At 48.4% G+C, this 72089-nt stretch overlaps 1 protein-coding gene across 1 annotated transcript; it reads right to left on the bottom strand.

Annotated features, from left to right (window-relative positions):
- Nucleotides 1-18170: 18170 nt before the first annotated feature.
- On the bottom strand, nt 18171-23178 carry NEU2 (neuraminidase 2). Its single transcript, XM_003908102.3, has 2 exons — nt 21194-23178; nt 18171-19644 (listed from the first exon to the last, which is right to left on the bottom strand). The coding sequence occupies exons 1-2, from the start codon at nt 21545-21547 to the stop codon at nt 18703-18705; spliced, it is 1296 nt and encodes a 431-aa protein (XP_003908151.3). The 5' UTR covers nt 21548-23178; the 3' UTR covers nt 18171-18702.
- Nucleotides 23179-72089: the final 48911 nt, after the last annotated feature.

Genomic DNA, 72089 nt, shown 5'->3' with positions numbered 1-72089 from the left:
CTGGCCTCCCCCTGGGACCAGAGCCAGGAACATCGCTGACAGGCACAGGGGCGATTCCCAAGGAGTCCAGGGGCCCATTGAGTCCATAATTGTGCTCAAGGACATCCGTGAATACCGAAGGCCTGGCAGCGAGCATCTCCTGTTTCACTGAAGATGGCGGAAAATCAAATAGGCTTGAACGAAAACAAGGAGAATTAGTATTGACTTTGGGAAGAATTGGGTAAAAGGAAACCATGTCCAAAAAGCCAACATATGTCTCTTGTCAAGATTCTTAAGGGCAGAGGAAAATATTCGTAATGCAATGTTAAGTGAAAAACCAAATCAAGGCCGGGCGCAGTGGCTCACACCTGTAATCCCAGCACTTTGGGAGGCCGAGGTGAACAAATCACCTGAAGTCAGGAGTTCAAGAACAGCCTGGCCAACGTAGCAAAACCCTACTAAAAATCAAATTAGCCAGGTATGGTGACGCACATCCGAAGTCCTAGGTACTTGGGAGGCGGAGGTTGCAGTGAGCCGAGATCACACCACTGCACTCCAGCCTGTGCGACAGAACAAGACTTCATCTCAAAACAAACAAACAAATCAAGAAACCAAATGGGAATACATTACGATTCCAACTATGGAAAACCTCCATCCTGGAAAGACACTGGAAGTGAACGCAGTTGAGTTAGGCGGTATGTCCACGAGCAATTTTTTTTCTTCCATCTACTTTTCCAGCTTTCCTTTACTGCCCACATACTACTTTTGTCATAATAGAAAATAAAAAGAGAACTCCGGCTCAAGGTCATGTGTGTAAAATCCTACTTGAAGCATTTTGTTTTGTGGGGATGGCTGGTTGTATCCTGGGAGAGTCTTCCCCATCATTCGTCTAGGATTCCTAAGAAAGAGACCAACTTTGCTCTCCTCAACCTTTTTTTTTTTAAATTGAAAGTAGCATATGCACGCCGTAACAAATGTTCTTTTAATCACTCAAAGGGTTACTTAATAAAAGTAAGTTTTCTGCCAGATTTGTGGTCTTTCTTTTTTTTTTTTTGGGCGGGTCATCTCATGGGCGCTGGAGTGCGTGCCGGATCTCGGCTCACCGGCTCGCCTCCAGTTCCGCCATTCTCCTGCACCTCCAGCCCTCCCGGTAGCTGGGACTACAGGCGCCTGCAGCGCCCAGCTAGTTTTTAGAGTATTTTTAGTAGAGGCGGGTTTCCACCCGTGCTATCAGGATGGTCGATCTCTATTCTCATGATCCGCCCGTCCTGAAGCCTCCCAAAGTGCTGGGATTACAGGCTTGGTGCAAGCTCAGGATCCATTTCTTCAGGGCCAGTGTCTTGTGTAGTCTTTCAATGTTTTCTACGCATATACAACCCGATTTTTGCAAAGCCCCATTTTTTAAATACTCTGTTATATGCCTTTCCTTTTTCACTTCGGATTTTTGGATATTTCGTGGAGCTTGTTTGTGTCTACCATATTCTTTTAAAGATACCTTCTATTCTATATCACAACATGGTGCATTTTACCAGTCTCCTCTCCCTGGACATGTAGATTCCAGGGGTTTTTTGTTTTTGTTTTTGAGATGGGATCTGGCTCTGTTGCCCAGGCTGGAGTGCAATGGCGAGATCTCGGCTTGCTGTAACCTCCGCCTCCCAGGCTCAAGCAATTCTCGTACCTCAGCCTCCTGAGTAGCTGGGACTACAGGCGTGCGCTACCATGCCCAGCTATTTTTTGCATTTTTAGTAGAGATGGGGTTTCATCATGTTGGTCAGGCTGGTCTCAAACTCCTGACCTCAAGTGATCTGCCCGCCTCAGCCTCCCGAAGATCCCAGTTTTTAGTTAGTCTGTCTGCAAGAAAAATCCCTAGAGGAGGAATGAATGTTCAACGGTTGTGTGCATTTTTAGTTTTGATTAGTTATGCCATATTGTCTTCCAAAGTGGTTGCACCAATTTACATGCCTACTGTTGATGATAACTGGGGCTTAATATTTTCTGAAACTCAGAGGGGCAATTCTGGAGTGTCCTACTTTAAGAAAGTGACATGGATGAAGATCCTACTTATGAAACAGGCTTTTAAAAAACAAGCCCTGGGGACTTTTATTTCAAAGGAATTCTTGACCTTCATTACAGTATTGATTTAAGAATGAGCTCTCTCCTTGCATTTGAACTTTTAGGAAAATGTATACATACATTTCCTTTCTAGAAAGGTGTCTGGATCTGTTTCTTGCACTGAACATGAAGGGATCAAGCCCATGGCCTCTTGGTAACTTCGTTGCCATTAAGCCCGCACCTGGGATGTGAAGCAAGGCAGGCCTGTGATCCCTACCCCTGCCACTGCGATTGCCCCACCCTACCTCTGTGGGGGGTGCCCTTGTTGCCACAGCAACCACCCCTCTCCTGGTTCTCCACCCCCAGAGTCAGATTTTTCAAATTCTAGGAACAGCAACTCTCAGCAAGGCTCCCCTGAGCCAGACTCTGAACCCAGCCATCGCCAGCACTGGCAGGTCTACCACGGCCACCACGCCTCAGGCCCCTGCGCCTCCTCCAACCTCCGTTCTGGCCTTGAGCACTTCCCAGGCATGAATCATGACCGCCTCCCTTGGCAGGGCCCACTACTGTGCTTCCTAAATGCAGTTCCTGCCAACAGCCACTCTTTCCGTGGCAATTACATGGCAGCTTCTTCCCAGCTCCACGTTCTGTTCCTCTTCCTCTCTGCTTCTTCAGCCAGCAGTTGTCTGAACTAATGTGCCAAAACAAACAAACAAACAAAAACCCCACCTGGTTGGTCCTAGCTTCATTCCTATCAGAAGGTGCTTCCCAGCATGGTCTTCCTCCCGCTCCCTCCTCCTACTTGGCCGGACTGAGTCTTAGGAAGTCCCAGGTTTTCTTGACTGCATCCTGGCCAGCTCCTAACACTATGGGGAAACATCTCTGAAATGCCTCCACCCCTTGCCCTTCCAGCCACTATCCCTGCCACCACCCCCACCTGGAAGCATCACCTCTTCCTTGGACCATTCCAGCCTTGCAGGCTACCCGAAGCATGCATCTTTCTCTGACACTCTGTGGCGTATCAGCACTCCTCTGTCCTCCCACCCAGCCCTGCCCCCTGCCCTACTTGCTTGCTCTTCTCTTAGAGCCTCTTCCTACCACGACTTGCACTGTTTTGTGTGCACCTCTCTTCTCCCCTCATTAGATTCTCACCTCCGTGAGAATGCAGATCTGTCTTGTTCATTGCACACCGCAGCAGCATCCGGCTCATGCTGCCAGACAGTACGCACCTGTCTTTGTCAGCACAGGCTGCCATAACTAAATACCATAGACTGGATGGCTTCAGCAACAGGCATTTATTTTTCACAAGTCTGGAGGCTGGAAGCCCAAGATCAAAGTGCCAGCATGGTCACACTCTGAGGAGGGCTCTCGCCCTGCCTTTCAGGTGGCCGCCTTCTCACCATGTCCTCCTGTGACCTTCCCTCCTCTCCTCCTCTTTTTTATGGCCACCAACCCTGTTAGGTTAGGACTCCATCCTTATGACCTCATTTAACTTTAATTACCTCCTAAAATCCCAGTCTCCAAATACAGTCACATTGGGGGTCAGGGTTTCAGTATGTGAATTTCAGGGGGCGGGACATAACTCCCCTGAAGTACCCAGTACCAGTCCCTAGCAGCACCCAATAAACTTGTTGAATTAATAAAAATGGCCAATATCTATCTACCATCTAACCATGTGGGAAGCACTGCTATGCTCTCTGCACGAGTTGCTTCGCTCAATCCTCCTGGACAACCCACAAAGGGAAATCCTATTATGTCTATTTCACTGGCAGGGAAATTGAGACCAGAGAGGTTAAATAATTTGCCTGCAAGTTAGTGGCAGACCTGAGAGTCTAGCTTACATCTGCTTGATCCCAAAACCACTGTATATGCTACACACCTTGAGTTAAATGAGCTGGAACTTCTGTGCCGGGCTCTGCAATGCATTGGGCCGAGAGCCTCTGGCCTGCTCACCTATACTCTCCCCTGCATCCTCTCCTATCTGGAAGCCTCTTGGGCTCCCACTGTTACTTTTACACAGACCATTATTGGAATTAGCACAGATAAAAAAAATTACTGGGTCTAGGCCCAAGGGGCTGGTCTGCAGCATACGGGAGTTTCAGATGACCATTTTCAGAGTCCTTGGAGATGCATGTGCCATGGAGATTTAGAGGAAGTTCGCTCTGGAACAGAAGCATGGGTCTCACCCTACCGTCTGGGTTTTTATTGTGAACTCAAAGATGGCTTGATGAGGCTAGGCAGAGTGGCTCACGCCTGTAATCCCAACACTTTGGGAGGCTGAGGTGGGTGATCACTTGAGGTCAGGAGTTTCAGACCGGTTTGGCCAACATGGAGAAACCCCGTCTGTACTAAAAATACAAAAATTAGCCGGACATTGTAGCAGTTGCCTGCAATCCCAGCTACTCAGGAGGCTGAGGCAGAAGGATTGCTTGAACCCAGGAGGCAGAAGTTGCAGTGGGCCAAGATCATGCCACTGCACTCTAGCCTGTATGCTAGAGCGAGACTCCATCTCAACAAAACAAAAACAAAACAGAACAAAAAGACGGCTTGAAGCACACTTGCTGGAGGTATGGGAGATGGAACCAGCTTGGGGGTTGTGGTTAAACCTGTCAAACTGCACATCCCACCCCACCCAGAGGTCATTGGCCTCATTGCAATTGTGAGCTGGTTAATCTCCCAGATCTTCAGTTCCAGATCTTCAGTTTGCAATCCAGACTGCAAAGAACTTTGCAGGTTCACCCTAAAGCCTCCCATTCATCCCGTGACTCCCCTGTGAGTGACTCCAACAGCAGCTTACTGCCTGTAGGACAAAGTGAGAAATCCTTGACAGTACTTACAAGACTGGAATCTGACCATTTCCTGACTCTTTCTTATTTCCATCCCACCCCTGAGAACTTGGCAGGAGTCCTCCTTACTCCATACCTGGATCCAGCACCTTCTGCCAACTCTGCCCATTATAGCTGCAGCCCAGGGAGCGCCAGCATCTCAAACCTTAGCCTCCCAATCACACTCCAGCCCTCGTGCTGTGATCACTTCCCCTTTCATCTCTGGCCAGCCCCAAGCCCTGCCCTGACCACCTCCTGTTCCCTCCTCTCCATCACACACACCATCCACAACCTTTGTCCTCCCCATGCCCCTCAACTCCCTCACAGTTCCTTCTTCTCCCGCCGCACCCAGCCAGAAGGGGCTGCTGATGTGGCCAGAGAAATGCCCCTGCCAGGCAGCACAGCCCAGGCAGGACAAAACCCACGGCTTCCCACTAGCATGGAGACCAGAGTCTTCCAGCCTCTCCCCTGCCTTCTCCGCTGGCTGCGGCACCAAAGCCTGCATTTTTCCAGTGGACCCCACTTCCCTACCTCACCTCCCCACGCTCCTCAGGCTAGCTCACTTCCAGAAGCCACCAAACATTAACGCCCTCACTATTCTGCCCACAGATGCTAGATGGGTCTCCCAGGCGGCTTTCCAATGCGTCCACACCTGCCTTCTATCGCGTCCACACCCGCCTCCATCCCATCATTCCCAGGGCTCCTCCATTTTCTCCCCTCCTGTGGCTGGGACCAGCTCCCACAGCCACCCCCACACCTCTGGATTTTCTCCCTCTCCTCCCCACCCACTCCTTCCCCTCATCCTATAAGCAAGCTTAAGATTTTTCCATGTTACAAAATAAAAATTTTTAAAAATCCTCCCTGACAAAGGTTCTCAGTCTTGGTTGAAAGTCTGAAAGGCCCCACCCCAGGCCAATTCAATAAAAATCTCTAAGGTGGGGCTGGGACCTCCCCAGAAGAGTGCCTTAGGTGGCCAAGACTGAGAGCCACAGCTCCCTGCTCACTCTTCTTGTCTGGGTGTCACCTGGGTGATTTTGGAATAAATTGGGGAGCTTTTGGAATAAATTGTCCTCACTCAGCCTCCTACAGCAGCCTTTTCCCCACTCCCAATCCTCCCACCAAAACCTTTTGCAACAGCTCCTTTCTCCCAGCACCCCATCATCATCATGAGCCCTCTACAGTGAGCGACCCTGCAGGCCTCTCTCTCCCTCTCAAAATCCTTCTTGCTGCTCCCCCAAGTTCTGCGCCTTCCTCCCTGAGCCCCCTCCTTCCCAGGCTTTTGTCCTTGGTCGTCCCTTTTGTCTCCTCCATACTCCCCCAGAGCGTTTTCCTCGCTTGTGGCTTCCAAATCTGTATTTCCGGTCCTGACCTCCCTCAGATCCGCACTTCCTGCTGCCTGTGAGGACACCCTATGGGCACTTAAAAGCTATCTCATCTGAAATTTCTATCTTTACACCGAAAACCTGTTCTTCCACACACATAGCCTATCTAGATTGCTGTCACCAAACCGGCTTCTCCCAAGCCAGAAACCACCAACATCATCCCCGCCCCCTCTCTCACCACCCACATCTGATGGATCATCGAGTTCTGCAGCTCTTTGGAATCCATTCCCTTGGCGGCAGCCCCATGGTCCTAGCCTTCTTTGTTGCCTGAACTATTTCGAGAGGGCCTTTGTTAGCCCGTCCTCCTCCCGCCTCCTCCTCCAGGACACCCCACTCGCATCTCTGACTCTGTCCCTGCAAGCCTACCAGGTCTCTCGCAAATCTGAGCCTGCCACTTCTCCAGGTCACATCGCCTGTGGTGTCCCCCCTTCCCAGGATGAAATGCAAGCTCCGTGGCAGGTCACACCAAGCTCTTCAAGCCCCACACCTCATTTGCCTTTCCTCCTCTCCTCCTCCCTCTGCCACACTCACTCTGGGCTGCCGTATGACTGAATTGGCACCTTACATATGTCTACTCTTTCATTGATTCAGCAGATATTGACTACAAATCTACCATGAATCCAGACCCTGTCCTAGACCCCAGAGATGCAGCAGGGAACAAAACCCCCTGCCCTCCTGGAGCTTATACTCTATGTTGGGCCTTCTCACCCTGCACTGAGACTCTTGTCCATGGTCTAACTCCTCCCCAGCCAGAGCTCACTTCAGTTCTCTGTGGCCACATGGGGAAAAGGGCAGACTCTAGAGCCTAATCTCCTGGCCTGGTCAGTTACCAGCTTGTAAGATCATGGACAAGTGGCTTAATCTTTCTCTGCCTCAGCCTCTTTCTTTGTGAAATAAGGGTGATGATAGTAACCTGACTTAACAGGTTGTTGTAAGGATTCAATAATAAGGATTCAACACTTGTAAATGGCTTAGACCAAAGCCTGGCACACAGGTAGCTCTCAGTAAACATTCTTTTTTTTTTTTTTTTTTGAGACAGGGTCTCACTCTGTCACCCAGTGGCATGATCACAGCTTAATGCAGCCTTGCTCTGGGGATCAAGTGATCTTCCCAGTTCAGCCTCCCAAGTAGCTAGGACTACAGGCACATGCCACCATGCCTGGCTAATTTTTAAATTTTTTGTAGAGATGGTACCCCACTATGTTGCTTAGGCTGGCCTCAAACTCCGGGTTCAAGCGATCCTCCTGCCTTAGCCTCCCAAAGTGTTGCAATTATAGGCAAGAACCACTGTGCCCACCCAACGTTCTCTTTTGTCTTATTCCCTTAGCACAGTACGTAACACATAACCGATACTCAATATGTGTTTTCTGATTGGAATAATGAAGAAAAAAAGCATAAGTAGTTAGCGCATTAGAAGTTAGGTCCTCATTGAAAACCAAATGACTCTGATATTATAAGACTGCACTTGGAATGTCATTGAAAGATCTAGAAAAAAAAAATGCTCCACGTGTGGAAGAAACCTGGCTCAGACAACAACCACTATCTGGGCATCTCCTGACCTAGAGCCTCCTTGGGCAGAACAGAGGGCCTGGCTGTTCAACCAGTGCCTTTTGGGTGTGAAGGAAAAGGAAAGGAAGTGACAGTCATCGGGATCTTTCACCAGGAGTTAGTGGGGAAGGCCCTGTAGAGGCTGATACCATCCTGGCCAGGACTGTAGGATTTGAGCAAGTCTCCCAGCCTCCCCAGTCCTCTGCTTCAGTGCTTGTCAAATGAACGAACTAGGCCAGGTAATACCCAGGACCCTCTGACCTCTGTGATTCTAGAACTTTGTGTGTGTGTGTGTCCACCTCTGGTCTTACATCTAGATTATGAACAACATCAGGGAGAAAGCAGGGACCATAACTTGTGAATTAAAGAACAAATGCATTATTTATTTGTATATATCTGGATTATAAACAACATCAGGGGGAAAGCAGGGACCATAACTTGTGAATTAAAAAACAAATGCATTATTTAGTCAATTTTTCTCAATTGTTTAAAAGTATGAAAGAGGAAAGCCATTTCAGGGCATTTCGAATCATAATCGAGCATTTTTCTTTACATTGGCAAGCAGCCCATTTCAAGAGATATAAAATATTCATCTTTGACGTGATCATTCCTTTTAGAGGATTCAATTCACAGAAATAATCACAGATAAGGGCCAAGATTTACTCACAAAGATGTTCATCTCAGTGTTATTTATAACAAAGAACATGGAAGTAACTTCTGTTTCTAATACTAAAGGAATGCATAAGTAATTCACAGCATGTCTCTTTGATGTATTATCTTTTGCTAGAGAACAACCTGGAGGAAATGTTTGTGATATAAGGTCAAGTTGGGGGATCAAAAGCATGATCCTAGATCAATTTTGCAGCATGTTCAACTGCAAAGTTCATCTGCAAAGAAAAATGTGCAGCATGATCTCAGTTTTGAAGAATAAAGAAAATTCACAGATAAGACCAGAAGAAAATGTGCCTCTGGTTAGTAAAATTATGGGTGATTTTTTCCCCCTAGTTCTTTGTACTTCCAAATGTTTGGCATCTATTACTTTGAAGCCCTCTTCCAGAAACGGTACAAAAATGGAACTTGAAAAAGCAATACCTTGCCAAAAGTACAGTCAGCTTTCTCACCTCTTCTCCAAGCAGCACATTGAAATACTGGATTCCTTCCTTTCTTCTTCACTTGCTGGGCATGAGATGTGGATGGCAGTGTGGCCCCGGCACTGAATTCTCATGATGCAGACACAGGGGCCTTTGAGACTGAGCTCTCCAACAATTCCTGGCTTGGCGCAAATTGCTCCCTCCTAGGCTGTCAACAAGGGAGGATGAAGTCTGTATTTCAGCTCTTGACATCATTTCGGTTCAGACATCTCAGGCTGGCAAGTCCACAGGCCAGAGCTGGCAGCCTGAGCTCCCTTCTCCCCCTCGAATCTGATGAGGAGATGAGGGAAGGGCAGGGAAGGCGGCACAGTGCCCAGTGGTTCAGGCCACAGGCTCCAGAGACAGGTGGAGCAGGATTCCACATCCCAGAGCCTGAAAGGAAGCCCTTTGTACTTCTCGGATGTTCAGACAGAGCACAAAGGAGGTGCCCAGAACAGATGTGAGAACGTTCCTCTGAGATCAGAAAAGCAGTTGCCTCCCGGGCCTGCCTCTAGTCAGCTGTGTGGTTTGGAGGACATCACTGTATCAGACCCCTTTCCGTTCCTGCCAAATGAGTAGGTCAGACCTAACAGACTTCAAGGTCACGTCCGTCTCTGCAGGGCTAACGTTCCGTGTCTTGCTACTACCACCTGCGGCCTTAACTCTAAGAATTGACAAGGTTGTTAGTCTTCGTGCAGCCATGTTGAAGCCAGTTAATCTCAGCTGTGCAGAGAGAGGGTCTCTCCTGAGCAGGGCAGATTCTTCCCATCAGCGCCGCTGGGTTTCATAGATCACCGTGCCTGCTCTCCCCACAGGGCAGTCTCGGAGGCTTCCATGGTAACCACCCTGGAGATGCTCCAAGGCCCCTCCTTCCTTTCCCAAGCCCCTCATCCTTTTAGCGGGGGACTTCTGGACTTCAGACTCCCTCCCACCATCACCTCCCACCCCAGGTATCCAATGCAGAGGAGGGTCTCTCCTGGTGGGAATTGCAGACCATTTCTGGGAGGTGACAGGTACCAGGGTCAGGCCAGGAGAATCTGTTCAGGAGACGGGACCTTTCATGGAATGATTTGACAAGAAGGGCTGGTCCCTCTGGGAGGAGAAGACAGGAGCAGAAACTCGGCATGTGTGTGCTGAATTTGTGATGTGTGTCTACATATGTGTGGGTGTGTATATGTGTGTGGCTTTGGCATGATTAAAAATTTTGAAGGAGGAGGCAGAATTTGACATGGTTGTGTGGGCCTCACCAACACACGACTCTTACAGCTTTTAAATTTACTGTCTTGACAAATTTCAGGCAGTTTTCACTGTCAGGAGACAGTTGGCCCAGTAGCTAACTTCATGTCCTTCGGTCTCCATGCATCTGGCACACATGCTTGTTATAGGAATGAACCAGGCAGTGGGCTGGCCAAGAGCAGAGCATGTGGCCCTGAGATGGGAGGCCCAGAAGGCTGCCGAAGTTCATCGTGTAGCTTCATGACTTTAGAATCATGTCAAAATCCATTGTCAGTCTTTCTATTAGGTTATGCTCATTAGAAATGTCTTTTTACGCTGAGACAAGAGAATTGCTTGAACCTAGGGGGTGGAGGTTGCGGTGAGCCGAGATCACACCACTGCACTCTAGCCTGGGTGACAGAGCAAGACTCCATTTCAAAAAAAAAAAAAAAGAAAGAAAAAAGAAATGTCTTTTTACATTACAGAATGACCAAAGGGGAACAAGACTTACCTTCTCAGAGCCCACTGATGGCATAGTTCATTGTAAGGATGTGTAACAGAGAGCGCTGGCCAAGCTGGGGCCTGGGATAGTCCACAGCTAATTAGTCCATGGGGACAGGGAGACAGGGCAGTGAAGAAGAGACCCACAGCAATGAGTTGGCTACAAACTCACTGGCACCAAGGGAAGGTTCATGGAGACCCATGGACCGGTTTTCCAGGCCCAAAGAACATTTTCTCTGAATCGTTTAGTCCGAGTTAGAAGGGCATGCCTAGCCGCTCATCCTCTCTGCTCCATCAACGGGAGCTGTGGGCAGAGAGAAAAGCCTGTGTGAGAAGGAGCTCTGCCAACCTCACTCCCAGCCAAGATCTTCCACCACCCTCATCCCGGGTCCCAGTTTCCAAGGCTGAAATCCCATCAGCAGCTACTGGTATATGCGAGATCACCAGAGTATTCAGGGTGGTCTTGCAGAACTGGGAGAAACTTCCTGCATCTTGAACGAAGTAGTGGGCAGGTTGAGCTCTACTCCAGGGTTTCTCCATGTCTTCAAACTTTTGCAGGCATCAGAATCATCTAGGGGCTTGTTAAAACACAGATTGCTGGGTCCCCAGCCTCAGGGCTTCAGATTCGGTAGGTCTGTAAAATTTGATAGGACTCAAAAATTTGCATTTTTTGAAAGGCACAATAGCATGAGCCTGTTGTCCCAACTACTTGGGAGGCTGAGGTGGGAGGATTGCTTGAGTTCAAGTGTTCAAGGCTAGCCTGGGCAACATAGCAAAATGATGTCTGTAAAAATAATAATAATAATAATAAAAAGAATTCGTATTTCTCACAACTTCCCAGTAGTTGAAGGCAGAAACCCATGAAGCGGGCTCCAAATTCAACACCAGTGAAAAGCAGGAGGCTGAAGTCCCTGGGTTGGGCAGCTGGCTGGACCTGGTCAGGTCCCAGTGTCCCTGACTATGGCTCCTTGACGGGAACAATCAGGTTGTGTTATCTCTCTTTGCCAATGCCTCTGCTAAATGTCACCTCCTCGGGAGGTTGTCCTCGAGCACCCCGTACAGCAGCCCCACTCACTCCTGACCACGTCGCTCCCTGGACATCCTCTTTATCACTCATCGGTACAGACGTTGCATTTCCTACTTCGTTGTTTATTGTCCACCCTATCCCGTAACATGAATTTCTTCAGGGCCGTGGCTCTGTCCTGTCACCATTGAATCCCAGCTCCCAGAATGCCATCCGGCCCGTTGCTGATGCTCAGTCTGCATGTGTTGTATAACGGGAATTTCCCGTCCTGGGGAGGCAAACTGAACTCTTGGTGCTCCCAGCGGGTAATACGAGTGATACAGAAAAGGTGGCTATGTCACTGACCCTGGTCAGTTCCCCAGGACCTCAGTGGACTCATTTTGCAAAGTCTCAGCAATAGGTGTGGCAACCGGCAAGAACAGAGCCTGTCGCTCCCAGCACCTCACAGTCATTTCCCATGAGCCATCAGATGCCTGGAACCAACAAAAAGAGGAAATGAATGGAGACGTGGTGGAAATGATGACGCTTGTCCTGGGGGTCCCTAATGGTGACAAGAGCTCAGTTTCTCAGCACTGATAGTGCTCTGACCTCTGGTGTCTGGAGAGCAGGCATCTGGCTCCCAATGTCCCTCTCTTTGGGGATGTCCCCAGTCCTCAGGAAGCCCACTCCTACTGGGGACTCTGAGACTCTAGAGACGTCCACAGGGTGCAGGCAGGGCTCCATGGGTGCTTCTATAGGGCCAGTTATTGGAAGGCTGGCCACCACTTGACCATGGGTGGAAGGACCCAGATGGCACTGTGGAAGCTCCCATGGAGCCCTTTCTGCATTTTTGATGGAGTTTCACTCTTGTTGCCCAGGCTGGAGTGTAATGGTGTGATCTCGGCTCACTGCAACCTCCACCTCCCGGGTTCAAGTGATTCTCCTGCCTCAGCCTCCCAGGTAGCTGGGATTACAGGTGCCCCCGACCATGCCTGGCTAATTTTTCGTATTTTTGGTAGAGATGGGGTTTCACCATGGTGGCCAGGCTGGTCTCGAACCCTTGACCTCAGGTGATCCAACCACCTTGGCCTCCCAAAGTCCTGGGATTATAGGAGTGAGCCACCGCTCCTGGCCAGCACTAAGGATTCTTAAGACACCAGGGAGCTCAGCCTTGTGTTCAGTAGACCATGAAGGGCCTGGGTGTTTACCCTCCTGTCTGCAGTAGTAATTCTTGGGAAATGGCCCATGTGCCTGTGGGGCAGCTGGCGGGACTGTAAGGTCATCATGGTAACACAGCCTTTCCATCCTCTCTAGAGAGCAGGTCTGTCCTTCCCCTGGGGATTTGGACAGATGCAATCCTCTTGGACATGGAACGTCTGGATTCCCTGGGTGGGATGCAGGATTCAGAAATCTGAGGAAAGGCCGTGACAAGAGGGGTGGCCCAGCTTACGGATGCCAGTATTCCTCTGTCATTTTCCTTGAGCCATCAGATATTGGGATTGACCAAAGAGAGGACTTAAAGGAGGATATGACAAACGTGACCTCTTTTCCATCTTCCTTTTCCTTCAGGTATTCCCCTAGTCCGTCCAGAAGGATCTGTGGTACTTTGGGCCACTGTGACCCTCAGGAATCCTGGGATGTATTGGCAGTCCCAGAGCTGGCCACAGAAGCACTCCCTGCTTCACTCACCTCCTCAGCACGCACTTCTCAGGTGTGCATGCAAGAACAGCAAGAATAGCCAGGCTGTATTCGTTTTCTACCGCCACTATAACAAATGGCCACAAATTTGGTGACTTAAAACGACATACATTTTTTCTCTACAGTCCTAAAGGGCAGTCCTGAGTCTGTTTCACCGGACTGAAGTCAAGGTGTCTGCAGGGCTGTGTCCTCGCAGAGGCACTGAGGGAAACTTCCTTGTCTTCTCTGGCTCTGGAGCTGCATTCCCCGGCTGTGGCCCCTCCTTCCATCTGCAAAGCCCGAAGCCAAGAATCTGGCTTCAGTGGTCACAAGGCCTTCTTCTGTATCAAATCCCTCTCTGCTTCCTTCTTACAAAGACCCTTTGATTACATTTATGTCCCACCTGGAGAATCCAGAATACTCTCACCATCTCAAGAGTAAGTGAATCGCATCTGCAAAATTCCTTTTGCTTTATGAAGTAACATTAAGCGTTTCCAGGGATTAGGATGTGAACATCTTTGTGGGTGGCAGGGGCCACTATTCAGCCAGCCTCACAGGCCTTGTCAGGGCCTTGGTGCTCTTCCCCATTGACAGATGTGCCAACTGCCATGCCCCTTCCCCAGACTCAAAATCCCTTCCGCAGTGGCTTCCCAGGGCTGGTCTCTCAGGCACCAGAAGTCCAGGTCCCTCCCACTGTCCCAGCTGGGCCACAAAACAAACCTGGAGAGGCACCTGTGACCCGCCCAGTCAGGAAGGCCATAGGGCCACAGAAGAGGAGAGTAAAGATGGAGTCGAAAGGGGATGGCTGCACCAGGGTAGCTGCTCAGAGGTGAGGTGGACAGTAGCAGCCCTGCCTCAGATATCTACAAGATCCAGGGCCATGCGGGCTCCCCACACCTGGAGCTCCAGTTCTCCCTGGTCTGTGTTGAGGGGAGTGTGTGGATGAGGCCCGGGCTCCACTAATAACCCCTGCTGTGTCTGTGCCCCGGTTGTGGGGTTGCCAGGTGGAACGTTGAATGAGGCTGGTCCACCAACCCCAAAGTTGGACTGGATGATGGACATCCAGTGTACACGCACGTGTCTACACACACACACACACGCACATCCCTACAACCCAACTCCCAGATGTCCCAGGCAGTGGCGTTGGGCTCAAAGTTGGCCAAAGTAGCCCCTGACAAGGTGCCACAGCCTAGACATGGAGCTCTGTGTAACAGATTTGAAGGCCACCTTCCTGGGCTCCAGAGACTGAACGACTTCTTCCGTCATGTACACATCGGCAGTCTGAGCCTGAAACGCACATTCTTTGTGGTTGCTTATTTATTTGTTTAGAGGTGGTTTTTAAGGGAAGGTCCCGGGAAGGGAAGACTTTGTGGAACTGTGTGTATCCATCTGTTTATGTGTGTGTCCCTAAGGATACAAATTTATTACAGTAAAAATTCTGTTTTACTAAATGTATCCTGGACTGGATCCTAGAACAGGGGGAAAAAAAGGACATTAGTGGAAAAACTGGTGAAATCAGAATAAAGTCTAGAGTTTAGTAAATAACCATGTACCAATGTTAATCTTTTTGTTTTGACAAATGTACCACAGTTATGTAAGATGTCAACATCAAGGGAAACTGGGTGTGGAGTATACGGAACGTTCTGTGCTATCTTTGCAACTTCTATGTAAATCTAAAATTATTCTGAAATAAAGGGTTTATGTAAAAATTCAGTTTCGGCTGGGCATGGTGCCTCATACTCGTAATTACAGCACTTTGGGAGGCTGAGGGAGAAGGATGACTTGAGCTCAGGAGTTTGAGGCTAGCCTGGGCAACATAGTAAGACCCCATCTCTACAATTTTTTTTTTTTTAATTAGCGAGGAGTGGTGGTACGTGCTTGTAGTCCCAGCTGCTTGGGAGGCTGAGGCGAGATTGTTTGAGCCCAGTAAGGGGAGGCTTCAGTGAGCTGCCACTGCACTCTAGTCTAGGCAACAGAGCAAGACCTGGTCTCCAAAAAAAATAAATAAGGTCAGGTGTGGTGGCTCATGCCTATAATCCCACCACTTCGGGAGGTTGAGGCAGGTGGGTCACCTGAGGTCAGGAGTTTGAGACCAACCTGGCCAACATGGTGAAACCCCGTCTCCACTAAAAATACAAAAATTAGCCGGGTGTGGTGGTGCACACCTGTAGTCCCAGCTACTCGGGTGACTGGGGTAGCAGAATTGTTTGAACTGCCTCCAGGAGGCGGAGGTTACAGTGAGACGAGATCGTGTCAGAGTCAGACTCCATCTCAAAAAAAAAAAAAAAAATCAGTTTTAAACCCAATATTGAAATTCAGTTGAAACTCATTTGATTTTTAAAACCCAATATACAATATTGCTTTGGGAGGTAAATTAGCAAATCTGCTCTTTTGTTCCATTTTTATTTTTTATTGAGGTGTAACATATATGCAGTAAGGCACACACACACCTTTTTTTTTTTTTTTTAGATGGAGTCTCACTCTGTTGCCCAGGCTAGAGTGCAACGGCACAATCTTGGCTCACTGCAACCTCTGCCTGCTGGGTTCTAGCAATTCTCCTGCTTCAGCCTCCTGTCTAGCTGGGATTATAGGCACCTGCCACTAGGTCTGGCCAATTTTTGTATTTTTAGTAGAGACAGGGTTTCACCATGTTGGTCAGGCTGTTCTCAAACTCCTAACCTTGTGATCCACCTGTCTCAGCCTCCCAAAGTGCGGGGATTACAGGTGTGAGCCACCGAGCCCGGCAGCACACAAATCTTATGTGTACAGCACATCAAACGTTTCCACACGAAATCATCCACATAACCAGCCCCAGATCGAGCAATAGAACGTCTCTAGCACCCAGCAGCCTCCCTCTTGCTGTGTCCCAGTCAACAGCTCCCCTCCACTAGGAGCAGTCACTGGCTGACTGGTAGACCATAGGTTAGTTTTGCCTGTCCTTGAACTTCATGTAAATAGAATAATAAGGTGTGTACTCATTCGAGTCTGGCATCCTTCACTCGACATGACGTTTGAAAACCAGCCATGCTAGTGTGGAGAGCAGTAGTCCACTCTTTCATTGTTGTGTATTGTAATATTCCGCTGAATGAATATACCCAAATTTACCTTTTTTTTTTTTTTTTTTTTTTTGAGATGGAATTTCATTCTTGTTGCCCAGGCTGGAGTGCAATGGTGCAATCTCAGCTCACTGCAAACTCCACCTCCCAGGTTCAAGCAATTCTCCTGCCTCAGCCTCCCTAGTGGCCAGCATTACAGGTGCCTGCCACCACGCCCAGCCAATTTTTTGTATTTTTAGTAGAGGCAGGGTTTCACCATGTTGGCCAGGCCGGTCTCGAACTCCTGGCCTCAGGTGATCCATCCGCCTTAGTGAGATTACAGGCGTGAGCCACCGTACCTGGCCCCTAATTTACTTATCTATCTTACTTTCTATTGACATTTGGGTTGTTTCCAGTTTAGTACTGTTGTGAATGAAGCTGCTATAAACAATCTTGTATGTGTCTTCAGCAGCTACGAACATTCATGTCTCTTGGATATGTGCTCCAGAGTAGAACTGCTGGGCCATGGAGTATTTACACGTTTTGTTTTGGTAGATTCCACCAAATACGCTTGCCAAAGTGGTCGTGTCAGTTACTTTCTGCCAGAAATGTACGAGAGTTCCAGTGGCTCCACATCCTTGCTGATACTTGCTGTTGTTAATCTTTTAAACGTAGGCATTCTAGTAGATAAGTCTCTCACAGTTTTATTTTGCATTCCCCTGATGACTAATGATGTTGAGCAATTTAGTAGCCTTTAGGATATTCTCCTTTGTGAAGTGCAAGAGGATATATCCACATCCCAGAATCTGTGAATGGGACTTTATTTGGAAAAAGGGTCTTTGCAAATGTAATTAAGTTCAGGATCTTGGGAAATAAGATCATCCTGGGCCGGGCACGGTGGCTGACGCTTGTAATCCCTGCACTTTGGGAGGCCAAGGCCAGTGGATCACCTAAGGCCAGAAGTTCGACACCAGCCTGGCCAACATGGTGAAACCCTGTCTCTACTAAAAACACAAAAATTAGCTAGGCATGGTGGTGCGTGCCTGTAATCCCAGCTACTTGGGAGGCTGAAGCAGGAAAATCACCTGAACCCGAGAGGCGGAGGTTGCATTAGCTGAGATTGTGAGTGGGCCCTAAATCCAGTCAGTGACAAGTATCCTTATAAACATAGAAGAGAAGACAAAGGAGACAGAGGAGGAGGAGGAGATGGCCACGTGAGGATTGAGGCAGGGATTGGAGTGATGTGACCACAAGCCAAGGACCAGCAGGCATTGCTAAGAGCCGGCAGAAGCTGGAAGAAGCAGGGAGGGCCCCCCTCATCAGCACCTCCAGAGGGCACAGAGCCTTTCAGACGTGCTGATTTCAGGCTTCTGGCCTCCAGAAAGAACTGTGAGAGAACAAATTTCTGTTGCTTTAAGCCACCAAGATTAAGGTAATTTGTTCCGGCAGCCCTAAGACACCAATACAATGACTTAAGCTAGCTTAATTCTCCCAGACCCTACCTTACTCCCTGCAAAGCTATTCCCCATGCTGTCTGCCCCAAAGCATTGGCAAGGATACATACACACAAACACACACACATGAACAAACATGCACACAGACACACACAGACACAAGAACACACAGACGAACATGGACACACACCAACACACATGCATATGCAGACACACATGGACACGCAGTCACACATGCACACACACAAACACACGCACACACAGACACACCCATATACACATACATGAACACACATGCGTGGAGACACATGGACACACATGAACACACATGAACACACAGACGCACGTGGACACACAAACACACATGAACACGTGCACATGCCAGCATATATGGACACACACAAACACACATGAACAGACACGTGAATACACAGGCACACATGGACACACACGAACACACATGCACACACAGATACACATGGACACTCACACATCTCTGCTAATTTACAACGTGGTCTCAGTTCTTCCCCAGGAACGCAATGAGTGGTTCCCGAGAAGGAAGGGGTTGAACTAGGAAATTTGTCAAGACCTACACAAAGCTGGGATTGGGGGACAGGCAGGCAAGGTGACAGCTGCGCTGCAGGACCCTCCACGCCTTGCCTATGGAGGGGCGACGGGCAGCCAGGCACTTGTGGTTTCTGGGCTGAAATAGAACCTTTTGGGAAGACTGGAACCATGCAGGAGGAAAAGGGCAAGAAGTGGACCTCTCTCCACACACCGGCACCGAAGGGAGCCCAGAGTGGCCCCCACGTCCAGGGGCCACGGGAAGGAGAGGCAACCGCAGAGCCTCCGAGCCAAGAGTGCAGGTGAAAGCGAGGCCCTTGTGCTGGGCACGGTGGGCTCACTGAGGCAGGTACTCAGCCGGGAAGGCTTGCTTCAGGGTGAACATGAGAAAGACAATCTCCTCGTAATCATTGGCTTCGTACAGACACCCAAACAAGGGGGACCCATCGGGGCCGGTGCCCATGCTCTGGAGATCTGAGTAGGCACAGCTGCCCTTGGCCAGCAGTACTGGCTCCGACCAGGCCTCGGGGGCTGGAGGTCGCGGGTTGAGGTAGGCGCCCAGATCGGCCCTCTGCCAGGAGTGTGTGGGGTGAGTGTAGAGCAGCCACTGGGCTGGGGAACCGGGCCCCGAGTGGGGGCTGGGGAAGCTGATGACACTCCCTTGGCAGCCCTGGGGCGGCGGCTCCACCAGCTTCTTCACCAGCTGAGACTCCTGGAAATCAAGCCCGTCATTGGTGCTCTGGGCCTGGATCCTGGCTCGGAGGTGGCTTCTCGCGTTGAGGGTCACCACCCTCTGCTCCCCAGCCTCAACTTCGGCCACCTGGCACTCCAGGGTGTCCTGGGCCACAAAGTGCCCTCTCACCCATGTGCGCCCATGGTCATGGCTGAGGAAGCAGAAGGCGGAGGGGCTCGGCCTTTGGATGGGGTGAAGGTTCCGGTAGGCATAGGCGGGCACCACCAGGCTCTGGGCCCTGTCGTGCAGCTGCAAGCAATGCCCCGGGCCCACCGCAAAGGTGGACCACTCCCGGTAGGCTGGGCCGATGGCCGCATCAGTGAGGTCTCTGGGGGAGCTCCAGGTCCTCCCGTGGTCAGTGCTGGTTACTTGGCACAGCCGCGTCACATTGGCCCTGGTCTGCAGCTGCTGTTGCTCCGTGACTTGCCCAGGGATGGCAATGAAGAAGAGGAAGAGTGTCCCCGTCTGCACATCATACAAGGGGCATGGGTTCATGGACCGGTGTCCATCCAGCTGGGCCTGGGCCACCACCTCCTGAGCTTGCCACTGAGCGAGGAGAGAGAAAGAAGGCAGCCTTGAAACAGCTGGGGATGGTGCCAGGAGCTGCATGCGTGGGAGGGGTAGGCATGGGCGTGTCTCCCGGGTTAGAGTCAAAAGTCATCGAGGAGAACTCTTCACCCAACACTAATATCCTCCTCGCCACATTTCCCCAGAGCTACGGGACCCAGGGATGCACCTCAACACTCCAAGGCAGCCACGCTTGGCTGAGTGATTCTGTTCCTTCCATTGCCATCAATATGCATTTACAAAACACCCACCTGCCAGACCACAAGATACGAAGATGACTCGTGCATGAGCCATTCCCAACTTCATCCTCCACTTCCCACCCCAGTCCAGCTTGCCATCCTTGAATAGCAAAGCCCTGGCGGGAGGGGCAGTAGCCTGACCAGTACAAGACAGAATGTGACGGTCACCTCTCACCTTCTACACTCCATATCCTACTCATGCAGCCAAGGAGGAGTCACATTGAACCTCCAGAATCCCCAAGTCTATGTCACATGTGCTGTCTGTCCCCATTTATTAACAGCTACCCCCATTGAGCAATTCTTTTTTTTTTTTTTTTGAGACGGAGTCTCGCGCTGTGTCACCCAGGCTGGAGTGCAGTGGCGCGATCTCGGCTCACTGCAAGCTCCGCCTCCCAGGTTCACGCCATTCTCCTGCCTCAGCCTCCGAGTAGCTGGGACTACAGGCGCCCGCCACCACGCCCGGCTAGTTTTTTGTATTTTTAGTAGAGACGGGGTTTCACCATGTTAGCCCGGATGGTCTCGATCTCCTGAACTCGTGATCCACCCGCCTCGGCCTCCCAAAGTGCTGGGATTACAGGCTTGAGCCACCGTGCCCGGCCCCCATTGAGCAATTCTAAGCACAGACACAGCACCAAAAGTCTAACATCCACGGTCTGATCTAATGCCTAAACCCCTGGGGGACAGGTGTTAATAGCTCCATTATTACAGTGAACAAGAGATTGAGACAGGGTGGAGGAGTTGCGTAGGCCACACCTCTGGTCAGTGGCGGAACCAGGACTTGAACCCAGGTCCATCTGCTTCAAATCCCATGCTTTGAACAGCTGTGTAGTTATGACCACAAAGGAATGATAATAATATTAAACTCTTCCACTACGATCAGCCAGCCTTGGGTGCTGTCATCAGGATTAATTATTTAATCTATAAGATGGAACTTCAGGACACAAGCCATCACCCCTCCCCCCCGGGTCCCCAACTTAATTTTATTCAAAGGACACAACCACCCATTATGCAACACGGAACTATTCCTCCCTCAGGTTATCAAGGATGCTGGGCAACTCATGCAATCATTCAGGAAAACAGATAGAGGTCAACTGGACTAATTCATGGTGAACCCAGAGGTCCAGGTGACCACTGGGGGCACTTTCTCTGCTCTATCTCTCCTCCGGACCTCCGCCATTGAGGGATAAAGTTGTCCCTGTATTCCCTGAGATCCAGGCCTGGCCCCTGATCACAGCAGCGAAGGGTATGGCAGAGCCCTGAGGAGCCAGTGCAGACACCTCCTGCCTCACCTGAACCTGGCGGGTGGACGCATCGTAGCCTCCTCTGCACAGGACAATCAGCTCTGCGTGCTCATCCTTCTTGCTTGCCCGCTGTTCCGCGAAGGCCAGCAGGGTCTGCTGCCCAGGCAGGTAGAGCAGGGCAGGGATTCTGTAGGCATGGGCGGCTCCCGACTGGAACACGCTCTCCTTCTGCAGGACAGGGAGGGAGGCCATGGGGCTGGGGGTGGACAGGAAGAGAAGATGTGTCACCTGCAGCCACACCTGAGATGGGTCCAGAGTCATTCCCCAAGACAGGTGGTGCTCACCCCCTGGCCAAGTGGACCAAAGTCGGGGCAGCCTGTCCTCCTCCTGCGTAGGGTTCATTCTCCTTTCCTACATCTCAAGACCCTGCTTCTTAATTCTGCCTTTGCCTCTGGTGGATATTGGGAGGGGGTATTGCAAAAGCATGTTTTGGATTCGATTTTTATTATAAGTTAACAATGCTCCTTACAACAGATTTTCGATAACCTCCAGCTGCTTTTGCCAAGCCCAGCCCATCAGTCCAGGGGCACACCTTGGGAGGGCAGCAGGGCAGTCCGGGTGGCATTTGGCAGCTGCCCAAATGCTGAAAAGTGACACATGGGAGCTTTTTATAACTCCAGAGCCCTAGAAAGTTGTTTCAAAAAAAAAGGAAAAAGAAAAAGCGTGGCTTCTAAGGTTCTGCTCCCCAGGCTGCCTGAGGCTGAGGCCCGGCTGCCCCCGCTGCATGGGCTCCCCCTGAGGCAGCGAGGGGGTGGAGCCGCAGTGGGAAAGGAAGAGACAGCGGCTCCTGACAGCTAACCCAGGCTGGGGGCGCGGGGTGCTCCAGAGGTCTAAGAAAATAACAATTAAAAATAAGTCTTCGGCGAAAAAGGGTAAGAGGGGACAGAGGTAACTCAGGGACAGTGGGTGACAGTGGTTTTCAGGCTGAGCTGCCTAGGTCCCTTTGGGAGGATGCATCCCCCAGCTCTGGGGAGTGTTGGCTGCAGGGCCCTGACCTGGGGAGGAGGGGCCAGTTGTTCCCAGATGAAGACTCTGCCCCAGGTCATACCGAAGAAGGACTGAGTGATGACTGGTACACCCAGAGCATAAACAGCCTCTTCCTGACGTCCTGACCAGGAACAGCGCGGCTCTGGAGCTCCCTCGGGGCGGCTGGGCCTTCCCTGAGACTGCATTGCAGCCGCCTCTTTCTCTGCTGCTCCTCCCTTTCCTCGGAGGCTCCTGCCTGCCGTGGGTCTCCATGTCAGAGGCAGCATCCTGGGCACCCAGTCTGAGACACAGCCTTTGCAGAGGGCAAGTGGGCTAGGGGCCGGCAAGAGGGGCAAGGTTTGCCTTTGGGCACGCTTTCGTCCTGCTCTCATTTTTCTACCACATGCATGCGTTATCTATTTAAAACTTAGCTTCTTGGAGAAATAAATGTAATCTATCAGTCTTTCACTCAACCACAGTGAACATTAACATTAGGACGGTACGCGAAAACAAAACTTACAAGGGCAAAAGCCACACAAGGAAAAAACATGCTATTCCCTAAACTTGGGTGGGAGGTTCATGGCTTGGTGATAAAATCTAGACCTGCAAATCGTAATCCAAGAAAACTCGCCTTGATAGACATCGGGAGGCCTATGCTGAAACGTTGTTAGAGAATGTCAGCGGGAAAGAACCAAATGTGATAACAGGTAAAAATGAAAATGGAGGAGAACTATGCAGTTTCACAGTGTTCTCTTGAAAATGGATCAAGGATTTATGTAAGCTCCATAGGGTCGGCTCTGGAAACTGTGTCCTTGATGGAAATTCAGCAGAGATGGTATAATTCAGTTTAAAATGTTTGTATTTAAATGTCCTCAGGGCCAGAATTTCTGTATGGATTACAATGGCTGGCCTTCTCTATACAACGTGGGAGGAAAGGAGGGAAGAAGGTTAGCTGAGGAAATCTTTTTTTTCGAGACGGAGTTTCACTCTTGTTGCCCAGGCTGGAGTGTAATGGTGCAATCTCGGCTCACCGCAGTCTCCACCTGCCGGGTTCAAGTGCTCCTCCCGCCTCAGCCTCCAATTACAGGCATGCACCACCATGCCCAGCTAATTTTGTATTTTCAGTGGAGATGGGGTTTCTCCATGTTAGTCAAGCTGATCTCGAACTCCTGACCTCAGGTGATCCGCCCGCCTCGGCCTCCGAAAGTGCTGGGATTACAGGCGTGAACCACCACGCCCGGCCAGCTGAGGAAATCTATAAAGACATTCTAGAGGGGAAAACATGACAGAGGTGTCTTCAGGAGGAATCAGAAGGCAAGACACACACAGGGCCTTTGGGGTTGAGTGGAGGTCCAGCCTAAGGCCTAGGAAAGGGGCTAGTGGGCTCCATGAGGTGAGTGTGACCAGAAATGGTGGCTCAAGCCTTAGAAAGAAGATGGGGCAAGGGAGAGAACAGGGGCTTCAAGCTAGAATTAGGGAGCAAAGCCACTGGCTGGCCCACCCTCAAGAAGAGACCCACCGTCGATGCTTAAGATTGAGATATGTGGCCAGGCACAGTGGCTCACGCCTGTAATCCCAGCACTTTGGGAGGCAGAGGCTGGTGGATTGCTTGAGTCCAGAAGTTCCAGACCAGCCTGGGCAACATGACAAAACCCCATCTCTACAAAAAATACAAACATTAGCCAGTCATGGTGACACATGTCTGTAGTTCCAGCTACTCGGGAGGCTGAGGTGGAAGGATTGCTTGAGCCCGAGAGGTGGAGATTGCAGTCAGCTGAGATAGCGCAACTGCGCTCCAGCCTGGGCAACAGAGTGAGACCCTGTCTCAAAACAAAAAATAAAATAAAATAGAGATATAATTCACATGCTATAAAATTTACCTTTCAGAAGTGTATGATTCAGGCTGGGTGCTGTGGCTCACGCCTGTAATCCCAGCACTTTGGGACGCCAAAGCGGGTGGATCACCTGAGGTCAGGAGTTTGAGAAGTGTATGATTCGGTGGTTTTTTAGTATTTTCATAAAGTTATACAGCCATCACCACTATCCAATTCCAGAATATTTTCACCACCCCAGAAGAAATCGCATACCTGTGAGTAGTCACTCTCCTGTCAATGAAAACTGTCAAACTCTGTAAAATATCTGAAGAGATTTATAGTATACTATAGTACACTGTACTATAGTATAGTATAGTATACTATACTATACTGTACTGTACTATACTACACTGTACTATACTATACCATACTATACTATACTATACTATTTATACTATTTGGCTATAAAAGAGATTTATAGCCAAATATGAGTAACCAATGGCTCGTGACACAGCCCCAGGAGATCCTATGTGCCCATCGTGGTCAGAGTACAGCTTGGTTTTATGCATTTTAGGGAGACTTACGACGTAAAACAATACACGTAAGATGTACATTGGTTCCGTCTGGAAAGGCGGGACAACTTGAGGTGGGGGTAGGGGAGGCAGTTTCCAGATCATAGGTAGATTCCAAAAATTTTCTAATTGGCAGTTGGTCAAAAGAGTTTATCTAAAGACCTGGAATCAGTAGAAAGGAATGTCTGGGTTAAGATGAGCGGTTGTGGAGACCAAGGTTTTATCACGCAGATGAGGCCTCCAAGTGGCAGGCTTCAGAGCTCTCCACCGACCTAAAAAGGTGCCAGAGTCTTAGTTAATTCTCTCCTGGATCAGGAAAAGGCCTGGAAAGGGAAGGAGATTCTCTGCAGAATGCAGATTTTTCCTCACAAGAGACAGCTTTGCAAGGCCATTTCAAAATATGTCAAAGAAATACATTTGGGGACTAAAATACTTTAATTTCATTCAGGACTTGCTATCTGTCCTGTGATGCTATACTAGAGTTAGGTTGGAATTTGGTGTCTTATTGCTACAAAAGGTCTGTTTCATCAGCCTTAAGATCTGTTTTAGCCAGGTGTGGTGGCTCACACCTGTCATCCCAACACTTTGGGAGGCTGAGGCGGTGGATCACCTGAGGTCAGGAGTTCGAGACCAGCCTGGACAACATGAAGAATCCCTGTTTCTACTAAAAATATAAAAATTAGCCAGGCATGGTGGCATGCACCTGTAATCCCAGCTACTTGGGAGGCTGAGGCAGGAGAATTGCTTGAACCTGGGAGGCAGAGGTTGCAGTAAGCACTCCAGCCTGGGTGACAGAGCAAGACTCCGCCTCAAAAAAAAAAAAAAAAAAAAAGAGAGATTTCTTTTAATGTTAATGCTGGTCAGCTATATCTGAATTCCAAAAGGAGGAAGGTAGGAGACATGGTTGACCTCTGACCCCCACTTCCCGTCATGGTCTGAACTAGTTTTTCAGGTTAACTTGGGAATGCTCTTGGCTGAGGAAGGGTCCATTCCGTTGGTTGGGGGGCTTAGCATGTTATTTCTGGTTTACACTCCATTACCCAGTCCCCTCAGCCCCTGGCAACCACTCATCTATGTTCTGTCTCTCTGGATTTGCCTATTCTGGACATTTCATGTAAATGCAATCATACGCTATGTGGCCTGTGAGACTGGCGTCTTCCACCGAGCACCATGTTTCCAAGGTTCATCCAGGTTGTAGTGTGTGTCAGCACCTCATTCCCTTTCATGGCTCAATAATATTTTATTGGCTGGGCGCGGTGGCTCAAGCCTGTAATCCCAGCACTTTGGGAGGCCGAGACGGGCGGATCACGAGGTCAGGAGATCCAGACCATCCTGGGTAACATAGTGAAACCCCGTCTCTACTAAAAAAATACAAAAAACCAGCAGGGCGAGGTGGCAGGCGCCTGTAGTCCCAGCTAGTCGGGAGGCTGAGGCAGGAGAATGGCGTGAACCTGGAAGGTGGAGCTTGCAGTGAGCTGAGATCCGGCCACTGCACTCCAGCCTGGGAGACAGAGTGAGACTTCGTCTCAAAAAATATATATATATATATATTTTATTGTATGGCTACACCACCGCTATGGTTTGAATGCTTGTATCCTCTTCAAAATTCATGTCAAAACTTAATCCCCAATGCAATAGTATTAAGTGGTAGGACCAGGCCGTGAAGATGGAAGAGACTAGAATCTTTATGAAAGAGCTTGGGGGAGTGGTTTGTCCCCCTCCCTCCACCATGTGAGGACACGTGTTCGTCCCCTCCAGGGGATGCAGAAACAAGGCACTGTTAGATATGAGTTCTAAATTTCTTTTCAAAGAATTAATATGTCAGTATGTTCAATTCTTTGCCTTCTACTTTTAAACTTAACTTCCTCGTAAAGAAACCTTTTTCGATTACCTGCTGTAGCCTGACTTATTCCAATTACCTGCTACCTGCTCTGCTCTGATTCCTGCCAAAGCACTGATCCCATCGTTCCCTTTAAATTGGTCAATCGGAATTAGTTTAGCCCGTGCGGTCTAACCCTAGCCAATAGGGGAACGACACAGCAGCAGGGGCCATGTGTGTCAGGGATAAGAACCCCTTCCCCTCCCTTGTCCAAGTGTGCACTCACCATTGCTCCATCTGTAAGGGCGCACCCTTCTATAGGAGTAACTTGCCTTGCTGAGAATTAAAAAGAAAATTTTATATTCGAGTGCTATTCCTTTTGTGGCCCAAAATTTTGTATATAACAGCACCATCTTGGAAGCAGAGACTGAGCCTTCACCAGATGTTGAATCTGCTGGTGTCTTGATCTTGGACTTTCCAGCCTCCAGGGAAATAAATTTCTATTATTTATAAATTACTTAGTCTGTGGTATTTTGTTATAGCAACACAAATAGACGAAGTCGCTTTTTTTTTTTTTTTTTTTCCCCTGAGACAGAGTCTTGCTCTGTCTCCCAGGCTGGAGTGAAATGGTGGGATCTCAGCTCACTGCAACCTCCACCTCCCGGGGTCGAGCAATTCTTCTGCCTCAGCCTCCTGAGTAGCTGGGATTACAGGCACATGCCACCATGCCCAGCTAATAAATCACATTTTATTTATGAATTCATCCATGGATGGGCATTTGGGTTGTTTCTGGTGTTTCAGGCTATTTTGATGAATGCCGTTATGAACACTAGTGTAGAAGTTTTTGTGCAGACATATGCCTCCAGTGTTCTGGGGTATCTGCCTAGGAGCGGAATTGCTGGGTCATACAGTCATTTTGTATTTAACTTTTTGAGGATCTGCCAAGTTATCTTCCACAGCAGCTATACCACTCCACATTTTCACAGGCATTGTGGGAGGGTTCTAATCGTTCCACGTCCTCATCAACACTTGTTAGTATGCCCTTTCAGTTCTTTTGATTCTAGCCTTCCTAGTGGGTGTGAAGTGGCATCTCACTGTGGCTTTTGATTTGCATTTCCCTGATGACTAAGGAGGCTAAGCATCTTTGCATGTGCTTCTTGGTCATAGGAGTTGGATTTTAGCCTGGAGGCAATGGGAAGATTTCAAACATTTTTAGACAAGGGAATGACCCAACCTGATTTATTTTTAGTAAGTGCCCCTTTTGGTTTCAGGGGGAATAGCACGGAAGGTGAGTGTGTTGCAGTTTTCCAGGTGAGGTCAAACAAAAGCCTGGATGAAGCAGAGACAGTGGTGACTGGGAGGGGCCTGGCCCTTAAAGAGCAGAAGAATCAACACGATCAGGAAAGCAAACCGGGGGAAGCTTTGGGAACACATGAGGTTAAAGTATTCGGAACTGATTTCCATAGTGTCCGTGATTGTGTTCCAGATTCCTCCTTTAAATTCTAATCTCCTTTTTTTTTTGAAACTGAGTTTTTCTTCTGCTGCCCAGGCTAGAGTGCAGTGGCACGATCTTGGCTCACTGCAACATCTGCCTCTAGGGTCTAAGCCGTTCTCCTGCCTCAGCCTCCCAAGTAGCTGGGATTATGGTCACCTGCCACCACGCCTGGCTAATTTTGTATTTTTAGTAGAGACAAAGTTTCACCATGTTGGTGGGGCTGGTCTCGAACTCCTGACCTCAGGTGATCTGCCACCTCGGCCTCCCAAAGTGCTAGGATTACAGGCATGAGCCACCATGTCTGGCCTAGATTCTAATCTCTTGGAGGGTGGGGACAAAGTTATTATTTCTTGCAGCAAGTATTTACTGTGTTCCTACCGTGTTCCCGGCATTCATCTAGGAACTTGGGTTACATCATCAATAAACCAGACCAAGATCCTTGCTCTCGTGGAATTTGCATTCTTCGGGGGATGGAAGGTTTAGGATTGTTGCCAAACACCTAGATATGGCCTGCTAGGACCAGAACCTGTACAAGCACTTTACAGGGATCGCCTCATTTGCCATCACTAACCCTGGACTCTGTAAGACCTGGGAGGTGTGGAGTGATGCTCCTTATGGAAGAGAAGACGATGTGGAGGCAGGAAGCTGTGGACTCCTCCTCACCCCAACCCCTATGCAATCTGCTGGTCTTTCAAGTGTTTGTCTTGTGTGTATTTCGAGACAAAGTCAGGCACTGGAGGTCGGGGAGGAGAAACAGGACCCCAAGGTCAGCTTGAGGGCTCTTATCTCTCATCCTCAGCAATGCCTCAGCCCTGGCCCCAACTCAGACCCACCTACATCAATCCCCAAGTGTGTTCATAAGAATATACCAGGCCGGGCGTGGTGGCTCACACCTATAATCCCAGCACTTTGGGAGGCCGAGGCTGGCAGATCACCTGAGGTCAGAAGTTTGAGACCAGCCTGGCCAAACTGGTGAAACCTCGTCTGTATTAAAAATACGAAAATTAGCTGGGCGTGGTGGCAGGCACCTGTAATTCCAGCTGCTCGGGAGGCTGAGGCAGGAGAATCACTTGAACCCAGGAGACGGAGGTTGCAGTGAGCCAAGATCGTGCCACTGCACTCCAGCTTGGGTGACAGAGCGAGACTCTGCCTCAAATAATAATACCAAACACTTACATGGCCTTACAAAGTGCTGGACACTCTTTTGGTGCTCTCCAATATTTTCTTAAAATGTGTGTAAATTGTATTTACAAATTTTATTATTGACAATACAATTTACAAATATTGATTCATCTAACCCTTGCAACGCCCTCTCAAGTAGCTGCTGTAATTATTCCATTGTGCAGGTGAGGAAACCGAGCTTGCCTAACCCTCGAGTGGCAGAGCTGGGACTAAAGACGCTTCTGAGCCCATGCAGTACTCCCTCCGAGAGAAGTCCTGAAAATGCTATTGTCCTGCACCTCATTAAATTCCATGCCAGGCTTTAGCATGTCTTATAAACAGCTGGTTCACCTTGACCCAGAGCCCTGGCTCCAAACATTGGCAGCTGCTCTAGGCTGATGTGGTGGGAAGAGAATTGAATTAGGAGTCCAAAAATTTGGATTCTGGTCCTAGGTCCACGCCTAATAGTTTGTGCATCTTTGGCAAGAATCTACCTTCCTGGGTTCAGCTGCTCCAACTGGTGGGAAGGGAACTATGTGAGGTGCCCACCCAGGACCCTTCCACTGCTAAGGCCTGAGCCTAGATGAGGATCAAGAGGGTGTGGGTGGGGAAGGAGCTGGAACCTGAATCCCCCTGGGTGGGGGTGGACAAGGGTCTCAGCAAAACCCAGCCTCACACTCAAGTAGCCAGACAATGTCAGAGATGACACTATCAGGTTGAACTCTGAGAAATTGCCATTCTGTAGATTAAAATAGCCAAACAGGAACAATTTCATAGGGTCCCACTAAGGCTACCAGTAGCTGGTGCTGCTCTGGCCTTGCCAGTACCAAACCCAGAGCCAGGCGTCTTGCACGTGAAATCTCACTTCTCCCACGCAGCCCCTCAGGCTGGCCTTCACATCCTATCACAGATGCGGGGAAACAGAGAAGTGGGTCAGAGAGGCTTCCCCAGGAGCACACAGCCAGTTGGTGGTGGAGATGAGTGGATCTGAGCCTGGATCTGCCAGATTCCAGAACCCAGTCACTGGGGTTTCCTGCCACGAGCCCCACAGCTGGGATTCTGATGTCTGAATGTTCTGTGAAGTCCCTGACAAAAGACAACATCGGGCGACCAATGCCCACCTCCTCTCCATCTCTTGTTGGGAGCACAACCTCGTGGGCACCTTGCAAAGCCTGGGGCCTCCCTGCTGGCATTCATCTTGCCCGCTTTGGGGAGATGCTTGGCATTTCATAGATCTGTATGGAGCACCTTCCAGCGCAGGAAACAGATAAACAGAGAAGCCCTGGTCCCTGCCTCCAGGATTCCACAACAACCAAAGGGAGTCAACAGTTGTGGGGAGTGGGGAAGTGGTGCCCTGGGCAGCTTTTCCCAGAGGAAAAGTCTTTGTTTTTGGCTGAGTTTGGGGTGGGACTTGACCTGCTGTCTCCCACATCAGAATAATGCCATCTCTCCCAACAGCAGGCAGCTCTGCCTCCGGTCAGCTAACCGCACTGGCAGAGCAACCCTGGAGGTAGCAAGCCCCATGCATGGTCAGCCTCTTTCGCCAAGAAAAACCCATTTCCAGTGGGTTCCACAAGTCCGCTTCGCCCCGTGCTTTGCTGGAATTCCCAGGCCAAACTGAGAGCTGTGGTGTTGACCCCACGCTAGTCCAGGACTGTGGGGCCTCCTCTTTGGAGTTCAAACCAGCAGTGACTTTAGGGCAGAATCAGGGAGTGTTCCTGAGCTGGCTGAACTGAGCCTTCTGCACACGGTCCCATCCAACATGACCGCTGGGCATCCCAAGAACCAAATGGGGTGCAATCCCAGTGGGCGTGGAGGGGCCATGACTGTCATGCTCTTTAAAATGGCCCTTGTCAAGGCATTTCCAAGCATCGCACCCCGCTTCAGAATTATCCAGCAGGACCAACAACTCTTGTTTATGTCAACAAAGGAACGTGTGAGTCGATTTAGAGATAGGCCGTACCTCCAGCAGTGTCTCAAGCCAGATCGAGATCAGGGCCTGGTTGTGAAGTCGGGGTGTGCGCCCAGAAGTGGTGGGAGCCCAGCTTCTAGAAGTGCCGTGGTTCCTGCATTCCGCTGGATTCTCCTCGAGTCTCAGGGCCTCCTCTATCAGGTCCATGCCCTATATACACCTAAGGGAGTCCCCAGCATCTGCCTCCCACTCATCTGGCCAAGCACGTTCCAGAAATGATGGCAGCCTGTAGGCCCAGCCCTGGCCCAATTAGGATGCAGGGGCTCGTTAGTCAGGAGGAAGTCTGTCCAGCTGTCCACACGTCAGGCAGGCCTGAGTCAGAGGATGAGCCATGAGCCATTTCAGTCAAGGTCGTTCTTCAAGTGGATGCACTGAGCAGAATGTGTGCTCAGCGGGATGGGCTTCCCAGGGCCCCGGAGAGTCGGGAAAGCTCAGGGGTGAGGAGCCAGGCAGGACTTGGCTGCTCTTCTGGTTCAGCCACAGACTACATGGGTGAGTGGGGCCACTTTTTTGGCCTTTTGGGATCTCAGTTTCTTCCTCTGAAAAATAAAGGTAAAAATATCATAATAGGGTGCAGTGGCTCACACCTATAATCCCAGCACTTTGGAAGGCCGAGGCCAGTGGATCATGAGGTCAGGAGTTCGAGACCAGCCTGGCCAATATGGTGAAACCCCGTCTCTACTAAACATATGAAAAATGAGCCCAGTGTGATGGCGGGCACCTGTAGCCCACTCGGGAGGCCGAGGCAGGAGAACCGCCTGAGCCCGGGAGACAGAGGTTGCAGCGAGCCGAGATCTCACCACTGCACTTCAGCCTGGGCGACAGAGTGACACTCCGTCTCAAAAAAAGAAAAAAAAAAAAATCATAATAAACCCCAAGCGGCATGACAGCAGAGATTCTGAGTGCTTTGTTAGCCGCTGCAACCCAGTATCTAGAACAGTTTCTGATACATCACTGTGGTCTGATAAACACTCATTAGTGAAAGGATGAGTGTTACCTTTCCAGGCAGGGCAGACGTGAATCTCTCTACCCAGCGTCTGGCCCATGGTAGGGACCCATCAGATTTAGCACCTGGCAGCGAATCCTTTTCTTCTCTAGGCACCACAACCATGCCCAAGGCTCCCTGGGCCATGAGCTTATCCGCAGAAGAACCAGTCATTTGCTGGCATGTAGCCAGAAGATATAAACCACCTCACTGCAGGTCACCACCAGACAATGTGGGTGAGGCTGCAGAAGCTGCAGAAGCAGTCACATTTAGCCCAGGGTAAGCTTTTTGTCTTAGTCTTGAGCCAGGGATGCGGAAGGCCCTGTCCTTTGTTCCCCTCCCCTCCACTGGACAAAGTCCTTTCATGGGATCTGTGGTGGGCTGCTCGGCTCCCAGTGGTTCCCATGGCTCAGAGCCAAGTGTGCCCCTCTTTTCCTGGAAGGTCAGCTCTCCCTGACTGCCCCCAGGTCAGAGGGACCTCCTGGATGGCCTTTTCTGGGTCCTCTTGCTCCTGTTCTGGTCTACCCTCTCCCCAGTTCTGAGACAGATTTTGACTTTGGAATTTTCAAAAGTCCTTTCCAAAGGCCAGCCCATATCGGCGGTCCTCAGCAAACCCAGACTGCCCAGCCAGACTCACACCCCACAGGAGGTCAGGGAATCACCTTAACATTGATGCCTTTAGATACGGCCATAGAAGAGGTATTTTCTAAAGATGGGTGAAGTGTAAGGGACTAGGCGGGCATGGTGGCTCACACCTGTAATCCCAGAATTTGGGAGGCTGAGGCAGGTGAATCACTTGAGATCAGGAGTTTGAGACCAACCTGGCCAACACGGTGAAACACCACCTCTACTAAAAACACAAATATTAGCCAGGTGTGGCAGCACACACCCGTAGTCCCAGCTACTCAGGAGGCTGAGGCATGATAATCGCTTGAACCCAGGAGGCAGAGGTTGCAGTGAGCGGAGATCGTGCCACTGCACTCAGCCTGGCGAGACCCTGTCTCACAAATCAAAAATAAGAAATAAATAACTAAATAAAAGTCATTATTTTAAAAATACTGGTGAGTAATATAATGAAAGCCTTTAAAATGTGGTTTAAGGGAGCTCATTAACTCTAACTTGGCCCGGTCACTTAGTGAGAACACATGATTTCAAAAGGACCTGAAGAACTTGTACAAAGAAGCTTGATTAGGCATGCAAATTTAATGTATATTTGACTCCCAAGGATCAACTGATTGAGTGTTCAAACGTATTCACTGAACACACCCTGTGTAGCCAGCACTATGCTGACTGGGGAGGAGCAGCAGAGTAAGATCCTGGGCCAAGTCCCAGAGCTCCAAGTGCTACTATTTACATGGCAGGGAAGACCAACACGCAAGAAACAGAGGCCAGTGAGGGCAGGTGTGGGGTGGACTGTAACAATGACAGTAGGAAGTGGTGAGAACAGGTGCAGTCAGTAAGACTTCCTGGAGGAAGAGGTAAGACCTGGGCTAGACCAGGAAGAAAAGTAAAATGTAAGAAGCAGAGGAGAACATTTCAGTGGAGAGCACAGGGCCCAGCACGCAGTGGGTGCTCCACTGGATTCTGAGGAAGGGAGGGGAGAGGTGTGGAGAAAAATCCCTGTGGTCAGGGGACAGTGCCTGTCTTGCCAGGATCATCATTACTTTAATCTGTTTTCTTTTTGATGGCTTTTATGATTTTTTGTTTCTCTTTGATGTTCTGCAGTTCCACTATGGGCTGTTCAGGTGTGAATTCACTTTCATTCACCCAGCCTGGAACTCAGTATGGTTTTTCAACCCAGAACTCAAGTCTTTCCCCAAACCTTGAAAAATCCTCAGTCATTATTTCTTTGAATGTAACCTCTCCTACTTGAGTTTTTAAAAATTTATTCTGTAGATTTTGTTTTTGCTTCTTTCATATTTTCCATCTATTTACCTGCTGGTACTTCATTCTGGGTGATTTTCTCAGATATCTCTTCCAAATCACTAAATCTCATTAAATCTAAAGTCATCTCTATTTAAGATTTTATATATATATTTGAAATGGGGTCTCACTCTGTCACTCAGGCTGGAGTGCAGTGGCGCAATCGTGGCTCACTGCAACCTCCGCCTCCTGGGTTCAAGGGATTCTCCTGCCTCAGACTCCCAAGTAGCTGGGATTACAGGCACCCGCCACCACGCCCAGGTAATATTTTTATATTTTTAGTAGAGACAGGGTTTCACCATGTTGGCCAGGCTGGTTTTGAACTCCTGACTTCAAGTGATCCATCTGCCTTGGCCTCCAAAAGTGCTAGGATTACAGGCACAAGCCACTGCACCTGGCCTAAATCAATATTTTTTATTTCTACAACTTCTGCTTTAAAAAATAATAATTTTCTTTTCTTATTTGATAGATTGTATTCCTTTATCTCATTAAGCACTTTAAGTGTATTTATTTCTAAGAGTTTTGCATATATTAATTTATTTAATTCTAACAGCAACTTTATGAAACAGGTGCTGTTTATCACCCCAGTTTTGCAAGGCAGAAAATGAAGCAAAACGTGATTATGTAACTATTCCAACATCACACAACCAGTGATTTGTTGATTGGGATTTAAAAGCAGAAACAAAGGCATTTGAGCTGTTATGGGCTAAATCGTATAATCTCAAAATTCATACTTTGAAATCTTCACCCCCAGTACTTCAGAATGTGACAGTATTTGAGGATAGGGCCTTTATTTATTTATTTATTTATTTATTTAGAGAGTCTCACTCTGTTGGGTAGGCTGGAGTGTAAAGACACAATCTTGGCTCACTGCAACCTCCACCTCCCGGGTTCAAGCAATTCCCCAGCTTCAACCTCCTGAGTAGCTGGGATTACAGATGTGTGCCACCACATCCGGCTAATTTTGTATTTTTAGTAGAGACAGGGTTTCAACATGTTGGTCAGGCTGGTCTCGAACTCTTGACGTCAGGTGATCCACCTGCCTCAGCCTTCCAAAGTGCTGGGATTACAGGCGTGAGGCACTGCACCTGGCCAATGAGGCCTTTAAAGAAGTAATTAAAGTAAATGCGGTCATATGGGTGGGCCCTAATGCAATAAGATTGGTGTCCTTATAAGAAGAGAAAATTAGGACATAAACACGTGTGCACAGACAGAGGAAAGACAAGACACAGAGAGAAGGCCACCTTGTGCAAGCCAAGGAGAGAGGTCTCTGAAAAACAAATCTGCTGACACCTTGGTCTTGAACTTCCAGCCTCCAGAACTGTGAGAAGTTTGTGTTGCTTAAGCCTCTCAGTCTGTGGTAATTTTTGTTATAGCAGTCCTAGCAAACAAATACACTTACCTTCTTCACACACAAACATTTCTAACCTTTTCCTCCATCCAGGGTCAAGTACTTATGAATGCCAAGTTTGCTAAGACTTGTTGTCATCTGACTGAGGTCAGGAGAGACTTAATTGTTGCACTTTGAAATCCCAAGAAGGTAATTATGTCACACACCCACTTCTGACATGAAACACATACTTAGTTTTTAAAGTCTTTTTTTACATTATTCTATTGTTTCTATTTTCTCATGTGTCAACTCTCCCATTTTTGTGGGATTTTGTTGGACTTTCTCAAATGTTTTATAACTTGTTATTATCATGTTTAATAATGTATGTTTTTCATACTGGTCTTCCTTAAAACCAACATGTTTTATAATTTCTGCCTATGAGCTCATCTTATATGGGAATTATCCTTTCAGTGTGATGGTGGAATTGTTCCTGCCAGTGCCCCAGAGACCTCCCCCTAGTTGCCTCTACATAAGGCTTAAGGGGTCACAAATTCTCAAATTTTTTTCTCTGTTTCCATCTTGAGATTTTTGTACATCATGAGTGGCTAAAAGTTAGATCCCATGTGTGGATCCATCTTGTTCTCCACTTTCTTGTGGGTAATTCTATTTCTATCCATGACCTGGGACTTTTTTTTACTTCTGATATATAATCAACCTCTTCAAGTTTCCTGCTGTGTTCAAGTTCAGAGGCTTTGATTCTTGTTTCCCCATAACCATTAATTTATAACAAACACCATAAGGAATGTATGCTACATTCCCTAAAGTACTCAGCTCACCAAGGTAAATATAGAATTATCTCTTCATTTGTGGCACCTGAACATGTACCTTTCTTGTTTTCAATTGAATTGTATATTTATATTACAAAAAATATATATCCAGCATTTCTGTATATTCCAGAAAATTTATAGAATCTTGGGAAAGCTATTTAACCCCTTTAGATCTGGTTTCCTCATACTAAGACTGTAGGGATGGTTAAACATGTTAATCCTTATAAAACACTTAGAACAGTGCCTGGTTCACAAGTGCTCAGTAGCTGTTTTGATAAGTATTCCTGCTCTGTTCAGTTCTTTTTCTTAACCAGGCCTGGTCCATCATCTTTATATAGTTAATTTTTACTTTTTCAAATAATCAAAACAATAACAATTAAAACATTTAGATTCTTCTCCTCTTCCCACCCCTTAAAGCAAACTTAACATGAGAAGGTATTTTATCATCTTAAAAAAAAACCTTATAATGAATTAAACTCATTATATTAATTATTCAATTCCTACCAATGCAAAATTGTGAAAATCCATTTGAAACAATTGGATTATGACTATTAAGCTCATTAATGATCTACCAAAATTATCACTCTGAAAAGCATCACAAAAGTTTCAGGTCAAGGACACTGCAGGCCCTGAAAAGGATTTCTCAGTACCATCCCAGAATATTTCTATAGCACAACAGCCGACAGCCATTAAAAACAGTGAAGAACTTCAAAGTGTGCTAAATTGGGAAACCACCAAAACAGTAATACAGAACAGAACATACATGTTGAGATCCTGCCTAAGTAAAACAAAGGATATAGGGGTGTGTGTGTGTGTGTGTGTGTGTACGTGAACAGACACACAAGGGAGAGAGAGAGAGAGGGAGAGAGAGGCAGGGAGGTAGAGATTACATATAGATAGAACATTTCTGGAAGAACACTCATATAACTGTTAACATAGGTTATATAAAATGTTTTTGAGCAAGAAAGTGACAAGATCAGATCTGTGTCAGCAGATTCACATGGATACTGAGTGGGATGGGGTGCTGAGGGCTGGAAGCAATTGGGAGAGACTGAAGCCAAGAGACCCATTTAAAGGACATTGCAATTGTCGGGTAGGAGTTGATGGGGGCCTGTTCTGAGGCAGTGAGATGGAGCAAAGGACAAAAAAGGAAATTAGATTCACTTTAGAAAGCCACCCAATTGTAGCCCCAGGGCCTAGCACAGTACCTACTGGTATTAGGTGCTCAATAGGAAAGAAATGATCTCCTTTGTGAAAGATTTATAATTTTAATTTTCAAAGTCATCCCACTGGGCACCTGAATATGACAACCCCACTGCCCCCTTCACCCTCTTCTCACGAGTTCATTCCCTCAGCCCTGGGCCTGGGGAGCTAGGGTAGGGGGACAGGTCCACAGGCTGGTGAGTCCAAGGCTCAGGCCTCCACCTGTGCCCCTTGCTAACCTTGCCCCCCCAAGGAGGTCCCTGCTCCACTCCCACGGCCCCACTCAGATCTAATCCTATACACACACACACACACACACACCAGCTACCAACACTTACATTTAGGAATTGCTTAAAATATGTTTTTTGTTTTTTTGTTTTCTTAATGAGTGGAACAATGGAAAAGAGTGAGCAGAAGGATGAGGGTCTCATAAGTGTGGCATCTGACAATGGGTTGCAGGAAACAGCCGACGTTCCCAGAAGACAGAGCACTTAGTGGACACCTCTCCAACCTTGGCATGCAGGAAGGCTCTGCTGAGAGGCTTTGGTGGCAAGGGACAGAGAGGGGAAAGAGGGAGTTAATGCACTTACTCTAATATCTCTTGAACCTAATGTGGGATCTGGCTTATGGTGTCCTGCTCAAATGTTTGTCGAATGAAGGAAAGGGTGGATAAATGGGTGGATGACTGGGTGGATGGCTGGATGGATAGATGGGTAAATGGATGGGTGAATGGGTGGATGGGTGGGTGGGTGGATGAGTAGATGGATGGGTAGATGGATGGGTGGATGACTGGGTAGATGAATGGAAGGTGGAGGATGGATGGATGGTGGATGGATGGATGGATGGATAGGTGGATGGATGGGATGGTGATGGATGGATGGATAGGTGGATGGATGGTGGATGGAACAGATGGATTGGTGGATGGATGGTGGACGAAACGGTGACGGGCGTGATTAGACGCACAGCGACGGATCGGGACGGACGGACGGACGGCAGGCGGACGGACGGACGGACGGACGAATGGACGGATGGACTGTTGGCAGGTGACGGGCGACGACAGACTACGCACGGACGTGGACGAGTGGGTGGACGAAACGGACGAGCAGACGGTCAGTGGACGGACGGTGCAAGTGACGGACGGGCGGCGGGTGGACGGGCGGACGGACGGCAGGTGGACTGACGGACGACGGCAGACGGATCTGACGGTGGACGAAACGGACGGCGGACAGACGGATTGCGGACGGACGGACGGACGGACGGGTGAATGACGGACGGGGTGGATGGGGTGGATGGGTGGACGGACGGGTGGATGGATGGACGTCGGATGGATGGATGGAATGGTAGGTGGATGGACAATGGATGGATGGATGGGTGGATGAGTGGTGGATGGAATGGATGGTGGATGGATGAATGAACAGTGGATGGTGGATGGAATGGATGGATGGCGGATGGATAGGTGGATGGATGGATGGTGGTGGTGGTGGATGGATGGATGGATGGTAGGCGGACGGACGGACGGACGGGATTTGACGGGCAGACGGACGGACGGTGGACGAATGGACGGGCGGATTAGACGGACAGTGGATGACGGATGGTGGATGGATGGATAGTGGATAGATGGATGGGTGGATGGGTGGATGGATGGGTGGTGGACTGGATGGATGGATGGATGGATGAAGGGTGGATGGATGGAAGGAAGTGGGTGGATGAATGGATGGTGGATGGTGGATGGATGGGTTGGTGGATTGCTGGATGGAATGGATGGATAGATGGTGGATGGATGGATAGTGGATGGATGGATGGTGGACAGATGGATGGTGGATGGTGGATGGATGGTGGAATGAAATGGTGGATGGTGGATGGAGATGGATGGTGGATGGATGGTGGATGGATGAGATGGGTGGATGGATGGGGTGGTGGATGGATGGAATGGATGGATGGATGGATGGTGGATGGATGGATGGATGGATGGATGGATGGAAGATGGATGGATGGATGGATGGATGGATGGACGGATGGATGGATTGGATGGATGGTGGATGGGTGGATGGTGGATGATGGATGGATGGACGGATGACTGGACGGACGGATCCGGCGGACGGTGGACGATGGAGCACGGACGATGGACGGTGGACGGACGGACGACGGATTTGACAGACGGCGGGTGATGGACGGACATGTGGACAGATGGATGCAAGGTGGACGGACGGACGGGTGGACAGGTGGACGGATGTAAGGATGGATGGCGGGCGGATGGGCGGAGAGAATGGACGGTGATGATGGGGTGGATGGCAATGGATAGATGGATGGGTGGATGGATGAATGGGTGAGTGGGTGGGTGGATGAGGATGGATGGGAAATGGATGGATGGAATGGATGGTGGATGGATGGTGGATGGATGGATGGTGGATGGATGGTGGATGGATGGATGGATGGATGGATGGATGGTGGATGGTGGATGGATGGTGGATGGATGGATGGATGGTGGTGGATGGAATGGATGGATGGTGGATGGTGGATGGATGGAATGGATGGATGGATGGTGGATGGTGGATGGATGGATGGATGGATGGAGTGGATGGATGGATGGATGGATGGAAGGGGTGGTGGAAGGTGGATGGATGGATGGATGGTGGATGGATGGATGATGGATGGATGGGTGGATGGGTGGATGATGACGGATGGATGGATGGGTGGTGGGTGGATGGGTGAGAGAATGGATGAGAGACTACTTCAGTCTGGCTTTCAGGGACAAAATGAAACCCATGTTTTGTGGCAATCAGATGGTTCTGGGAACTTTCAAAGATGACCCTCAGGGATCCCCACCCCTGGTATTGTGCCCTGTGCCATCCCTTACCTTTGAGTGCAGCCTGTGCCTGGTGACTTCCTTCTAACAGCCTGATGATCTCCTTCTAATGAGTAGAATATGCCAGAAGTGATGGACTATCACACACTTAAGTATATTACAAAAGACTGACCTCCCTCTTCCCAGACTCTCTCCATAGCCCTCTCTGGGTAGATGGATGGGTGGATGGATGGGTGGATGTCAGCCACAGCTGACAGCTGAGAGGGACTGAGACCTTCATCCTACAGCCTTAAGGAACTGAATCCTGCCAACACCAGCAGCTTGGAAGTGGATCCCCGCTAGTGGAGCCATGAGATGAGACTTCAGGCCCTCCAACAGTTGGATGGCAATCTGTGAGAAACCCTGAGCAGAGAACCCAGCCAAGCAGTGCCCAGACTTCTAGCCACAGAAACTGAAATTACAAATGAGTGTTGTTTCAAGCCACACACTTTGAGTTAATTTGTTACCAGAACAGATAGCTAAAACAAATGCTGATTTGAGTTGTATATAAAGATGGACATTGTAGCAATTAAACTTGGCAAATGATGGTAGTGGTTTTGATACTAGTTGGCTTGGGTTTGAATCCTGGATCCCTAGCTTACTAGCTGTGGGGCTTTGAGCAAGATGATCAATTTCTTGAGCCTCTGTTTCTGCATCTTTAAAATAGGCATAATTCTCTGGTCATAGTGACAACGCAAGGATTGCATAAGAGATTATGTAATGTACTTAGCCCAGTGCCTGTCATGTAGTAAGCACTGAATAAAAGGAAGCTATTAGCAGTAATAATAATAATGATAATGGAGCAAGATGTCTTACAAAGCAGTGAGTGTTCCATGCCTGGAAGTGATCAAGTTAAGGCCAGATGGCCATGGCAGGAAATGACTAGAACCCTGGCGGACCCCAAAGCCTTTCCCAAATCTCAGATTTGAGGGCTGTGCAGCTGGCCTGGCCAACACTTGAGGTTGGTGGGCCAGGTATGCCACGGGCCCCTCTTGGTGTGACAATCAGAATTACCTAGCTCTGGATGGGCGGCGGGTATTTCAGCCATGCCCAGCCTTCCCCTCAGATAGCCCTTCCCTCCTGCACCACTTTTGTGTCAGGTGTGTGGCTGCCACCCTGGCTCAGCCCATGAGGCCCAGGAAGGTAAACACCCAGCTGGGAAGTGATCGTTATGGGCTCGTGGCCAGCTATGGGCCGAGGCAGGTCTGAAGGTCAGAAATGCTTCCCAGTGAGGCTTTTCCAGGAAAGGACAAAGTTTTTGACTGTGGGCTGTCTGGGACAGAATGGAGCGCCTGTGGATTTAGCCGGGGACACACCAGCCTGCTCGCAGGTGCCTGGACACGACAGGGGACGAGAGAGGAACACTCTCTGAGAAAGCCCAACCGCTGTGAGCTCCTCACTGGCAGGTGAGAGAATGGTTTTGGTATTTTTTTAAAAAATAAAATGAGATAAAACAGGAGATGGAACAGAGGTTACTGCTAGGACAGTTAGGAGAGGAGATCGCCACCCATCCGTTCATTGAGAGGAGCCTCCAAGAGAAACAGCAGCCCCAGATTTCACCCGAGGGATCCTGTCTGGTCTCGGCTTTAGCACTGCCCCTCCTGGCGCTCCATTTCACCATCTGGGAATCAGGGTAAGGACTCCTTCCCGGCCCTCTTCCATTACGGCTGTGGGGCAAGTGAGATCAAAAACAGGAATGGCTGCATAATTGCAGGGCCCTATGCAATATAAAAATGCAGGGCCCCTTGTTAAAATAGTAAGACTTTCAAAAGGACAACAGCATTAAAGCAAGCCAGGGCACCTTCTAAGAACAGGGCCCTGTGACTGCACAGGCCCCACACCCCCGACGCCAGTCCTGATAATAAGCGTATATGTAAACGGAAGTGCCCTGATTCCTGTGGGCCATGGCTCAAATCTCAGGGTCAGGAAGTGCACTTGGGAAACAGAAGTCATAGCCGTGAAATGACAGCCCACTGCGCTTTAGCTCCCCCAGCACTGCCGCCTCCTGCTCAGGGGCCCCTTTCAGAAAGACAGAAGGCCCTACCCCTCAGAACCTTCCCGATCTGTGCACCTGGCTGGCCTCAAGCCACAGCACCGTGTGACTGAAATGTGTGGGGACACAGTTTTCTTGGATGTGAAGGTGGTAGGTTCTTATTGTCTATCTTGATTTAAAATTTGGGACAGTCACACAGTCTCTGGCTGCACAGAAGTGGGACTTGTGATTCCTGTGCTTGTGACAGCTCTGCTAGCTATGTTCCATTGATTATCAATGTATTTCTGCTTTTTGGGAAAATCCTTAATGCAATAAGGCCACTGGTGGGAATGCTCTGGCTGGAACACTTGCCATGTGTCTTTGTCCTCCCCGCCCCTTCTCTCTCTCTCTCTCTCTCTCTCCCCCCCCCCCCCCCCCCCGCCCCTCTTTCTCTCTTTTTCCACTTAGGCTTCCCCTTTGCCTGTGTCTCAGGCTGCCCCTTGGCACTGCTTAGCTTTGAGGAAGCAGAAGCCAGGGTCCCCTTAGGGGTCAAGCTTTCTGGTCCATGAAGGGAGACCACAGACCACCTCCCTCCACCACACTCTCCTCCCACATCCCTTTCTGGAACCCAAATTGTCATGGAACCCCTCCCAGGGAGGGATCCCCACAGGAAAGCCAGGGGTTGATACCAATGACCGTGTGAGTAACGTTCCACAGCTTTCCGCCCCAGTAGGGCTGGGGACACAAATGAGGCTGGAGACGGGGAAGATAAATTGCTTTAAGAAAAGCTGATGCGCAGGCCAGGCGCAGTGGCTCAAGCCTGTAATCCCAGCACTTTGGGAGGCCGAGACGGGCGGATCACGAGGTCAGGAGATCGACCATCCTGGCTAGCACGGTGAAACCCCGTCTCTACCAAAAATACAAAAACTAGCTGGGCGAGGTGGCGGCCAGAGTCCCAGCTACTCGGGAGAGGCTGAGGCAGAGAATGGCATGAACCCGAGGCGAGCTTGCAGTGAGCTGAGATCCCGCCACTGCACTCCAGCCTGGGCACAGAGCGAGACCCGCCTCAAAAAAAAAAAAAAAAGAAAAGCTGATGCATGCTGTAGCCTCAGCCACTCAGGAGGCAGAGGCAGGAGGGCCGCTTGAGCCCAGAAGTTCAAGACTGCAGTGAGCTATGATCATCTCACTGCATTCCAACCTGGGCAACCTGGCAAGACTGTCTCTGTTCCTTTTTTTTTTTTTTTTCATTGCTTTAAGAACTTCTCTTGGCCTGTGGGAGACCCGAAGCTTGTACCAGTAACAAAATAGCCCATAAGTTGTGAGGCCACCCAGAGCTTCTCAGAGGAGACCAAATCTAACCACCCAAGCCTGCTGGCTCTCCCAGGGGCACAGAAGACACCAGCACCAAGTCAGACATCCCATCTCCCAAGATGATGTCCCTTCCCCATCTGCATGGGCCCATTGCCTCCCGAGTAAGCAGTCAGCTCTGATGCTCTGAACTCACCCCCCAGCATGACCCCAATGACAAAAATTCCTTTATTCCTTCACAGATCATTGCTGTGCACCATGTATGTGTGAGGCTTTGAAGTGGGGCTGGGGACACAGATGGGAAAATGGTGGCCCTCAGGCTAGTGGAGATGAAGCAATGCTGTGTCCCATACCCCTGAGTCCAGGCTAGAAGCCCCACTCCATGAAATGAGCACAACACCCCTCTCACCCCAACAACGGTGATAGGATCCTGAGGCTGAGAGGTGCCATGGCCCGGCTAAGCACGGGGTTCCATCTCTGAGCCTGGATGGACTGCCTCTTTTCAGACCCCCCTTATCCCCGCCCCTAAGCCCCTCTGCCACCACGATGGCGTCTTCAGGAGGCTGCTGGGCCCCGGGAAAAATTCCTTCCCTTGGCCTGGGACCACGTCTCCCCACCTTGGGAGAGGTCGGACCAGGGGGTGCAATTCTGCCTCCAGACTGCAGGACCCACCCCAGGAGGCTGAGGCCTTCAGCCTTACTCCTCCTCCCTTTGCTTGGCAGCCGTCCTAGAGGCCAGCGCCCTGGGAGACCACACAGGGTCTGAGCACGGAGGAGGGGCCGTTTGCTGGAGCTCCCTCTGTGGGCTGCTTTTGGGAAACTAGCTCAGGTGGTTGATTAAGGACCTGGGAGCCTGGGAGAGGCCATCTCTCAATCTTTCTGTCTCAACTCACTTTGCCTGTGGACAAGGAAAAAAAAATCACATGTTCAAATGAGGAAGATGGGCACCGTCAAAGGGATGGATGATCATCAAGGCCTGCATGGAGGAGGTGGCCTCTGAGCTGGGCATCATTGAACAATCTTCCATCCCTTATTAATGATTTTCCAGGAGGGGGAGAAGAACTGGGGGTGTGGTTTGATGTATTATAAAGCAAGACTCTGTACCTTGAAAATAAGGTAGTAATTTTTTTCACACTTGCTCGAATTGAATGCTGCAAGTTCTTTAAATAGCATACATTCACCGATAGCACATTCCAGGTGAAGAAACTGCAGGGTTTTAGCAAGAGGGAGGAAACCCTGCAGGTAAGGTGCGGGCCCAGTGGAGGCAGAGACAAGAGAGGCATGAGATCTGTTTAAAAGATGCCGGCCAGGCATGCTGGCTCACACCTGTAATCCCAGCACTTTGGGAGGCTGAGGCAGGTGGATTATCTGAGGTCAGGAGTTCAAGACCAATCTGGTCAACATAGTGAAACTCCATCTGTGCTAAAAATACAAAAATTGGCGTGGAGGTGGGCCCCTGTAATCCCAACTACTCGGGAGGCTGAGGCAGGAGAATCACTTGAACCTGGGAGGCAGAGGTTGCAGTGAGCCAAGATCATGCCATTGCACTACAGGCTAGGCCACAAGAGCAAGACTCTAACTCCAAAAAAAAAAAAAAAAAAAAAAAGAGAGAGAGAGACAGGACAGGTGTAACAGAGGGAAGGTGGAGGGGATGGCCCAACCCAAGATGCCAGGACCCCAGAAGTCCACAGAGATGAGAGTGAGGGTCTGGGTGGCCAACATGTCCCACGGGAAATTCATCCCTCATTTCTGCACCCTGCACCTGCTGGCTGTGCCTCAGTTGCCTTCACTTTGAGCTGCAGCTTCATGCACCAGTACCATGTCTCCCACAACTAGAAGCTCTGACTGCCAATCATCCAGGAGTTTTACTTTTTTTTTCCGTAGAGATGTGGTCTCACCATCTTGCCCAGGCTCATCCCAAACTCTTACGCTCCAGCAGTCCTCCCACCTCAGCCTCCCAAAGTGCTGGGATTAGAAGGGTGAGCCACTGCACCTGACACTAAGTTGCCGATGAGTTTTAAAATGGATATATGAACTGGGTGCAGTGGTGTGTCCTGTAATCCCAGCTACTCTGGAGGCTGAGGTGGAGGGATCACAAATTCAGATCCAGCCTGGGCAAAATAGCAAGACGCCCATCTCTAAAAATAAATAAATAAATAAATAAATAAATGAAGCAAATAAAGGACCTTTGACTGTATGTATGGATAGAAGTAGAGGCCATTATGTCAAATATGAGATAAACCAAACATCAAAAGACAAATATCACAAGTGATTATATCGTATGTAGGAGCTAAAAATGTAGTGGGTGTCATGATGACAGAGAGAGTAGGTGGTGGTTGGGGGAGGCCAGCAAGTGGAGCAGGGATGCAGGGGATGAAGGAGTGATAAAGGATATAAAGATACTTATTATCACTGGAACTGCACACTTAAAATTATGAAGATGGACTGGGTGTGGTGGCTTATACCCATCATCCCTATGGGAGGCCAAGGAGACAGATCACTTAAAATGGGAGTTCAAGACCAGTCTGGCCAACATGGCAAAACCCGATCTCTACTAAACACCACAAAAATTAACTAGGCATGGTGAGCCTGTAATCCCAGCTACAGGAATGAGGCAGGAGAATTGCTCCTAACCGAGGGAAGTAGGAGTTTGCAGCGAGCGAGATGAAACCACAAGCTGGGCCACAGTGAGAACTCTATCAGAAAAAAAAAAAAAAAAAAAAAGATGCAGATGGTACAAGTTTTTTTTAAAAGGAAACAGAAATATCTATTGAAAAACTAAAAAAACAGAGTGCAATTCATTATTTATATATATATATATATATATTTTTTTTTTGAGATGGAGTCTTGCTCTAGCCCATTAGGGGCTGATGGCAATCAGCTCACTGCAAGCTCTGCCTTCGAGTTCACTTCTCCTGCCTCAGCCCAGCTCCAGACTACGCCCGCCACCCCGGCTAATTTTTTGATTTTTTAGTAGAGAGCGGGGTTTCACCGTGTTAACCCGCGATGGTCTCGTCTGACCGCAAATGTCCAGCCATCTCGGCCTCCCAAAGTGCTAAGGATTACGAGCTTGAGCCACATACCAACAATCATTATTATTTAATGAGTATGTTTCCTACCAGAGACAAATCCTTCAAAATATAAGCTCTCCAGAAAGGCAGGCAACTTGAACAGTGCCTTTCAAGGGACGAGAGAACCTTGGGAACCCCAGGGGCAGCAACAGGGGATAAGGAAGGCAAGCTGGGCCTCAGGCCCTTGACCCCTAGGTCCCACCCCAAAGTGGCCAGGTTCAGTCCCAAAGTGCTGACTTGGGGAATGTTGCTCTATCTGATGTACAAGTTAGTGCGACCTGCTTGTATTGGTCTTTCAGGCTACATGACAGTGAACTCCATGAAGGCCAAATCCCTGGAGAGTACCTCATGCAGCCGGTCAACAAGCAATTGGTGGGTGCAGTTGCTCTCTGGGCCTAAAGTGAAAAGATGGCAAAGCTCCCTGCTCCTCTCCCAAGCTCTCCACCATCACTTCAGGCCCCCGCAGCTGCCTCCACACCCTTTACCACAACCCACATAAGCAGATTAAGAAAACTCAATTTCCTACTCCCAGCCGATACACTCAGCATTGCTGAGCCAGAATAGATTCCCATTAAATCCCACCAACGGGCTGAAAATTTTCCAAGTATTTGAAGTTTTTAGAACCCTCGCATATGGGCTTTAGTTTTCAGGATGCTCTCAAGTCAAAAATCTGCTCATGAGAGTGAGGACAAAGATCAAGACAGTTTTGCTCTCATCGGAGTGAGAAGAACATGCCTGGGTGGATTCTTGAGCGTTGGAGGAAAGCCTTCCTTTCTGCCAAGTTCCTTTTTAGGAAATTAGCTTTGGACTTTAAAATGATTTTAAAGTTGTTTCTGGATTGAAAAGGGCATCTGGCACCTGGACAACTTTTCCTAGTGCCTGAGATATCAGAGCAGTCACTTGTAACTTTCTACAGTTTTCTGGCCTCTTTGGAACCATTCCTAAATCAAGAGCAGAGTCATTCGCCACTGGCCACCTTGGGTTCCAAGTCGAGGGTAAGAAATGGAGCTCAGGGTCATAAGGAAGACATCTGGATGCTCAATCTAAAATCAACAGGCTCATCTAAGCTGTGTTTGGGAAAACATTATTACAGCTGATTTGTGTATTCATTGGAGAAATGTCACAGAAATTGCCAAAATTAAGTAGCATGCATAGACAGCCAGCATCTTCTCATGTGAGCAGTGCTGGGGTCCTGCTAGGTTAAAGCCCCCGATGTGCATCCTCCTCCCTTTCTCAGCCTTCACTAGGTACCAGTTTGCGCTGCTCTTCCCTGTGAGCTGTCCCCACTGGAGACTCATGACCAGCCTGAGCAGGGCTCAGACACAGAGCTACCTGGCGGCTACCTGGCGGGCCAAGGGATTCTTCCTAGAAACCTAGGCTGGGCCATTATCTACCTTTGCTCCCGCTCCAAGTTCTCTGGGAGATTTGGGGGCTGTAGAGGCTTCTGCGCTGATGACAGTTAAGTTTGAATGGCATCATCAAAAGAAAGAGTCACCTCCAAGTAGCTGAGACCACAGATGTGTGCCATCAGGCCCGGCTAATTTTTGTATTTTTTGTAGAAATGGGGTTTCATCTTGTTGACCAGGCTGGTCTCGAACTCCTGGGCTCAAGTGATCAGCCCACCTCAGGCCCTAAAGTGCTGGGATTACAAGCGTGAGCTACCACACCTGGCCCAACGTGTTTTAAATTAAAGGTGGTGAGAAACAATTTAGAAATCATGCTCTTAAGCACTTTGCTGGAGCTGGGCTGCCTGGGTTTGAATCCCGCCTCCATCACCTGCTGGCTGTGTGACCTAGGATGAGCCGGTTAACCTCTCTGACTCACCATGCTCCCTGTCCTCCTCTGTAAAAGTGAAAGAAATAGGACAAGGACAGTAAAGATCATGCAGGATCGCCATGAGTGTTCAATGAGATGGTGCATAGAACGCTCTTGGCCCTTGCAAAATTATAGCTATTATTATCCTGATATGCCATGAGAAAGAAAATGGATCACTTTTTCCAATGCAAAAGTTAACTTTCAGCAGCACTTATCTGTGAATTTATCAGTGCACATAGTTAGAGGATTGAGCACTAAACAGGAATGTGTACACAAGAAGCCTCAAATATAAAGAGAATTGGCTGTCTGGGAAGAGTTCACCAAACCGGCTCCACGTGCTCTGTGCTTGGCTAAGTTGGAGGTGACCCCTTCTTTTGATGATGCCATTCAAGCTTACCTGTCATCAGCCCAGAAGCCTCTACAGCCCCCAAATCTCCCTTGAGGTGCCAGCACATTAGACCCAATGATGACTTCCCTCCAGTGAATAATATTGCTTGAGAAGTGAAGGTATTTTTTTCCAGCAAAACCCTGATGCTCCAATTTTTTCAAAAACTGGCTTGGTAAATGCTGGTGTGGAAAGAGTTTTGGGGAACGCAATAATGGTGAACCCCACAGAGCTAGAGCTCCATCAGTAAGAAGGGTGTGTTAGCTTTCAATTGCTGCTGTCACAAATTACCACAAACCGTGGCTTAAAACAATGCAGGTCAGGCACAGCGGCTCACGCCTGTAATCCCAGATTTTGGGAGGTCAAGGTGGGTAGATCACTTGAGGTCACCAGTTAGAGACCAGCCTGACCAACACTGCAAAACCCCGTCACTACAAAAAATACAAAAATTAGCCAGATGTGGTGGTGAGCACCTGTAATTCCAGCTACTTGGGAGGCTGAGGCAGGAGAATCACTTGAACCCAGGGGGTAGAGGTTGCAGTGGGCTGAGATCGTGCCACTGCACTCCAGCCTGGGCAACAGAGCAAGACTCTGTCTCAAAAAACCAAAACAAAACAACACAAAAAATAATGCAAATCTTACAACTCTAGAAGACAAGAAGCCCAACATGGCTCTCACTGGGCTGAACCTATGGTGCTGGCAGGACTGTTTCTTTCTGAAGGCTCTGGGAGAGGATCTGTTTCTTGCTTTTTCCAGCCTCCAGAGGCTGCCCGTACTCCTTGGCTTGTGGCCTCTTCCTCCATCCTCAAATCCAGCAGCATAGCATCTTCAGACCTCTCTCTGACTCTTCTGCCTTCCTCTTATAAGGAGCCTTGTGAATATACTGCGTCCACCTGGATAGTCTGGGATAATCTCACCATCTCAAGATGCTGAACTTTTTGCCCCAGAAAGTGGCCTGTAAGCACACGGGCATCCACGCTGGAAGCAGTGGTCCTGCGGGTCAGGAAAGCCTCACCTTCCCAGCTGAGAATCTGGGCAGAAGTGTTTGGTAGGGTGGCTGCTTCCTGCTGGTGCTCAGGGCCTGTGTTTTGGGGTTGTAGAGACAGCCCCGAGGGCACCACTCCCCCACTGCACTCTCCATGTGGGAACACATCTGAGGGGCAGCCCTGCCAGCTCCAGCCCTCCGGATTGTAACCATGGGGCACTCAGAGCCCCATAGCTGCTCAGACTGGAAACTTGCCAGTCAATATCCCAGAAATGGCACATTGGGGGCATCCATGTATTGGTGCTGATTCATGCTAATGGCTGCCTGCAGAATTTGCTGAGGACAACGAGATCCAATCTATGTTGGATGGGAAAGTGTGCTGTGATAGATTAGCAATGTCTGTCATGATGAAAGAGTAGAGAAAGGTGGTCCGTGTGTATCTGATCTGCCATTCACACTAGGAAGAAAGTCTTTTTTTTTTTTTTTTGGTATAAATATAGGGGGTACGAGTGCAGTTTCATTGCATGAATATGGCATAGTGGCAAAGTCTGGGCTTTTGCTGTAACCATCACCCAAATTTTGTACATTATATCCATTAAGCAATTTCTCACTCCTCACCCCGCTCCCAGCCTCCCACCCTTCGGAGTCCTCAATGTCTGTCAGTCCATACTCGACATCCATGTGTACACATTATTTAGCTCCCACTTATAAGGATAACGTACAGTATTTGACTTTCTGTTTCTGAGTTATTTCACTTAAGATAATGGCTTCCAGTTCCACCCATGTTGCTGCAAAAGACATTATTTCATTGTCTTTATGGCTGCATAGTATTCCATTGTGTCTATAGACCACATTTTCTTTTTTATATTATTTATTTATTTATTTATTGAGATGGAGTCTCGCTCTGTCACCTAGGCTGGAGTGCAGTGGCGTTATCTCGGCTCACTGCAAGCTCCGCCTCCTGGGTTCACACCATTCTCCTGCCTCAGCCTCCCGAGTAGCTGGGACTACAGGTGCCCGCCACCATGCCCGGCTAATTTTTTGTATTTTTAGTATAGACAGGGTTTCACCGTGTTAGCCAGAATGGTCTCAATCTCCTGACCTCGTGATCCACCCACCCGCCTCAGCTTCCCAAAGTGCTGGGATTACAGGTGTGAGGCACCACGCCCAGCCAGACCCCATTTTCTGTATCCAGTCATCCATGGATGGACACAGGTTGATTCCACATCTTTGTTATTGTGAATAGTGCTGTGAGGAACATGCAAGTGCAGGTTCTTTCTGATACGATGATTTCTTTTCCTTTGGGTAGATATCCAGTAGTGGGATTACTGGATCAAATGGTAGTTCTATTTTAGGTCCTTTGAGAAATCCTCATATTGTTTTCCATAGAGGTTGTGCTAATCTACATTCCCACCAGCCATGTATACATGTCTGGGTAGGGAGGAAGTTTTTATTAGCAGTCAGGTCCTTGGGAACCCAGGGGACAAGCTGTGCCTTATCTGTGTGAGTCTGAGCAGGTGCACTGGTGGAGGCTCTGCTTCATCTTTAAAATGAGAGACACTGATCAAGTCCTTCCCAGACCCCTGAATGGGTTGCAAATGGGAAGGGGTGCACTTGCCACCTGTCACAAACTGCCTGCACCTGTGGGTCAGAGGTCCAAGTGTCCTGACCCTGAGATGGTCCTTGTTTTAGTCACCCCTGCCGTGGTGAGCAGTCCTGGACATCCTTCCACCTGGAGCAGGCCTGAACCTGCTTCCCCAACGGGCTCTGTTCTGCCTGGAGAGGATTCATCCAGTTGTGTGGGGGAAGGGAGCGAGGAAAGGCTGGAAGAAAGTGACCAGGCTAGAGAGATCCCATGTGAAAGGGGCACGTGGTGGCCACCCCAGTCCTGGGAGCAGGTGTGGGGGAGGCAGAGCCTCTGGGATGGGACTCAGAGTGAGGGTCTGGGCTCTGGAGGTTAGAGGCAGCTGCCAGCGGCACCCTAGGCACATTCATGGGTGACAGCTGACAGCCCAGCACCCAGCACGCAGCTCAGTCAAAATCATTGAACCAGTGACTCCAGGACTGGGGGAAGGGGCCAGGAGAAAGCCTTTGCCTCAACCAAAAGCCCATGCAGCCCCGAAGAAAGGCCCCCAGCAGGATGAGGAAGGGAAACTGAGGCAAATCCCAGCCTGATCCTCAGTGATGGGGGGTGAGGGGAGAGGGAGCAGGAGGAAGGGGAAGGGAAGGCAGGGGCCAGTAAGGGAAGGGAAGGCCTTTTGCGCTGCTTCCTAAACGCCTTAAGGAGTGTTGTGAGCGTGGGTGTGACAGGACGCACCATGTGTTTTTCCACAAAGGACCAGGTTTGGGTGTTTTCTGGGGTTCCCAGCAGTCACCTCATCTTTCTGCCCTGATGGCCTTGACAAGCACCCCGCACTAGAATCTAGACGGGAAGAGGACCCTGGAGGGCAGTGCAGATTCCAGGGGCTGAAGAGCAGCTCCTAGCCCAGATCAGCCTGGAGTTAAGTCCAAGAAGTGCTCCTGCTGTGACCAGGGGTTGGAGAAGGGCTGGAGGAGGCCGTGAGAGGGCTGCAGCTGTCCCAATGACATGCTCAGGTGCACAGGTGCAGGTGGAAAGCAGGGAGCATCGGAGGGGTCATTGGGAAGCAGAGCAGAGGGAGGAGTCCCCAGAAGAAGGGAAGGGGTGGGAGAAGCTGGGTGGGCGCCCGCAGGGCTGCAGGGTCAGGGGCTGCTGGAAAATTCCTCTCTCCAGCCTCCAGCTTTCTCAAGGACCTTGGGTACAAGGACAGAGAGGCAGGCGAGGTGGGAGGCTGGGGGTCCTGGAGAAGTTATGACATGATTGTGGCAGAGAGCAAGGGGGTGCTTGCTGCAGAAATGGCCTGTCTTGCGCAGTGACTGAATCGCTGTGATACCTGTCTGCCCTCACCCAGGCAAGGTCAGAAAACTCCAACATGCATTAAATGCTGGGTCTGTTGGTTAAAAGGGCAATTCAGGGGCCACACAACAAGGGCCAAGTTGGAGCAACAAGCTAGGGCTGGGGGCACAAGCACCAATATCGGGTACGTGTGATTTGAATATCTGCAGTGTGTGCCAAGTTCTGGAACATCTGGGATCCCCATGGCTGGGACTCAGGGAGCCTCCTGGATGGCCTCAGCTTGGCACTTTTATGTTGTATTGTGACCATCTAGCCTGTTGGGCTGGGCCTTCGAGTCTTTGTTTCCCCAGGGCCTGGCCCCAGGCAGGTGGATGTTCAGTGAACATTTGCTAGAAGAGAAAGGAGCCGATGGATGAACAGACGTCTCCATGGGCTGCAGTGGGGGTGGGAGGGCAGGGTGGTGAGTGTGTGGAGTGGCTTCTCAGGCCAGCTGAGGAACAAATGGGGCTGAGTCCTCCAGGAAAGAGCCTCTGAGGATATTAGCAAGGATGGGGAAGGGGAATGTGCAGGCAGGGCTGCTCCACGCGGACAGCCGAGGGTCCGTCTAAGCTGCAAACCATCGCCAGAACCCAGTCAGGAGACGTTTGAAGAGAAAAGCCAAGAGAGGGCAACGGAGAATTCAGGAAGGATCAGAAACAGGCTGGGATCGACCTCCGGGGAAAGAGCGCCCCGTGCTGCTATAGGTCTGGGAGCAGAGGCCAGTGGCGTGGAGGCTGGGCAGCCACCAGGCAGTCCCAGAGGCCTTCCTCGGGTTGGGGAGGCCTCAAACACTCGCCAGAGCTGTCTTGTATGCACCAGGAATGCTCTGCCACCTCCCGGGAGGGTTTGGGTTATTCACGATTAACGCACATGGATTCCTGGGCATGGGCAATCATGTGTCAGCTAAACAGGACTGCAGGAACCTTAGGGAGCCGAGACCCTCTTGGGATTCGGTGAAAGGCGTGCACCCTCCCCCTGGACCTGAACAAACACACACTCTGCACCCACTTTCCGTAGATGTGCAGACTCGCTGAGGTCAGTGTAAGAAGGGTCCGGGCTTCTCAGAGTCCCCCAGGGGGCTTGTCACAATGACGCCTGGGCCCCACCCTCCAGGCCTCTAGGTACAGCCCAAGAATCTGTATTTCTTTAAAGTCCACAAATGCTGTTGCTGCCACTCACAGTGGACCAGTCTGGCATGAAGAGAGGAGGGAAGCCTTGGCTCAGAACAGAAACATGCTCTGGTGTCTGGCTCACCCAGGTCATTCCAGTCTAGTATTTCCCGAACGTCAATCAATTGCTTTCCACATTTACAATATTGTGTGTGTGTGTGACAGGGTCTCTCCCTGTTGCCCAGGCTGGAGTGCAATGGTTCAGTGCAACCTCCGCCTCCCAGGTTCAAGCAATTATCCTGCCTCAGCCTCCCAAGTAGCTGGAATTACAGGACGCACGCCACCACACCTGGCTCACTTTTGTATTTTTAGTAGAGACAGGGTTTCACCATGCTTGCCAGGCTGGTCTCAAACTCCTGACCTCAGGTGATCCACCTGCCTTGGCCTCCCAAAGTAGCTGGGATTACAGGCACACGCCACCGCAGCTGGCTAACTGTTGTATTTTTAGTAGAGTCGGGGTTTCGCCATGTTGGCCAGGCTACTGCTCATTTTTAAAAACACATCTCCCTCTTAAATAACTCACTCTCCAGAGCCAGCGTAGAAATCCTGGCCTTTCTGCCCCATGGTCCACACGGCCTTGTCACCCTCTGCCTCCCTCTCGCCTTCCATTCTTGCTGGCTGTTCCCATTCTCCTCTCTGCCCCCCACTAAGGCCCCAGCACCCCCTACATGACTGAATCCCTGCAGACCACTGCTGGGCTCACCTTACATCCTCAGGAAACCTTCCTCAGGTCTGAGTCACCTGCCCGCTACGTGGGGAGACTCACAGGCTCACATGAGGGTGTGCAAAGGTGCTTTTGAGGCTTCTAGCACTGTACACCTGAGAGCAGCTTCCAGAAGGGAGAGGCCAAAGGGCTTATGCTGGAGGTGATGAGAGATGTTAGGAGTTGCCCCCTGCCTCCTCTGCTGGGCCTGAGCGAGAGGTCTGTCTCATGCCTGGGACCTGCCGTGGCTGCACTCGCCACTCCTATCCTCATCTCCGGAAGCAGGAATCCGGTTAGTTCTGCCCAGCCTCTGGGTTGATTCCTCCTGGGCCAAAGCTCCGCTCTGCTCTGGTCAGCTGTGGCCAGCGGGGTGGGGGGAAGTGGCATTCAGGGTGCCCCCTCCAGGGCTGAGGACAATCCAGCTCCCAAGGAAGGGGCTCGGGAACAGGAAGGTAGGATGGCTGCCTCTGGTACAGCACCGGTTCACGGCGCCGTTTTGAGAATCAGGTTAAACTGAAACTTTCCCAACCAGAAATCCAAGTGTTCCCTTCATTCCTTCTCCAGTTGTTATGGGCTAAATGTTTGTCTTCCCCTAGAATTCAGCCATTGACGCCCTAACCCCCAGTGTGATGGTGTTGGAGATGGGGCCTCTGGGAGGCATTTAGGTTTAAACCAGGTCATGAGGGTGGGGCCCCATGAGGGAATCACTACCCTCATGAAAAGAGGAAGAGGCTGGGCACGGTGGCTCACACCTGCAATCCCAGCACTTTGGGAGACCAAAGCAGGAGGATCGCTTGAGCCCAGGAGTTCAAGATCAGCCTGGCAACATGGCAAAACCCCATCTCTACAAAAAATACAAAAAATTAACTAAGCATGGCAGTGTATGCCTGTAGTCCCAGCTACTCAGGAGACCAAGGTGGGAAGATCGCTTGAGTCTGGGTGGTGGAGGTTGCAGTGAGCTATGATGGCACCACTGCCCTCTAGCCTGGGTGAAAGGCCCAGTTAGGACACAGAGAGAAGGCAGCCTCTGTAAGCCAGGATGGGGCCCTCACCAGAGCCCGGCCATGCTGGCTACCTGATCTTGGACTTACAGTTCCAAAACTGTTGGAAAATACATTTCTGTTCTTTACACCACCTAGTCTACAGTATTTTGTTATGGCAGCGTTAGCAGACTAAGACACCAGTATTAGTCTTGTCATTTTTAGCCAACCTTTTTATAAATCTCCCTGACTATGGGTTAATAAAGGACTTCACAGCAACCCCGACATGCAAATGACTCAATTACTAGAATTCAACAAAGAACCAGTGTGTCATGCAGGCCCCTGCACATAAATATCCCCACTGGGCTTTGGAAATGACGTTCGCCACTTTTACGTAGCGTCTGCCTTGCGCTGGGCCTGGGAGCTCAGCAGCCCTGGCCCTTCTCCCTCTGGCTGGGGTGGTAGACCTTGCCCACAGGCGGGAGCTTGCCAAGGGCGGAGGCTCACTGAGCCACTCACCCTAGAAGGCGTGGTCCTTACCCCGGCTCTCTCCCTCTGGCTCATGCCCTGTCTGATGGCAAGGAAATGTGAGAGACACAGTCACACATGGAGGAAGCTTCTGGACTTTACTTGAATAAAATAGGTGCCCCTCTCCTCTCCCACCTGGCTGAGAGTGGCTGCTGTCACCAGCATGCGCAGAGGGGGCAGGACTCAGCAGTTCCACCCACCAGTCCCCGATACAATGCAGCATCGATGTCACTTACTGGGTCAGAGACAAGGGGAGGACTCTGACGGACGCTCAATTTTTTTTTTAACTCTATATCCAATTTTTATATTGAGCATTATATACATTTTACAACCGTTGATTCTTTATACACCAAAAAGTAAAAACTATTTTAAAAAGTGGATCATTCACTTAGTTGCAAATAATAAAAAGAGCAGCCTGGGAGGACTGCCATGGTGAGTGTCTGCGATGCCCAGCATCATCTCATTTAATCCCTGCAGTATCACTGCTCAGATGGGGGAAGCTTCCAGAAGGGAAAGAGGCCAGAGGAGAGGCAAGCTCAGGTTCGGAAAGATGGGAGATGTAGAAAATTCCCTTCTGCCTGCTGTTCGGGGTCCCAAACCAGGAGACCACGTCTGTCTCAAGACCAGAGGCCTAGCACGATGCGGGACGCAGTCAGGCTCATTGTGTGAGTGGGTAGAACCCACGCACTGAGGACCCCATATTGAACCTCATACCGTGAACTAGGAATGCAGCATCCCCCTACAGATAGGACCAGAGGCTCCTGGTGATCCCCAGCCCAGCGCCGGAGTGAGAACCACTGCCACACGGCACTGAGAGCAAACCATCTATGAGGACGCAGCGCTCAGCTAGGAGGGCGCGCTGAGGAAGGACTCCAGGCACAAGAGAGAACGTTCAGAATGATTCCAGTTCCATAAACGGTTAGAAGTCAGAGGTCACCCTTGGGGGCAGGGAGCAGTGACTTTGAGTGGGTGTTAGGACGCTTTCTGAAGTGGCAGTAAAGTTCTCCTTCTGCATCTGGGTTCAGTTTGCAAACATCCAGCAATCTGTACACTTAATATGGGCTCTTTACATATCCTGCTAAAATTTTAAAAAATCTTTTAACCATAAGAAAGGGTAAACGAGTATATGCAAATACTACACTATTTTACTTAAAGGACTTGGACATTCATAGATTTCAGTATCCATGGGGGTCCTGGAATCAATCTCCCCATGGATACCGAGGGAAGACTATATTTAACAAGCTCTTAAACATGTGAGAATCACTACATGCAGCTGCCTCTCTCATAAGAGCCCTTGGCACTAACACATTTTCCCAGCAATTGGTCAGTTGCTGTTGCTGTTGTCGTTGTTGTTGTTGCTGTTGTTGTTGTTGTTTTGAGACAAAGTCTCACTCTGTCACCCAGGCTGGAGTGCAGTGGCATAATCTCGGCTCATTGCAACCTCTGCCTCCCGGGTTCAAGCGAGTCTCATGCCTCAGCCTCCCGAGTAGCTGGAATTACAGGTGTGTGCTACCACACCCGGGGAATTTTTGTATTTTTAGTAAAGACGGGGTTTTGCCATGTTGGCCAGGCTGGAATTGGTCAGTTTTTATACCTGAATGGAGTAGAGTGAGTCACTGACACATTTCTCTTTTTCATGTTGACTGCCAGGAAGCTTAGGGAAGTTTGAGCCCATCCACAGTAGACACTAGAGTCTTTGTAATACGCATTTCTTAACCTTATCCCCCATTCAGTTTTATGCTCACACCCTTTTCTTCTTTCTTTTGTCCTCTTTTGGATTTATGCTGTGTTGGATAAGCGATATATACACATATCCATATATGTATTATAGTGTATGTATTATATGTGTATATACATACAATATATTATACTGTATTATACATATGTACAATATATATATGTATTATACATGCACACATATGTATACTATATACATATATGTATTATACATGTATGTGTAGTTATACATATATGTATATGTAATACATATGTATGTATTATATGTGTATATATCCATATATGTATATGTGTATGTATTATATTGTGGATGAAATAGTATCTTTTATGTTAATTTGTATAATAATGCATAAACAAAACAGCTCCCACATGCTGAGTGCCAGCAGTGTGCAACCTCACATCAGTACCAAGAGTCGGATTACATTTGTCATCCCTGCAAGACAGTGGAGCAACAGGAGACCCCAAGGGAAACCCACATGCCCAATGCATTCAGCCAGCGAAGATTCAAACAGGGATGACAAGCCATGCCTGGCCAGCTCCACTCCCCGCTCCCAACACCCACAGTTTCCCCGGTGTCATACAGCAAGCTGTGGGAATCACCAAATTCTTTCTCAAAATATTCTGTGATTTGAAGAAAATATTTAGTGCTTTAATTCCTTTGGAGTTTACTTAGGAAATTTATTATGAAGGCTTAAGTTAACATTTTTCCCCAACTGTTAACCAGTGTTCCAAACTTCTATTAATATCCCTCTTTTTTTTTTTTTTTTTTTTTTTTTGAGACGGAGCCTCTCTCTGTCGCCCAGGCTGAAGTGCAGTAGTACGATCTCGGCTCACTGCAAGCTTCGCCTCCCGGGTCCACACCGTTCTCCTGCCTCTGCCTCCTGAGTAGCTGGGACTACAGACGCCCGCCACGACGCCCAGCTAATTTTTTGCATTTTTAATAGAGACAGGGTTTCACATTGCTAGCCAGGATGGTCTCTATCTCCTGACCTCATGCTCCGCCCACCTTGGCCTCCCAAAGTACTGGGATTACAGGCGTGAACCACCATGCCTGCCCAATATCCCTCTATTTTTTTAGTATCTTTTTTTTTTTTTTTTTTTGAGACAAAGTCTCGCTCTGTTACCCAGGCTGGAGTGCAGTGGTGCAAACTCGGCTCACTGCAACCTCTACCTCCTGGGTTCAAGTGATTCTCCTATCTCAGCCTCCTGAGTAGCTGAGATTACAGGCAGCCACTACCACGCCCAGCTAATTTTTTTATTTTTAGCCATCAGAAATGCAAATAAAAACCACAATGAGATACCACTTCACACCCACTAGGGCGACTGTTAAAAGAAAGATGGACAATAATAAATGCTGGTGAGGATGTGGGGAAATTGGAATCCTCATGACTACAGATGGGAATTTGGAGACAGGGTTTCACCATGTTGGCCAGTCTGGTCTTGAACTTCTGACCCCAAGTGGTCCACCCAATTCGGCCTCCCAAAGTGCTGGAATTACAGGCATGAACCACCGAATCCAGCCTAATATCAATTTTATCAGATAAATTTACATTTCACACAATTTACCCATTTTTGGTGTACAACTCAATGTTTTTAGTATATTCACAAAATTATGCCATTTTAGAACATTTTCTCACCTTCCCAAAAGAAATCCCATCCCCATTTGCAGTCACTCACTCTGCATCTCCCACAACCCACCCAGTCCTGAGCAACCACTCATCTGCTTTCAGTCTCTGTGGAGTCTCCTGTTCTGGACGTTTCATATACATGCAATCATACAATATGTGGTCCTCCCTGACTGGCTTCTTTCACTTAGCAAAATGTCTTCAAGCCTCCTTTATGTTGTGGTGTATATGAACAATTTCTTCTATAGCTTAATAATCTTTCACTGTATGGATAGATCACATTTTACTTACCCATTCATTGGTTGACAGACATTTATGGTGTTTTCGCTTTTTGCCGGTTATGACTCATGCTGCTATAAACCCGTGTGTACATCTTTGTGTGTGGATGTATTTTTTCATGTCTCTTGGGAACATGCTTAGGAAGAGAATTGCTGAGACATATGGTAACTCTATGTTTAATTTTTTGAGAAACTATCAGACTATTTTCCAAAGTGCCCCAACCATTTTAAATTCCCATCTGCAGCACATGAAGATTCCAATTTCCCCACATCCTCACCAGCACTTATTATTGTCTGTCTTTCTTTTAACAGCCACCCTAGTGGGTGTGAAGTGGTATCTCATTGTGGTTTTTATTTGCATTTCTGATTGCTAATAATGTTGAGCATCTTTTCATGTATTTATTGGCCATTGGTATATCTTTTGGAGACATGTCAACTTATATATACATGGGCAAAGGATCTGAAAATATATATGTGTGTATATATATGGGCAAAGGATCTGAATATATATATATATTTACCTATTTACGTGTGTGTGTGTGTCTGTATATATATACATATATGGGTAAATATATACTTGAGGCAGGGTCTCACTCTATCACCCAGGCTGGAGTGCAATAGCATGATCTGAGCTCACTGCAACCTCTGCCTCTTGGGTTCAAGCCATCCTCCCACCTCAGCCTCCTGAATAGCTGCAACTACAGGTGTGTACCACCACATCCAGCTAATTTTTGTATTTTTTGTAGAGAGGGGGTTTTGCCATGTTGCCCAGGCTAGTCTCAAACTCCTGGGCTCAAGCAACCCTCCTGCCTCAGCCTCCCAAAGTGCTGGGATTACAGATGTGAGTCACTATTCCCAGCCCCATATTTTAATTGGGTTATTTTTATTATTGAGTTGTATGAGTTCTTTATATACTCTAGATACAAGATTCTTATCAGGTATATGATTCTCCTATTCTGTGAGAATTTTCTTTCCTTCTTCTTTTTTTGTTTTTTGTTTTATTTTGTTTTAGGCAGTCTCACTCATCCAGGCTGGAGTGCAGTGGCACAGTCTTGGGTCACTGCAACCTCTGTCTCCCAGGCTCGAGTGATCCTCCCACTTCAACCTCCCAAGTAGCTGATGTTACAGGTGTGCACCACCACGCTTAGCTAATTTTTGTATTTTCAGTGAAGACAGGGTTTCACCATGTTGACTCCTGATTTCAAATGATACATCTGCTTTAGCCTCCCAAAGTGCTGAGATTACAGGCATGAACCACCATGCCCAGCCAAGAATTTTCTTGATGATGTACTTGGAAGCACAAAAGTTTTTAATTTCGATGATGTCCAATTTATTTTCTCTTGTTGCTTGTGCAGTTGGTGTCATATCTAGGAAACCAATACTTACTCCAGTGTCAAGAAGATTTAGGCCTAAGTTTTCTTCTAAGAGTTTTATGGTTTTATCCCATACAACTAGGTTTTTTATTTATTTTGAGTTAATCTTTGTATATGATGTGAGGTAGGAATCCAAATTCATTCTTTGGCCTGTGTCTAGCCAGTTGTGCCAGCACTATTTGTTGAAGATGACTATCCTTTTCTCATTGAATGGTCTTAGCACCTGTCAAAACTCATTTGACCATAGATGTATGAGTTTATTTATGGATACCCAATTCTATTCTCTTGACCTATATGCCTATCCTGTGCCAGTACCACACTGTCTTGATTACTGTTGCTTTGTAGTAGGTTTTGAAATCAGGAAGTGTGAGTTCAACTCTGTTCTTTTTCAAGACTGTTTTGGCATGAGTCTCTTGAATTCCCAGATTGATTTTATGATCAGCTTATCAATTTCTGCAAAGAAGCCACTGCGATTTTAATTAAGTCATATTGAATATGGAGATCAATTTGGGGAGTATTGCCATCTTAACAATATTAATTCTTCTGATCCATGAAAATAGGATATCTTTCTATTTATTTAGGTCTTCTTTAATTTTTTTCAATAATATTTTGTAGTTTTAGCATCCAAATGTTGCCCTTCTTTTGTTAAATTTATGCCTAAGTACTTTATTCTTGTTGATGATATTATGTATGGGTTTTTTTAATTTTTCATTTATGGTTTATTCCTTCCTACTATACAAAAATACAGTTAATTTGTGTATATTGATCTTGTATTCTGAAACTTTGCTGAACTTGTTTATTAGTTCCAATAGTTTTCTGGGGTTTTTTTGTTTGTTTTTTACTGGATTCCTTAGAATTTTCTATATACAATATTATGTTATCTGCAAATAGAGATCATTTTATGTCTTCCTTTCCAATCTGAATGACTTTTTTTCTTGGCTAAGGGTCTTATAACCTCCATTATAATTTTGAATAGTAGTGGTGAGAGTGGGCATTCTTATCTTCTTCCTAATCTTAATAGAAAGTATCCAGTCTTTCACAATTAAATATGGCATTTGCTGTGTAGTTTTCATAGATGCCCTTCATCAGGTTTGAAAAAATTTTATTCTATACCTGGTTTGTTGAATGTTTATATTATGAAGGGTTGTTGCATTTTGTCAAATGCTATTTGATGTCATATGCCTAATAAGATGATCATGTTTTTGTCCTTCATTTCATTCATATGGTATATTACACTAACTGATTTTTGCATGTTAAGCCAACCTTGCATTCATGGGATAAATTCTACTTGGTCATAGTATATAATCCTTTTCATATATTGCTGGGTTCAGTTTGGTAGTATTTTGGTGAGGACATTTTCTTCTATATTAATAAGATATATTGGACTATAATTTTCTTTTCTTGTGACTTTTTTCTGGTTTAGTAGCCCTTCCATTTTTTATATTTGTGAGGCCTCTTCTATAAAATAACATTTTTAGAGATAAGAATTTATTTCTGCGCTGGCCATTCTGTTTTAGTGATCAACTACTTTGTACCAATACCACATTCCTTTTATTATTGTAACATTTAACGATATTTGGGAGAAGAAGGCTCTCTTTATTAACTATAGTGCTCAAAAAGTTTGAGCTAATTTTGACTGTTTATCCTGGCAGATGAATTTCATAATCATTTTGTCAAAACAGTCTGATCAGTTTTTTTCATTGGAATGGCACTAAAACTATAAATATTAATTTGTATTAAATATTAACTGAATATTTTTAATATTCCATTTTCCCATCCAAGAAAAATCCATGCTTCTCTAAATATGCAAGCTTCCTTTCATCTCTCAAGTTTTTCCTTTATATAGGTTGTTTTTATTTATTAATACAATTACACTGTGTTTTCTGGCTTTGTTACCATAGTACTATAATTGGAATCTCTCCACTTTCTAACTCGTTTTTGTTGACATGCAGTGAGTTTATCTTATTCAGGTCCTAGGCTGAATTATTTGTAAGTCTAGTAGTTTCAGTTGCTTCTTTGGAGTTTTCTAGGTATACAAGTCATGTCACATACAAATTATGATTACTTTAGCTTTCTTTCTGATAACTTATTTGTTTTGTGTCTCATTATGCTGATCAAAACCTCTGGAAACATGTTAATAATGATGAGACCAAGAACCATACTCTTATTGGGAGAATCTCTGATTTTTCACCATTACCGTGTTGAAATGTACACAGTCTCTTCTTTACCATGGTGAATTTTCCTTCTAGTCTCATCTTTAAAGGTTTTTGCTGGGGATTGGTATTTAACTTTGTCAACTGACCTACCAATGTACTATATTGTGTTAAGACTTTCTAATGATTATGAAATTGCCTCAATTTTGTTAAGTTAAATCACTCTGAAAATATTTTGATAAAGAAATTAAAACATCTCATTTAACTGTTCATCCTTATTCCATACCTGATTCTTTGGGAAACCCCAGTTTTTGAAAGTATACATATAAAACAGCTTTATTTTTCCCCATCATGGCCTCTAACTTCCCTCTGTCCACATTGATTTCTCTGCTGCATAGCAGGAGTCTTGGAGGTTTCTTGTCCAGATCCCATAACTTCTCGTCTCCTTTAGTTTTTAGAATAGACTTAAGGTTCTGTCTAGTCATTTTTTTCTCAAAAGATATATTTAATTATTGAATACATAATACTCAACAGTTTTTTTGTTGTTGTTTGTTTGTTTTCAGACAGAGTCTCACTCTGTTGCCCAGGCTAGAGTGCAGTGGCACGATCTCAGCTCACTGCAACTCTGCCTCCCTGGTTCAAGCAATTCTCCTGCCTCAGCCTCCTGAGTAGCTGGGATTACAGGTGTGCACCACCATGCCTGGCTAATTTTTGTATTTTTAGTAGAGACGGGGTTTCACAATGTTGGCCAGGCTGGTCTTGAACTCTTGACTTCAAGTGATCCACCCGCCTCAGACTCCCAAAGTGCTGGGATTACAGGTGTGAGCCACCGCACTCAACCGACATAGCTTTAAGAACTAAAAATGTATTTAAAGGTATATACCTTAAATTCTTCCTCCCAGCCCTACTCCCCAACTATCCAGGCTCCCTCATCTAATTTAATCTAATTTTAGATATATGTGTGTGTCTATGTGTGTGTATGTGTGCAACCATTGACAATAATTTTGATACTAATTTCTTATAACTCTTTCCAGAAGTTTTTAGGCACATTTGAATACATTTGAATACATTTCCCTCTTTATACTGATAGAAACATACAAAACATACTCTTCTGTTCTTGTTTTTTTTCTTGATGTACCCTAGCATCCTTTCCTGATCAGTACTGTACATAGAACTTCCTCTTTTTTGCTTTTACAACTGCATCATCTCCCATTTGTGAAAAAGTTGAGAATTTTCTCATCTGTGTGGCCAGTTTCTGATGAAGAGACACCCCGGTTGCTTCCAATAGCTTGCCCTTGAACAATGCTGCCATGAGTCACTGGCCCCAGGATGATGCTGGAGTGAGTCACCTGTACCCAGGACACTCCCCACAGTGCCAGCAGATCCAGGGGCCAAATTCCTGCAGAGCAGATGGCTGGGTCAAAGCGTATTTGCTTTTTGATTTTGACAGGCATTGCCAAACTGCCCCGTAGGGCTGCAATCCATGTAAACTCCCACCAGCAGGGATAGCGGCTGCCTGCTGCCCTTGGCTGTACCAATTACTCTTCAGACTTTTGAATGCGGCAAGTGAAAAAAGACATCTCAGTGTGGTTTGGATTTTCTTTCCTCTTCTGAGGCTTGAAAATCCTTTCACAAGATTTTAAGGGTGATTTGTATCAACTTTCTGCGTGCTGTTTATATCCTTTGCACATTTCAGCCACGTTCCAATTTTCCAAAGTTCAATCTCATACTGTTCAAAGCTCTTCTTGCAGACTGTTTGGGGAGTGGCAAGGAGCTGGCGTGGAGCCACCCTCCCCACCTCTCCTCCTCCCCCAGTGGTGGGGGAGGGAGCAGGGATCAGCCAGCTAAGGCACCCCTACTTGACCAGCTGCGCACTGCGGTAGAAGGCATCTCTCTGGGGTCTTTGAGGTTGTCTCTCTCACACACACACACACACACACACACACACACACACACACTGGAGACCATCCTTCCCAGAGTGGTGGCCACATCTTCCTCTGGCCCTGGGAGCATATGCATGCTTACAATCCCTTCTCCAGCTTGGGGCCTCCTATTGCTTGGCCCAGTGGCCACCTGGGCAGTCCCCAACCCCTACCACTTGCTGACATTTGGGTTCCAAGGACCCTCAGGGAACTCCAGGGTCTTCTTGTAAAGGGCTGCTCCAAAGGCCATAGAGAACAAAGATAAGGTTGAGGGGGTTCATTTTCTTCAAGGACACACAAGCCACAATCCCTTTGAGCCCCATGGAACAAAGTCTTCCAGCAGATCCTTACCTTCAGAAATCCTCCAGCCCAAAGCCAGCCCCATTCCCACGGGCGGCATGTCCCCAGATCTCAGCATCATAACCCTAGGCTCTCAGAACCCTTTCCCAGGAGACTTTGGAACGGGCCCATGGGTTCCATAGCCCTGCGAGCTTCCAGCTGGGAGCCTCTCCTTCCTGCAGGAACCCCTGGGCCTCTCCAGGGCTTCTTTGGAGCCAGCTTCCTCTTGGCATGGGCTACAGCATCCGCAAAGGGCCAAGCTTCTCCCTTCTTCCTCCTCTTCTTTTATCTGAGAGTGGGGACTACCATAGCGGGCACACCTACCTCAGTGATCCCTCAGGTTGCCGGCAGACCCAAGCTGCAGCAGAAATTTGGTTGGCCTTAGCAGCAATTCCAGAACATCAGAAAAAGTCCTGCTATGGCCGAGCACAGTGGCTCATGCCTGTAATCTCGCACTTGGGAGGCTGAGGCAGGTGGATCACTTTAGGTCAGGAGTTCAAAACCAGCCTGGACACCATGGTGAAACCTCATCTCTACCAAAAATATAAAAAATTAGCCAAGCGTGGTGGCATGTGCCTGTAGTCCCAGCTACTCGGGAGGCTGAGGCAGGAGAATCACTTGAACCTGGGAGACAGAGGTTGCAGTGAGCCGAGATCATGCCACTGCACTCCAGCCTGGTGACAGAGTGAGACTCTGTCTCAAAAAAAAAAAAAAGAAAGAAGAAACAAAGAAGAAAGAAAGAAAGAAAAAGAAAGAAAGAAAGAAAGAAAGAAAGAAAGAAAGAAAGAAAGAAAGAAAGAAAGAAAGAAAGAAAGAAAGAAAGACCTGCTCTGCATCTTACAATGCCTCCAACACTTGATTTATGCTTCTTGCTGTATATGTTTCCTTCCTCTCTAATTTTGCCTTTTGACTTATAAACTGTGTATATAATTTTAAAAGATATTTAATTGACAAATGTGGAATACGTTCAAGGTATACAATGTGATGCTGTGATAGATATATACATTGTGTAGCGATTATCACAATCAAATTAACACATCCATCACCACCCATGCTATATGTTAGATCCCCCGAACTTGTTCATCTTAGAACTGAAAGACTTTACCCTTTGCCCCACATCTCCCCTTTGCCAAGGACCCCCGGCCCTTGGCAAACATTCCTCTACTTTCTGCTTCTAAGAGTTTGACTTTTTAGATTCCACATATAAGATCATGCAGTATTTTTCTTTCTGTATATGGGTTATTTCGCTTAGCCGTATACAGAAAGCTCAACCAAGCTCATCCATGCTCTTGCAAATGGTGTGGTTTTCTCCTTTTTTATGGCTTAATAATATTCCACCACATATATGTACCACAATTTCTTTATCCATTTATCTGTAGATGGATATCTGGGTTGATTCCACATCTTGGCTATCAGAAATTATGAACATGGGGGTGTAGATATCTCTTCAAGATGCTCATTTTATTTCCTTTGGATTTATTTCCAGAAGTGGGGTTGCTGGATCATATGGTAGTTCTATTTTTTTTTTTTTTTTTTTTTGGGAGACGGAGTCTCGCTCTGCCACCCAGGCTGGAGTGCAGTGGCTGGATCTCGGCTCACTGCAAGCTCCGCCTCCTGGGTTTACGCCATTCTCCTGCCTCAGCCTCCCGAGTAGCTGGGACTACAGGCGCCCGCCACCTTGCCCGGCTAGTTTTTTGTATTTTTTAGTAGAGACAGGGTTTCACCGTATTAGCCAGGATGGTCTCGATCTCCTGACCTCGTGATCCGCCCGTCTCGGCCTCCCAAAGTGCTGGGATTACAGGCTTGAGCCACCGCGCCTGGCCGGGTAGTTCTATTTTTAACCTCTTGAGGAACCTGCATACTCTTTTCCGTAACTGCTGTTCCAATTTACATTCCCACCACCAGCACACAAGGGTGCCCTTTTCCTACATCTTCTCTCACCAACACTAGTTCTGTCTTATCTTTCTTATAACTGCCATCCTGACAGATGTGAGATGGTATCTCATTGTTTTGTCTTTTTCTAATGATCAGTGATCTTGAGTGTTTTTTCATGTATCTGTTTCCATTTGTATGTCTTTTTTTTAAAGAACTTTAAAGCAAAAGTCAATCTTCAGCAATGCTTCTACATTTTACTTTTTATTAGCATATTTAGTGGAAAAGCCTGTTGGGCCTGTCATAAACTGAATTCTTTTTTTTTTTCTTTTTTCTTTTTCTTTTTTTTTTTTTTTTTTTTGGACAGAGTCTCGCTCTTGTTGCCCAGGCTGGAGTGCAATGGCGTGATCTGGGCTCACTGCAACCTCTGCCTCCCAGATTCAAGCGATTCTCCTGCCTCAGCCTCCCAAGTAGCTGGGATTACAGAAGCCTGCCACCACACCCGGCTAATTTTTGGGTTTTTGTTTTGTTTTTGTTTTTGTTTTCATTTTTGTTTTGAGACGGAGTCTCACTCTGTCTCTCAGGCTGGAGTGCAGTGACACGATCTCGGCTCACTGCAAGCTCCGCCTCGCAGGTTCACACCATTCTCCTGCCTCAGCCTCTCCAGTAGCTGGGACTACAGGCACCCGCCGCCACGCCTGGCTAACTTTTTTTGTATTTTTATTAGAGACAGGGTTTCACCGTGTTAGCCAGGATGGTCTCGATCTCCTGACCTCGTGATCCGCCCGCCTCGGCCTCCCAAAGTGCTGGGATTACAGTCGTGAGCCACCGCGCCTGGCCTAATTTTTGTATTTTTAGTAGAGATGGGGTTTCGCCTTGTTGGCCAGGCTGGTCTTGAACTCCTGACCTCAGGTGATCCACCCGCCTCGGCCTCCCAAAGTGCTGAGATTACAGGCGTGAACCATGGCACCCGGCCCATAAACTGAATTCTTAGTTTTGCCTTCTAGTGCAGAGGTAGCACATTCCTGTGGTATGACTGCATTGGTATGATTTTAATGGGAAGTTGGGAACTGGAATTAACTCAAGTTGCTATCTCATCTAAGAGTTTGCTCAGGGCTTCCGACAATAAAGAACAAATTCCAGAACTCCCTATACATGGCAGAAGGAGAAAGGGAAGGAGCGCACGGCCAGATATCAGGTGATGGGGGAAGGTTCTAGTCCTGGCTGTTGAAGCTCCGTGACCCCAGAAAGCCCCTGCCCCTTCAGCAAATGGCATTGTGGCTGGAGAGATGGCTGGGGGATCCTGAGAGCTGTCCCCAGTCTCCCCGTCCACTCTCAATTCCTTATTTCATTTCCTAATTTGCCTGCTTTTCATTCATTCAACCTCTTACACTGAGAACCTACTACGTGCAGATGTGCAGATCTCTACATCGTTATCTTCTTAATCTTACGCTCCGGGCTCTTTGATTCCTTGAAGAGCTGGCTTTAGAATTCCATCATCTGCCGATTTTTTGTAAATATAAAATAAAATGTTTAACTTTTTAAAAGTTCCATTGTCTGAAATTTCCCTGCCCTGCCTAATGCCTGCCAAGCCTGCAGACTCCTTCCCCGGAGTCCTCCTGACTTCTCCTTCCTCCATCACCCACACCGATGGCTCATTTGTGCTTCACTTGCTACAGTTCATGCAGCTCACGGTTCCTCTTCTCAGTCACGCTGTCACTGGCCTTTTTTGCCGGTGGGAATGTCTAGCTTGTTCTTTCGCCTCTGGCTCTGCCTCTTCCCTAAAGGGCTCTCTTCACGTCACAGGTTATAGATACAAACCCATAACCTATAACTCTCTGGCACTGGACTTCCTTCCTGTAAAAAACAAATCGTCTCACACTCTGTATACCACTCTCTGATTCCTAGGTTTAAAGTTAATTTCAGGACGGGCACAATGGTTTACACCTGTAATTCCAGCACTTTGTGAGGCTGAGAAAGGATGATTGCTTGAGGCCAGGAGTTCCAGACCAACCTGGCAACATAACAAGACCTCCATCCCTACAAAAAAAAAAAAAAAGAAAATTAACGGGGCCTGGTGGTGTATGCCTGTAGTCCTAGCTACTGGGGAGGCTGAGGAAGGAGGATTGCTCAAGTCTAGGAATTCAAGGCTGCAGTGAGCAGTGATGGTGCTACTGCACTCCAGCCTGGGTGACAGAGCGAGATCCTGTCTGAAAAAATTAATTTCAGTGATTTCTGTCCCAGCGTCAGGAAAGGGCATGCTCTTCACATTTGATGTACCACTTCCCTTGCACATGAATTTTTCAGAGTTTCTAATCCACTTCCCATTTTTGCGTGGACATTCCAGCCTGGAGGATGTAAAACTGAGCAGCAAGGAGTGGGAAGAGGTGGTCCTGGGGTGGAGAGGCCTGGACTCGGGGCCCAGCTGGACCGTGGCAGCCACGTGTGCTTGAGAACGTTCCTTAATCTCACCAGGTTTCAGCGCTCTCGTCTCTAAAAGAGATGTTGTTTGTATTAGAAACTACGATTGTTAAACTGGTATTCAATGAGTTGTTCCTGTAATTCAAACTTAACCTTCCAGGTTAGTCCCAACCCTACACGAGACCCGAGACCCAGGCACAACGGGCCATTTCCAAGTCCAGCGTCCCCCATAATCTCCCTCTGAGCTCAGGCTGGCTTCTCCCACACATTCTTGCTTCCTCTGCTAGCGTGTTAATGAATTCTGCAGCCTTAAGGAAAGCCAGGGGACATCCTTACTTTTCTCCTTGAGCCAAGGTCCCTGGCTTCCCTCCTACAGCTGTCTGCTCAGATAGGCCGCCCCTGCCCTCTCAGCTAACCCTGCACCCCCCGCCCTACCTGCTTCAGGCATTTCCATCCACAGGAGGGTCTCCATTCACCCCTCAGGCACCAAGCTGCTGCTTTCTGCCTTCTGCCCTGGTCTTGGTCCCAAAAGGTCCCCTCCTCCTTCCCTTACCGCTCTGGGACCCTCCTCTCTACCTCCTGAAGCCGACGCTGCCCCCAAGTGGCCACGGAGTAGTAGGGGCTGCCCCCACCCCCAGGTACAGGATTTTCTAGGCTTCCTGGCCTTGCTCCAAGCGCCCCTTCTCCAACCCCTTTCCTGTTCCTGCCCCTCCCCACTGCTGGCTCCCCAGTTTCTGAATTTCCAAAGATTTTTCCAGGATCTTCTCTCCTTCTTACCTTTGTTCACGCTCAGAACACCAAAATGCCCCAGTGGGCAGCCATTCCCAGGGCAGGGTGACAGCTGTCTCCCTGTGTGATTGGTTGCCTTCTCCACCTTTTCCACAACTGTCAAGGGTTCCATTCGAGACCCATGCCATGCAGGTCCTCCTTGGACATGGAGCGTCTTCTGGGGCCACTGTCCCAGCTCCCTCCCTTGGAGGGGCTTTTCCGCCAAACCAGAAACTTCATCTGTGCCTCCCTCTGTCTAAATCCTCCGATCTCACTCTCCCCACTTTGATCCTGGAAGAAAAAAGTCCCAAGGCTGCCAGGTGCAGCAGCTCAAGCCTGTAATCCCAGCACTTTGGGAGTCTGAGGCAGGCAGATCACGAGATCAGGAGTTTGAGACCAGCCTGACCAACATGGTGAAACCCCGTCTCTACTAAAAATACAAAAATTAGCCAGGTGTGGTAGCCAGCGCCTATAATCTTAGCAATGCAGGAGGCAGAGGCAGGAGAATCGCTTGAACCCGGGAGGTGGAGGTTGCAGTGAGCCGAGATTATGCCACTGCACTCCAGCCTGGGTGACAAGAGCAAAATTCTGTCTCAAAAAAAGAAGCCCAAGACAAACCTGTGCCTCCTACCCAGGAAGAGGCTAAGGTACCAATTCAAGGACCAGGAAGGAAAGTGGAAATGATGTAGGTGACCTGGGATCAGCCAGTGCCTCCTTTAGGGGTGCTGGGGGGCCTTTCGCCTCAATAAGCCCCATCTTCCTGCCCCCTTGATGGTGCGTTCAAGCCCTTCTTGTCACAGCAAAGGTGCCACCATGCTGTCTCAGGCCACACCTCCTGGCCACCTGCCCAACACCTGGACCCTAACACGCCCCACAATCTCCACAGGTGCCCTGTGTCCCCTCCTTGGAGAGACTGATGATGTCTCCATGTCACCTGCTGGGCAGCAGCTGCCCTTGTGCTCCTGGTGTGGGGCTGCCCATGCCTCCTGCTGGGCTGAAGCTGAAATCCTAGGTCCCAGCTCCAAGGATTGACCTCCACTGAAGCTCCCCCAGTCCCAGTCCCCCAGGCTGCAGCCTCTCCTGTGATCTGCTGCTCACCAGCACCTCCCCTGCAATGCGCTCTGCCACTTCCCTCTCCCTTGTAGTCCTTTTTTCCTCTAGTGGCCCCTACGAGCTCCAAGGAGGCCAGGCCCGTCTCACTGAGCTGTCCCCAGCACCTAGAGGGGCCTGTTCCCAAGCAGGTATATAAACACCCAATGGGTTCACCTTGCCCACTGCCTAGACAGAGCCAATTTATTAAGACAGGGGAATTGCAATGGAGAAATAGTAATTCACGCAGAGCCAGCTGTGCAGGAGATGGGAGTTTTATTATTACTCAAATCAGTGTCCCCAAGCATTCGGGGATCAGAGTTTTTCTGGATAATTTGGCGGGTAGGGTCTTGGGAAGTGGGGAGTGCTGATTTGTCAGGTTGGAGATGGAATCATAGGGGGTTGAAGTGAGGTTTGAGCCAGATTACCACCTGTCTGGGTGGTGTCAGTTGATCCATCAGGTGCAGGGCCTGCAGAATATCTCAAGCACTCATCTTAGGTTTTACAATAGTGATGTTACCCCCAAGAGCAATATGGGGAGGGTCAGACTCTTGGAGTCAGAGGCT

This window comes from Papio anubis, chromosome 10 (assembly GCF_008728515.1).
Source record: "Papio anubis isolate 15944 chromosome 10, Panubis1.0, whole genome shotgun sequence".
NCBI lineage: Eukaryota > Metazoa > Chordata > Mammalia > Primates > Cercopithecidae > Papio > Papio anubis.
This window is presented reverse-complemented; position numbering and strand designations above follow the sequence as displayed.

Bases quoted from the DNA above. Each gene is read 5' to 3' on its own strand.
- NEU2 (XM_003908102.3), bottom strand. From the start codon at position 21,547: ATGAACCCTACGCAGGAGGAGGACAGGCTGCCCCGACTTTGGTCCACT. The intron at 19,645-21,193 runs GTGAGGCAGGAG...CTCCTCGCTCAG, and splicing joins CGTCCACCCGCCAGGTTCAG to TGGCAAGCTCAGGAGGTGGT.